The 70,679-nt window shown below is 46.5% G+C and overlaps 3 protein-coding genes across 10 annotated transcripts; 1 reads left to right on the top strand and 2 right to left on the bottom strand.

Annotated features, from left to right (window-relative positions):
• The first annotated feature begins 12,376 nt into the window (after nt 1-12,376).
• LOC119937567 (basic proline-rich protein-like) lies at nt 12,377-14,672 on the top strand. Its single transcript, XM_038757123.1, has 3 exons — nt 12,377-12,430; nt 12,545-13,076; nt 13,516-14,672. The coding sequence occupies exons 1-3, from the start codon at nt 12,377-12,379 to the stop codon at nt 14,670-14,672; spliced, it is 1,743 nt and encodes a 580-aa protein (XP_038613051.1).
• An 8,324-nt stretch (nt 14,673-22,996) lies between these two features.
• Nucleotides 22,997-58,034, bottom strand: ASB11 (ankyrin repeat and SOCS box containing 11). 6 transcript variants are annotated; one of them, XM_038757416.1, is made up of 14 exons: nt 57,447-58,034; nt 56,520-56,645; nt 49,384-49,463; nt 47,007-47,114; nt 46,367-46,517; nt 45,378-45,512; nt 41,766-41,957; nt 33,042-33,143; nt 29,694-29,773; nt 28,499-28,606; nt 27,628-27,778; nt 26,177-26,311; nt 24,827-25,018; nt 22,997-23,168 (listed from the first exon to the last, which is right to left on the bottom strand). In XM_038757416.1, exons 1-14 carry the CDS (start codon nt 57,619-57,621, stop codon nt 23,041-23,043), a joined length of 1,863 nt encoding a protein of 620 aa, XP_038613344.1. In that variant the 5' UTR covers nt 57,622-58,034; the 3' UTR covers nt 22,997-23,040. The 6 variants fall into 6 exon arrangements, with proteins under 6 accessions (XP_038613344.1, XP_038613339.1, XP_038613340.1 ...); XM_038757411.1 differs by lacking the exon at nt 33,042-33,143; XM_038757412.1 differs by lacking the exons at nt 33,042-33,143; nt 56,520-56,645 and having other exon boundaries at nt 57,447-58,033.
• A 349-nt stretch (nt 58,035-58,383) lies between these two features.
• On the bottom strand, nt 58,384-70,409 carry PIGA (phosphatidylinositol glycan anchor biosynthesis class A). Of its 3 annotated transcripts, XM_038757417.1 has the most exons (7): nt 68,803-70,409; nt 65,788-65,920; nt 64,111-64,243; nt 63,017-63,223; nt 61,697-61,959; nt 61,282-61,330; nt 58,384-58,595 (listed from the first exon to the last, which is right to left on the bottom strand). In XM_038757417.1, exons 1-7 carry the CDS (start codon nt 69,539-69,541, stop codon nt 58,530-58,532), a joined length of 1,590 nt encoding a protein of 529 aa, XP_038613345.1. In that variant the 5' UTR covers nt 69,542-70,409; the 3' UTR covers nt 58,384-58,529. The 3 variants fall into 3 exon arrangements, with proteins under 3 accessions (XP_038613345.1, XP_038613346.1, XP_038613347.1); XM_038757418.1 differs by lacking the exon at nt 61,282-61,330; XM_038757419.1 differs by having other exon boundaries at nt 58,384-61,959.
• Nucleotides 70,410-70,679: the final 270 nt, after the last annotated feature.

Raw genomic sequence — 70,679 nt, 5'->3', positions numbered from 1 at the left:
GTGGTGTTTTTCTCACTCAAGCACTTAGTACAGTGTTCTTCACTCAGCAAGTGTTCAGTAAATACCATTAATTCATCAGTTTGCATAGATGTATAAGTTCATAACTGTCATATGCAATTTTTGTCAATACATGCTAGTCTTACGTCTCCCACTGGCTTGGAAGATCCTCGAGTGGAGTGACTAAATGTTCTTTCACCCTTATGCATTTATAAGCACTTAGTACAGTGCTCTGCACATAGTAAGTGCTTAAAAATATGATTGAATGAATGAATCAATACTAATTATTAATAATAACTGCTGTGTGTTAAGCGCTTACTACTCTCCAAGCACTGTACTAAACTTTGGAGTACAGCTGAGACTGTGAGCCTGTTGTTGGGTAGGGACGATCTCTATATGTTGACGACTTGTATTTCCCAAGTGCATAGTACAGAGCTCTGCACACAGTAAGCGCTCAATAAATACAATTGAATGAATGAATGCCAGATACATCTAGTCAGACCCAATCCCATCCCTTCTGGGGCTTATAGTTTTAAGAGGAGGAAGAATATGTATTTAATTCCCATTTTTTTAGATGAAGAATTTGATGCAACAGAGAAGTGACTTACCCAAGGTCACACAGAAGTCAAGAAGCAGAGCCAGGTCCTCACCATTTCCACTAAGTCATGCTGCTTGCCTGAGCACTTAAGTGCAAAGCACTGTACTAAGAGCTTGGGGAAGTGCAATGGAGCTGTTAGACGCCAGCCTTCAAGGGGGTTAAAAATCTAACTTGCCCACTGTCGTCGAGTGGAGTGCTCTTTTAATTGTGTGCAGGTAGAAACTGGTGTTGAATCGTGAGCATCAAAGATATGGATTATGTCCTTCAGTCAAACACGGCAGTTTGAAACAGCTGTTCTAAAACACATTACTAATCACCAAAGAGGGGAGTGGAGAGGGAGGCATATTGGGCCCTAAGCCCAGGATACAAGCTGTTCTGCTGGTTATTAAAACACTCTTCCTATTTTCATTGCTAGCTCGCCACGATAACAGAGAAAGGTTTGGACTGAAAAAGCCAAGGATTTGTCTCTTTCATTTCCCCCACGACTAATCTGCCTATCAGCATTCTAGGAGCTACACTGCTCTCAGAAAGCCTTGTGACTCAGCCATTCCAAATCTAAATGATTTGCTGCTTGGTAGCTTCACCTATTTCCCTTGGCAGCTATGTCCTCATTTATATCCTGATAATTTCCTGAACACAAGCAGCTTCTAATATCCCCAGCCTCCTCTTCTTTCGGCTGTAGTTTACGGCCAACAGTTTTATCTGGCCACACTACAAGGAAGAACAAATTGTATGTCACCCCATATGGATCCAACTCCTCAGTAATCCAAGTCTTTTCTGAAACATTCTTTTCCTCTCCAGAAGAGAAATAGGAGATGTAAATTTGACTTTGTTCATTTTAATACCCTTACCACTACCAGCAGTCCTCCAACTCCTCCATATCGGCTTGGAGATAAACACAGGCATACAAATGGGCTCTGTCTCACTATCGACACCCCAATATCTCTCTCTTGCCCCCACTTTCCTGCCCATGGCAGTCAGGAATTATCTGACATAAGGTGAACATCTGTTCTTGGACCAACATTCGAATTTCCTCTGCCATCTCTCACTGCCTCGCCATGATCCTCCAAACAGCTCAGCCAGTCCGGAAGACTGGAAATGCCCTCTCTTTGGGTTGGAGTCCAACTTTAGTCTGAAATGGTTATAAATGTTACCATAAAAAAAGATTATAGATTTCAAACCACCTCAATTGATCTTAATGGTCTTGAAAAAAGATAAAACGTTTTTGGTCATAATAAAGGTTTCATAAACCTCAAAAAAAAAAAGAAATCAACCATGGGAGAGCAATTAGGAATGAAGAGTCAAACTCAAAAAATGATGTTGCCATAACAACAATATACAATTCTTTGAAATGTAAAAATAAAACATACAAAATGAGGACTGAGAAAAATGTATGCAAGGAGGCCAATAGATAGTGGCTTAGTCTCAGGTCAGATGCTGTTCTCTTGAAAGAATGGGATAGGGTTTCCTGTCTGGAGCAAGACAAGGCTCAGAAAAGGAGGATCCAAACAAAACCGCTGGTGAAAGGACTGATTGCGGTGCTAGTGGTCTGTGGATTGTCACTCATGCCATCTCGTACTTGTCAGTCATGTTTCCACTGGGGCTCAGACTGCAAAGAGCAAGTAGGTGGGCATATGACAATGCAAACTGCACATACAGTCTTTTCACCCCATCAGTACACTGCCACTTTCAATATATAAACATGCCCCTTCCTTCCCCAATACTTAAATACAACAAGCATATGTGAGTTGTAGGTTTGCACACAAAAAAATTATTTTCTGGGGAGGGATCTAATACTGGCTGTAGGTGAAGCTGGCATAAGGTCTGTGGATACACCCAGCCCCACCAGGACACTAATTTTGGCTTTAGCAGGAAGCTTCTTTTTATTTAATAATAATAATAATGATAGTGGCATTTATTAAGCACTTACTATGTGCAAAGCACTGTTCTAAGCACTGGGGAGGTTACAAGGTGATCAGCCCCATGCGGGGCTCACAGCCCTAACCCCCATTTTACAGATGAGGGAACTGAGGCACAGAGAAGTGAAGCAACTTGGCCAAAGTCACACAGCTGACAAGTGGTGGAGCCGGAATTTGAACCCGTAATCTCTGACTCCAAAGCCGGTGCTCTTTCCACTAAGCCACGCTGTATTTAGATTCAGTTGGTGAATCAGATGTTCTATGCCAACCCTCTACAAGAGGCTGGGTGATTCCAGATAGAACTCAAGTGCTCAGCCCCAAACTGATGATCCCTACTGCCTGTACAGTATTTGTTAAATGCTTACTATATGCCAGGCATAGTAAGCTCTGGGGTAGATACAACATAATCAGGTTGGACACAATCCCTGTTCCACACAAACCTTAATCCCCCTTTAACATATGAGGTAACAGGTACAGACAAGTTAAGCCCCTTGCCCAAGGTCACAAAGCAGACAGTTGGTAGAGCCAGGGTTAGAACCCAGGTACTCTGACTACCAGGCTCCTGTTCTTTTCAATAGGCCATACTGCTTTTCTACTTCCCTTTTCTTTGAGGAGTCTAGTTACAGAATGCAGGCCTGCAGTCTGAGGTCTGTGGGTGGGTCCAACACCACTTGTCTCCTTCCATTTCTTAACAATCCTCCTTCCAGTGCCCAGGGTGCCCCCATTCCCTGGCACTGAAACGCACCTTGTCAGTCACTAGAATGACCCCTGTGATTCTCACCTTCACTCTCATCCCTTCAGACGAGAAAGCCCCATGGTGGATTCTGCAGCCTGCTCATCTATCTGCTCATGGAGAAGCAGCATGGCTCAGTGGAAAGAGCCCGGGCTTTGGAGTCAGAGGTCATGGGTTCAAATCCCAGCTCTGCCAAATGTCAGCTGTGTGACTTTGGGCAAGTCACTTCACTTCTCTGGGCCTCAGTTCCCTCATCTGTAAAATGGGGATGAAGCCTGTGAGCCACCCGTGGGACAACCTGATTACCTTGTACCCACCCCCAGCGCTTAGAACAGTGCTTTGCAAATAGAAAGTGCTTAATAAATGCCATTATTATCATTATTATTATCTGTGGTCTCCTTTGTCCACTGCCAACAGATACCTAGAGAGCAGGACAGCGTGAATCAGACCCACCAGGGAGTGCCTAAAGCCCTATCTGATTCAAAGCAGGAGAGGATCTCCCCGGGGCCGGTGGGGAGATCTTGATCTTCCTGTTTTCAACGGAAGTGTTTTCATAGTCTCCGGTGTTTATGCAGGGGGATGGCTGGTCACATTAGAGTCGATGTCCAGGGGCGGTGAGAAAGCTGTGGCTGGGGTGAGGACATTTTAAAATAAGTTCAATATGGAACAAAGTGTGATTTGGGGAAGGAAAAGAGATAAAAAAAATATAGGCCTTTTTGAGCTCGGGAATACCTAGACAGCTTTATTTAGCCAAACCAAGTTCTAGATGTGGAAGCGCAAGTAGGGGAAAGGAGGTAGAAGTTGAGGCAACAAAAGCACAACCTCTTACTCACTGGTATCAAATCTCCTGTAGCTCTGAAGTCTCCACTTTGCCTGGTCACCTCAGCTGTTTTCCTTGCCCTAATTCAGTTCTTCAGGTGGAATCCAATCTTTCACTTTAGGTTCAAAATCAGAGTAAGTAGTAGCTGGACCAGACTAGGGCTAGGCAGGTCCCTTCCACACTACCTACAGCAGCAAATCCCAAGGGCTGAAAGCATTTTGAGAAGCCGCCTGTTTCTTCCCCTGTCTCTAGCCAGCCATTCTTTAATTCCCAAACAGCCAGGAAGAATCATTCAGTGAGGTCAGAAACCCTGTAGAAGGAACTGTACCAAGGCTGGTTAGAATTTCTGCAGTCCTTTTCCTCAGGCTCAGGAAGCAGAGCTGCTTGACATTCAGTAAACTGAAACTCCCGGTGGACCTGATGGCCTCTACATAGCAGGGCCAGTCCCTGCTGCACTGACTACCCCTGAAGACTCAAGCTCAGAGATGGGATTCTGCAGGTCATCTTGATCAAAATGCCTTGACTTGAACCTCACCACAAAGCCAAGGGCTCACAACATAGTCAAGATGGAGGACAGGCAAAAGGTAATTAGGAACCAATCAATCGTATTTATTGGAGGCGGTCTCAGGGAAAGAACATGGGCCCAGGCATCCGAGGATCTGTGTTTTAATCTCAGTTCTGCCACTTACCTGCTGTGTAACCTGGAGCGAGTCACTCAATTTCTCTGTACTTCTGTTTATTCTTCTGTAAAATGAAGATTAAATTCCCATTCTCCTTCCTTTGACTTTGAACCCCTTGTGGGACAGGGACTGAGTCTGAAATAATTATCCTGTGTCTACCGTAGCACTTATTTCAGTTAGTGTTTGGCACATAGTAAATGCTGAACAAATACCACAAGTAACTGAGCCTCTACTGAGGACAAAGCACTGCACTCTGTGCTCGGCAAAGTACAACAGAAGCAAAATACTAGACCACTAAACCAATGAGAACCACGAAGGATGGCTGTGGGGTTACTATCAGTAGTCTTCTCAACCTGCTAAAGACAGCTGCCACATTATAAAGTGAATGTAATCCTGTTGCTGATGAAACAAAGTGCTTGGTGATTGTTCTATAAATGGGATAGCTTGGGACAGAGAATTAGCCAAATGTATTCTCCCACTAGAGCTGGGGAATCTTATGAGAAGATAAGAGCATTGAAATAAGTTGTGTCTGATTACTGTTACTTTCAATTTTGATTCTTTTCAAACTCTAACCTTCACACCACAAAAAAAATAGTTATCACAAAGACCAAGGGTGATCTATTCTAGAGTTAACTTGATGTCCCAGCTTTTCCACAGCTGGTTTTTAAAAAATTGCAAGATGTCTTAAAATTATACTTCCATTTAAATTAAAATTCATTTGAGAATGTAAAAACAATCAACTTGTAACTTCTCCCTATTTCCAGATGGTCCCCATAATCAAGACTGTATCCTATTACCTGGCAACATAGTCGGTACTACTGCAGATAGATCATTAATCATAGTATTATCAAAAATTGGTAGATTTCCTGGAGGTATATCTTGACTGAGATTAAAAATAATTAGATATATATATCCAGTAAAACTTGGAATAGTCTACCAAATAATTTTTTAAAAAATCCAATTAAACGTATTTCCCCAGGCACCCAGCTAAAATAGTTCAATAAAATACCAACCTGCTTATCCATCACACCGTTCTTTCTCTAATTTCAGAAATGAAGGTATCCTTTATTAGAGCTCTTTTATATCTGTGGGAAAAAATAAATCACTCAGTAGATACTCAATTGCTCACTTTTGGGGGTTATAAGGAGGGTGAGTTTCATTAGTTTTCCTAAGACTTTTAAAACAAAGACACGTTTACCTGAAAGGAACAAAGTGTACCATTTGGCTACACCTTTCAGAATTCTCATTTTCATCAGAGAGTCTGGATGGGAATCAGTAATTTTTAAATATTTCCTTTGCCCAAAATGATTGTGTAACTTTTTATTCATTTTTTTTTTGGCTGCTGACTTGAGCACAGCAAATTCTAATAATTCTGTCTGCTCCTGTCCCTCATTATGCAGTTCTTCTGCTCCTCCTGGCTAGATACGGGCAAGTGCTCTCCTGAAGCCGACTATTAATCTGTTCAAAAGACAAATTAAATGTCCCCACTTTGCCAGCTGAGATTTCACTTTTCAGCCTGATTGCACTGTTTGGGGGAATTCCTGAATGCAGACTACAGTTAAACTTTTGCCCCTGAAGACTCTGAGACATAAAGGAAAGGGGAAACCCACGCTCTGTTTGAGAATCAAACTATTCCAATCATTCTCTAAGCTGTAAGTTTGTTCTGGGCAAGAAATATGTCTACCAACTCTGCTATACTGTACTCTTCCAAGTGCTTAATACAGTGCTCTGCACACAATAGTGCTCAATAATATGTTTGATTAATTCACCTTGTCCTTCCCTACACTTTTTGCACATTACTTATGTTTCTCAACACATCCCATCACTACAGGCTCTCAGTTACCTGAAGACTGAAAGCCAACAGCAATGTAAATGCCACAACAGCATGACTGATGGAATCAAATAGGGAACAAGAGACTTGGAAGCAAACAGCCAATAATATTAAATGAGACAAGCTCATTAGTTCATTCATCTTTGTGTAAAGACAACCATTCATAATCCTTGTGCTTCACACAAGAGACAGAACATTTAGAGAAATGGCAGTAGGATTTCCCTGTTGATTTTGATTTTTCCCTGGGTGCTTTGAAAGAATATCTGCATAAAGCTGCTTTTCTCCCATTGACCTCTAATGATGTCCTCCTCAGGAAATTACTAAGCATTTGGGTGAGTATGTGCTCAATTTGGGCAAAGGCTCAGGTGGTCCTTGTGCTCAAATTGGGCAGAGCCTCAGGTGGCTGTTCACTTTCCTTAAATTGTAAATTAGATTTTTTCCCCATTATCCAATAGGTCACTGTGATGAATAACAGTCTTCAAAAGAATCTGTCCATTCATATAAATATTTTTAAAAGGTAAGTCCTTTGTCTACTGGATTGCATTGTACCCACCCCATCATTTTACACAGTGCTTGGCACACAGTAAGCATGCAAATTCGTGGTGTTCCATATTTTTATATCTATAATTCTATTTATTTGTATTAATGCCTGTTTACCTGTTCTGATGTCTGTCTCCCCCCTTCCAGACTGTACATCCGGTGCAGGCAGGGATTGTCTCTCTTTACTGCTGAATTATACTTTGCAAGAGCATAGTGCAATGCTCTGCACACAGTAAGCACTGAAAAAATACGATTAAATGAGTGAATACCACAACCACTATTGGACCAGAGAACATACGTATGTTGGGGGTGAGAGGGAGGGAGAGGTTAAGAGACCTGGGACGTTTATGGTTTTTTGTTTACTTTGTGCACTAACATTTCAGGTCCTCAACTTGCCTATAAATGTGAAAGGGTGATTTCCCTTTTATTTGCCAAACCGGCCATTCTAATTCAAGAATGATCAAATTCTGCTTGTGACAAAGCCCTTCCCACCCTGTTTCCCAAAGAGCTTTATTAAACTTTCTTTGGCCTCAACAGAGCTATTTAAGTTGACTGCACTAGGAATTAGAATTTTCCAAAGGAACTTTCCACTTGAAAACCAATTCCATGACATCGGACCTCAAACTCCTGTCCAGGTTATCAACATGTAAACCTGCCCCCGAGTCTACCTCAGGAACCCTAGGGTCAATTATTTGCCCTGATTGATAGTGAGTGTTTTTGGTTCTTAAGTCCTGCCCCAGATTGGTAGCCTTTAGATGGGAGGCAGGCAGAAGCAAACTCACATGTCAGTGGTTCATTCCTTCATTCATTCAATCATATTTATTGAGTGCTTGCTGTGTGCAGAGCACTGTACTAAGTGCTTGAGAAGTACAAGTCAGCAACATATAGAGACGGTCCCTACCCAACAATGGGCTCACAGTCTAGAAAGGGGAGACAGACAACAAAACAAAACATATAGACAGGTGTCAAAATCGTCAGAACAAATAGAATTAAAGCTATTAATTAAAGCTATTGCCCATCCACCTCTGCATTTAAACAGAAATTCCTCACTATTGGCTTTTTAGGCACTCAGTAAGCTTTCTGCTTCCTACCGAACCATGCTGATTTGTTACTACAACCCATCACATTGCCAAGACGCGCCCTTTCCTCTCCATCCAAACCGCTACCCTGCTCGTTCAAGCTCTCATCCTATCCCGTCTGGACTACTGTATCAGCCTTCTCTCTGATCTCCCATCCTCATGTCTCTCCCCACTTTAATCCATACTTCATGCTGCTGCCCGGATTGTCTTTGTCCAAAAATGCTCTGGGCATGTTACTCCCCTCCTCAAAAATCTCCAGTGGCTACCAATCAATCTGCGCATCAGGCAGAAACTCCTCATCCTTGGCTTCAAGGCTGTCCATCACCTCGACCCCTCCTACCTCACCTCCCTTCTCTCCTTCTACTGCCCAGCCTGCACCCTCCGCTCCTCCACCGCTAATCTCCTCATTGTACCTCGTTCTCGCCTGTCCCGCCATCGACCCCCGGCCCACGTCATCCCCCGGGCCTGGAATGCCCTCCCTCTGCCCATCTGCCAAGCTAGCTCTCTTCCTCCCTTCAAGGCCCTGCTGAGAGCTCACCTCCTCCAGGAGGCCTTCCCAGACTGAGCCCCTTCCTTCCTCTCCCCCTCGTCCCCCTCTCCATCCCCCCATCTTACCTCCTTCCCTTCCCCACTGCACCTGTATATATGTATATATGTTTGTACATATTTATTACTCTATTTATTTATTTATTTTACTTGTAAATATCTATTCTATTTATTTCATTTTGTTAGTATGTTTGGTTTTGTTCTCTGTCTCCCCTTTTAGACTGTGAGCCCACTGTTGGGTAGGGACTGTCTCTATATGCTGTCAACTTGTACTTCCCAAGCGCTTAGTACAGTGCTCTGCACACAGTAAGCACTCAATAAATACGATTGATTGATTGATTGATCACGCATACTCCGTTTCTCTAACACCGACCTAATCTCTGTAGTTTGAGGTCATCTCTCCTGCCACTGACCCCTTGCCCACATTCTCCCTCTGGTTTGGAACTTCCTTTCCCTTCACAGGCTATACTCCCAACTAGGCAGGTTGGCTTAATGGATAGAGTATGAGCCTTGGAATCAGAAGGACCTGGGTTCTAATATATATTTTTGTACAGATTTATTACTCTTTTATTTGTACATATTTACAATTCTATTTATTTTGTTAATATGTTTTGTTTTGTTGTCTGTCTCCACCTTCTAGACTGTGAGCCCATTGTTGGATATGGACTGTCTCTATATGTTGCCAACTTGTACTTCCCAAGTGCTTAGTACGGTGCTCTGCACACAGTAAGTGCTCAATAAATACTATTGAATGAATGAATGAATGGAATGCCTACTGTGGGACATTGGATAAGTCTTTGTCCAGAAACGCTCTGGGCATGTTACTCCCCTCCTCAAAAATCTCCAGTGGCTACCAATCAATCTGCGCATAAGGCAGAAACTCCTCACCCTGGGCTTCAAGGCTCTCCATCCCCTCGCCCCCTCCTACCTCCCCTCCCTTCTGTCCTTCTCCAGCCCAGCCCGCACTCTCCGCTCCTCTGCCGCTAATCTCCTCACTGTGCCTCGTTCTCCCCTGTCCCGCCGTCAACCCCCGGCCCACGTCCTCCCCCGGGCCTGGAATGCCCTCCCTCTGCCCATCTGCCAAGCTAGCTCTCTTCTTCCCTTCAAGGCCCTACTGAGAGCTCACCTCCTCCAGGAGGCTTTCCCAGACTGAGCCCCCTCCTTCCTCTCCCCCTCGTCCCCCTCTCCATTCCCCCGTCTTACCTCCTTCCCTTCCCCACAGCACCTGTATATATGTATATGTGATTGTACATATTTATTACCTTATTTATTTTACTTGTACATATCTATTCTATTTATTTTATTTTGTTAATATGTTTGGATTTGTTCTCTGTCTCCCCCTTCTAGACTGTGAGCCCACTGTTGGGTAGGGACCGTCTCTAGATGTTGCCAACTTGTATTCCCAAGCGCTTAGTACAGTGCTCTGCACACAGTAAGCACTCAGTAAATATGATTGATTGATTTGGCTTCCCTGTGCCTCAGTTGCCTCTTCCATAAGATGGGGATTAAGACTGTGGGACAGGGACTCTGTCCAACCTGATTAGCTTGTTTCTACCCCAGTGCTTAGAACAGTGCTGGACACATAGTAAGCGCTTAACAAATAGGTCATTCCCCTGCGCAGTCAGGAGGGGGCGACTCGGCCCCCCCCCCCCCCCCCCCCCCCCCGCCCCAGCTCACTGGGCATTCCCCTGAACAGACACGAGGAGGCACCCAGGACCCCCCTTCTTCCAGGCATACCCCTGCGCAGCCAACAGGGGGCGCCATGGCCCCCCGCTCCCTGGCCATTCCCCGGCACAGACATGAGGGGGCGCCCCGACCCCCACTCCCTGGCCTTTCCCCTGAGCAGCCACGAAGGGGAACACCTGTCAAATGCTCACTGGCCATTCCCCTGCGCAGCCACCAACGGGGTGCCCCGGGCCCCAGCTCCATGTGCATTCTCCTGCGCAGCCACGAGAGGGCGCCCCGACCCCCCCCCCTCGCTTCCTGGCCATTCAGCTGCGTAGCCACGTGGGGGCGCCCCGGCCCCCAGCTACCTGGGCATTCCCCTGCGCAGCCACGAGAGGGCGCCCAAGCCCCAAGCTCCCTGAGCATTCCCCTGCGCAGCCACCAAAGGACGCCCCGGTCCCACGCTCCTTGGCCATTCTCTTGAGCAGCCACGAGGGGGCGACCCTGCCTCTGGCTCCCTGGGCATTCCCCTGTGCAGCCACCAAGGGGCGCCCCGGCCCCCCACTCCCTGGGCATTCCCCTGTGCAGCCACCAAGGGGCGCCCCTGGCCCTCGCTCCCTGGGCATTCCCCTGCGCAGCCACGAGGGGGCTCCCCGGCCCCCAGCTCCCTGGGCGTACTCCTGCACAGCCACCAAAGGAGGCCCCTGCCCCTCCCTCGCTGGCAATTCCCCTGCGCAGCCACCAGGGAGCTCCCCGGCTCCCTGGCCATTCCCCTGCGCAGCCACGAGAGGGCGCCCCGGCCCTCCGCTCCCTGGCCATTCCCCTGTGCAGCCAGGAGGGGGCGCCCCGGCCCCCCGCTCCCTTGCCATTCCCCTGCGCAGCCAGGAGGGGGCGCCCAGGCCCCCAACTCCCTGGACAGTCCCCTGAGCTGCCACGAAGGGAAGCCCCATCCCCCCAATCCCTGGCCATTCCCCTGCGCAGTCACGAGAGGGCGCCCCGACCCCCCCTTCCTGGCCATTCAGCTGCGTAGCCACGAGGTGGCGCCCGGCCCCACGCTCCCTGATCATTCCCCCTACGCAGCCACCTGAGGGCGCCGTGGCCTCCCGCTTCCTGGGCATTCCCCTGTGCAGCCACTAGGGGGCGACCGGCCCCCCGCTCCCTGCCATTCCCCTGCGCAGCCACGAGGGGGCGCCCGGCCCCCCCGCTCCCTGGCCATTCCCCTGAGGAGCCACGAGGGGGCGCCCCGGACCCCCGCTCCCTGGCCATTCCCCTGCGCAGCCTTGAGAGGGCGCCCCGACTCCCCGCTTCCTGGCCATTCAGTTGCGTAATCAGGAGGGGGCGCCCCGACCCCCCTCTCCCTGGCCATTCCCCTGGGCAGCCACGAGGAGGCGCTCCAGCCCCCATCTCCCTGGGCATTCCCCTGCACGGCCACCTGGGGGCGCGGTGGCTCCCCCCCCCCCCCGCTTCCTGAGCATTCCCCTGTGCAGCCACCAGGGGGCGACCGGCCCCCTGCTCCCTGGCAATTCCACTGCGCAGCCACGAGGGGGCGCCCCGGCCTCCCCGTTCCCTGGCCAATCCCCTGTGCAGCCACGAGGGGGCGCCCATACCCCCGCTCCCTGGCCATTCCCCTGCGCAGCCACGAGGGGGCAGCCCGGCCCCCTGCTCCCTGACCATTCTCCTGCGCAGCCACCAGGGGGCGCCCCGGCCCCCCACTCCCTGGGCATTCCTCTGCGCAGCCTCGAGGGGGCGCCCACACTCGCGCTCCCTGAGCATTACCCTGCGCAGCCACCAGGGGGCGCCTCGGACCTCAGGTCCCTGGGCATTCCCCTGCGCAGCCAGGAGGGGGCGCCCCGGCCCCCCGCTCCCTGGGCATTCCTCTGCGCAGCCTCGAGGAGGCGCACCCCCCACCCCCCGCTCCCTGAGCATTCCCCTGCGCAGCCACCAGGGGGCACCTCGGCCCCCTGCTCCATGAGCATTCCCCTGCGCAACCACCAGGGGGAGCCCCGGACCTCAGGTCCCTGGGCATTCCCCTGCGCAGCCAGGAGGGGGCGCCCCCCCCCCGCTCCCTGAGCACTTCCCTGCACAGCCAGGAGGGGGCGCCGTGGCCCCCTGCTTCCTGGGCATTGCCCTTCGCAGCCACGAGGGGGCGCCCCGGCCCCCTGCTCCCTGGCCGTTCCCCTGCGCATCCACCAGGGGGCGCCCCGGCCCCCCAGTTCGTGGGCATTCCCCTGCGCAGCCACGAGGGGGCGCCCCGGCCCCGACGTCCCTGGGCATTCCCCTGAGCAGCCACCAGGCGGCGCCACGGCACCCCCGTTCCCTGGGTATCCTCTGCGCAGCCACCACGGGGCGCCCCGGCCCCCCGCTCCCTGGGCGTTCCCCTGCACATCGACGAGGGGGCGCAAAGGACCTCAGGTTCCTGGGCATTCCCCTGTGCAGCCACGAGGTGGCGCCCCGGCCTCCCGCTCCCTGGCCATTCCCCTGCGCAGCCACGAGAGGGCGCCCCGGCCCCCCGCTCCCTGGCCATTCCCCTGCGCAGCCACAAGGGGGCGACCGGCCCCCCGCTCCCTGGCCATTCCCCTGCGCAGCAACGAGGGGGCGCCCGAGTCCCCCCACTCCCTGGCCATTCCCATGCGCAGCCACGAGAGGGCGTCCCGACCCCCGCTCCCTGGTCATTCAGCTGCGTAGCCAGGAGGGGACGCCCCGACCTCGGCTCCCTGGCCATTCGCCTGCGCAGCCACGAGAGGGCGTCCCGCCCGCCCCCCCCCCCCCCGCTCCCTGGTCATTCAGCTGCGTAGCCAGGAGGGGAAACCCCGACTCCGGCTTCCTGGCCATTCCCCTGCGCAGCCACGAGGGGGTGCCCCGGCCTCCCGCTCCCTGGCCGTTGCCCTGCACAGCCACGAAGGGGCGCCCCGGACCCCCCGCTCCCTGGGCAACAGTGCTCAGCGCTTAGAACAGTGATCAGCGCTTAGAACAGTGCTTTGCACATAGTAAGCGCTTAATAAATGCCATTATTATTATTATTATTATTATTATTATTATTATTATTCCCCAGCGCCGCCACGAGGGGGCGTCCCGGTCCCCCGCTCCCTGGGCATTCCCCTGTGCAGCCACCAGGGGGCGCCGGGGCCCAGGCTTCCTGGCCATTCCCCTGTACAGCCACGAGGGGGCGCCCCGGCCCCCCACTCCCCGGGCATTACCCTGCGTAGCGACTAGGGGGCGCCTCGGCCCCTCGCTCCCTGGGCATTCCCCTGCGCATCACCAGGGGGCGCCCCGGCCCCCCGCTCCCTGGACATTCCCCTGCGCAGCCACTAGGGGGCGCCCCGGACCCCCTCCCTGGGTATTCCCCTGCACAGCCACGCGGCGGCGCCCCGGACCCCCGCTCCCTGGACATTCCCCTGCGCAGCCACCGGGGGGCGCCGTGGCACCCCCCCGCTTCCTGGGCATTCCCCTGCGCAGCCACAAGGGGGCGACCGGCCCCCCGCTCCCTGGCCATTCCCCTGCGCAGCCACGAGGGGGCGCCCGAGTCCCCCCACTCCCTGGCCATTCCCATGCGCAGCCACGAGAGGGCGTCCCGACCCCCCGCTCCCTGGTCATTCAGCTGCGTAGCCAGGAGGGGACGCCCCGACCTCGGCTCCCTGGCCATTCGCCTGCGCAGCCACGAGAGGGCGTCCCGCCCCCCCCCCCCGCTCCCTGGTCATTCAGCTGCGTAGCCAGGAGGGGAAACCCCGACTCCGGCTTCCTGGCCATTCCCCTGCGCAGCCACGAGGGGGCGCTCCGGCCCCTCGCTCCGCGGGCATTCCTCTGCGCAGCCACGAGGGGGCGCCCCGGCCCCTCGCTCCGTGGGCATTCCCCTGCGCAGCCACGAGGGGGCGCTCCGGCCCCTGGCTCCGTGGGCATTCCCCTAGGCAGCCAGCAGGGTGTCGCTCCGGCCTCCCTGTCCCTGGGCACTCCCCTGCGCAGCCACGAGGGGGCGGCCGTCCTCCGGGTCCGTGGCCCTTATTCCCCCGGTCGGGCCCCGGGGGTTGGTCCGTGTCCCGCCGCTCCCCGGGCATTCCCCTGGGCAGCCGTGAGGGGGCGCCCCGTCCCGGCCCGGCCCGTCCCGGCCCGTCCCCCGGCCCCGGGCCGCCCTCCGGCGTGCTTTCCGCGGCCGTTGGGGTTGGGGTCGGGGCTGGAGCGGGAGAGACGGGGATCGCAGAGTTCCGAGGGCTCCGTGATGCAACGTTGCTGCCGCCCTGGACTCCTCCGCTCTGTCGTTGGGCCCTGACATCCGAGCCGTGACCAAAACCTGGCGGTGTCCCCTCCGCAACGTGGCCCAGGTTCGCCCTGTCCTCCATCCAAACCGCCACCTCGCGGGTTCAGTCTCTCCCCCCGTCCCGACTGGATGACTGCATCCGCCTCCTCCCTGATGTCCCGTCCTCTTGTCTCTCCCCGCTTCAGTCTATACTTCACGCTGCTGCCCGGATCATTTTTGTGCAGAAACACGCTCTGGGCATGTTACTCCCCTCCTCAAAAATCTCCAGTGGCTACCAATCAATCTGCGCATCAGGCAGAAACTCCTCACCCTGGGCTTCCAGGCTGTCCATCCCCTCGCCCCCTCCTCCCTCAGCTCCCTTCTGTCCTTCTCCAGCCCAGCCCACACCCTCCGCTCCTCGGCCGCTAATCTCCTCACCGTTAGGCCTCGCTCTCGCCTGTCCCGCCATCGACCCCCGGCTCACGTCATCCCCCGGGCCTGGAATGCCCCCAATCCCTCTGCCCATCCGCCAAGCTAGCTCTCTTCCTCCCTTCAAGGCCCTACTGAGAGCTCACCTCCTCCAGGAGGCCTTCCCACACTGAGCCCCCTCCTTCCTCTCCCCCTCTTCCCCATCCCCATTCCCCCACCTTACCTCCTTCCACTCCCCACTGCACCTGTATATATGTCTGTACAGATTTATTGCTTTATTTTACTTGTACATATTTACTATTCTATTTATTTTGGTAATGATGTGCATCTAGCTTTATTTCTGTTTATTCTGGTGACGACACCTGTCCACATGTTTTTTTGTTGTTGTTGCCTGTTGTTGTGCAGGGACCGTCTCTATATGTTGCCAACTTGTACTTCCCAAGCGCCTAGTACAGTGCTTTGTACCCAGTAAGTGCTCAATAAATACGATTGAATGAATGAATGAATGGCACTTTCGGTTTGGGTTCTCTTTTTGAATAATTGTGGTTGGTGGTACTAATAATGATGGTGCTTGTTAAGTGTTTAATATGTGCCAAGCACTGTTCTGGGTGTTGGGGTAGATGCAAGGTAATCAGGTTGTCCCATGTGGAGCTCAGAGTCCTAATCCCCATTTTACAGAAGAGGGAACTGAGGCACAGAGAAGTTGAGTGACTTGCCCAAAGTCATACAGCTGACGAGTGGCAGAGCCAGAATTTCCTCTGCTCCTCCTCCCCTCCCCATCATCCCGACTCCTTCTGCTCTATCCCCTTCCCCACCCCAAAGCACTTGTGTATATTTGTACATATTTATTATTCTATTCATTTTATTAATGATGTACATAGATCTATAATTCTCTTTATTTTGATGCTATTGACGCCTGTCTACTTCTTTTGTGTCTGTCTCCTCCTTCTAGACTGTGAGCCTGTTGTTGGGTAGGGATTGTCTCTCTCTGTTGCCGAATTGTACTTTCCAAGTGCTCTGCACACAGTAAGTGCTCAATAAATGCAATTGAATGAATGAATGAAATTAATCACCTATGTCCCATCCCAAGTACCATGTAACCAACCCATCCAACTCCTCTACTAGAGGTGTAACTCTCCTTCCCATCTACTGTTCACAGACCCAGGAATCACCATCTTGGATCAATTGCACACATTGCACACTTATTCTGTGCAGAACACAGTACTAAATGTATAATTAGACACAATCCCTACACTCAAGAGTTTAGCAGGGGAGACAAAGATTTAAACAAAGGTTGCTGCATGTTACTCCTGGTCTAAGTAGTCACCATTACCCACAGCGCTTAGAACAGTGCTTTGCGCATAGTGAGCACTTAACAAATACCATCATTACTATTATTATTATAAGTGAGTCCGAGGGTTTAAATCAGAGGCTTTTGGTACTAACGAATTCTGGACTGCTTGATGTCTTCTCCTGCTGCTATACTTACATTGCATAAGAGTGTTGCTCATGAAAAGGTTCTTTGAGGGAGTTTATGGAGCCCCCCAATGTGTTGCTGGTGGAAACCCTGGCCCCCTGCATCACTCCAGAAGTAATAGTAATTATTAAACATTTACTGTGGGCACAGCACTCTACTGAGGGATGGGGAAAAGTAAAAAGGTGGGAAGTGGACATGGACCCTGCCCTTGGAGGGACTCACATGTATCCCTGCTTTCCCCCCTCCCAGGCCCCCGTGAAGCAGGGCACTGCTTCCAAGCTGCGGGACTTGGTGGCAGGAGCTGTGGCAAAGTGAGCCTGGATATTTGATCCTGGAGGGATCCAGAATCAATCAACTGTATTTATTGAGCGCTTACTGTGTGCAGAGCACTGTACTAAGCGCTTGGGAAGTACAAGTTGGCAACATACAGAGACAGTCCCTACCCAACAGTGGGCTCACAGTCTAGAAGGGGGAGACAGAGAACAAAATCAAACATATTAACAAAATAAAATAGAATAGATATGTACAAGTAAAATAAATAGAGTAATAAATATGTACAAACATATATACATATATACAGGTGCTGTGGGGAAGGGAAGGAGGTAAGACGGGGGGATGGAGAGGGGGACGGGGGGGAGAGGAAGGAGGGGGCTCAGTCTGGGAAGGCCTCCTGGAGGAGGTGAGCTCTCAGTAGGGCCTTGAAGGGAGAAAGAGAGCTAACTTGGCGGATGGGCAGAGGGAGGGCATTCCAGGCCAGGGGGATGACGTGGGCCGGGGGTCAACGGCGGGACAGGCGAGAACGAGGGACGGTGAAGAGATTAGCGGCAGAGGAGCGGAGGGTGCAGGCTGGAGAAGGAGAGAAGGGAGGTGAGGTAGGAGGGGGCGAGGTGATGGACAGCCTTGAAGCCCAGGGTGAGGAGTTTCTGCCTGATGCGCAGATTGATTGGTAGCCACTGGAGATTTTTGAGGAGGGGAGTAACGTGCCCAGAGCGTTTCTGGACAAAGACAATCCGGGCAGCAGCATGAAGTATGGATTGAAGTGGGGAGAGACACGAGGATGGGAGATCAGAGAGAAGGCCGATGCAGTAGTCCAGACGGGATAGGTTGAGAGCTTGAACGAGCAGGGTAGCGGTTTGGATGGAGAGGAAAGGGTGGAGCTTGGCAAAGTTGCGGAGCTGAGACCGGCAGGTTTTGGTGACGGCTTGGATGTGAGGGGTGAATGACAGAGCGGAGTCGAGGATGACACCAAGGTTGCGGGCTTGTGAGACGGGAAGAATGGTAGTGCTGTCAACAGTGATGGGAAAGTCAGGGAGAGGGCAGAAGCCCTTCCAGGGTAGACCAGCCAGCCTGGTGTACAACCAGAACAAAGGCTATCAGAATTAGGTTCTTTTTCCAAGCTGGGGAGAAGGAATCCCTCACGGGGGAGTCCTCTTTATGCATCTGCAATAGGACCCATTTTTACTTCATAGTGGTAGCTCTGGCACCGAGGTAGGCCACACATTCTTCATCCTATTTTATACTGGACCATGCAGTTTCCAGCTAGTTGGTCCCTTCTGGCACGGACACCGCATCGATGCCTTTATGTCCGTTGTTGTTTTTATTTTCAGAGCTCAGTCTCAGCTCCCACTGCCCAGATCTGCAGCTCAGAAGTGATGCCCTATTTCCCAGGGACACGGGATGGTTTAGCACAACAGCTCTGGAGCGAATGGGTGGCTCAGCAAGGCCCCCAGAGAAAAACTCTAAGTTCAGGGGGACTCGATGCACTTCAGCAAAATAACGCTTACGGTTTCAGCCTGTGACCTTACGCGCTCGGCTCAGACAGGTGATGTCCACCTGCCGCCTTACACGGGATCCACGCATGGATCAGTGGCCGCCCAGCATGTTGGAGCATGTCTGGAAATCCCCTCAGCTCGTGTCAGTCCTACTGGCAGCATGCAAGACAGTGGAAAGATTCTGCCTGACTTACATGAACACCTTCGGGGGAAATGCAACTCCAATTGTTTTCTAGTCAAATATTATTCATTGCTCGAGTCCATGAATTTCCGAAAGCTGCCGAAGCCAAATAAGGTAGGAGAGCCATCTAGTGTTGCTTGCCTCCTGTTCCAAGTGATTCTGGGGAAACCCAATCTAAGGGATACAAACTCGGAATCAGGTAAGGGTCATTCAGATACGGGAATTGTGGTGAGATTTTACAATATCAGGATGGACATAGCCCCTGCCCCACTTGGGGCTCGCAGTCTTCATCTCCATTTTACAGATGACGTGAGGCACAGAGCCGTTATGTGACTTGCCCGAGGTCACACAGCAGACAAGTGGCAGAGCTGGGATTAGGACCCAAATCCCTCCCTCTGACTCCTAGCTCTGTGTTCTATCCACTAATCCATTCTGCTTCTGCTCGTCCTCCTGCTTCCACTATTTGTAAGTCATTCTTACAGCTCCCTCATTAGATTGGGCTCAATAAATACCACTGATTGATGTCTTCGGACCTAAATGGGGCTAAACTGACCAAGGTGCTGGCCCAGAATAAGGGAGGATAAACTGGGGTCTTACCCAATGAGGTGGGACAGTTGTGGCCACGAGTGATAGGAACATTCTTCCTGGACAATCCAGCCAGAAAGGCCCATCCAATACTATGGCTGCCTCCAGGGCTGCAGAGATGGCTACTGGGGCCACGGTCAGGATCCAGTTTTCAGGTAGACTTGGGGCAGTGGGAGTCTAGAAACCACTCACCTCTATCCCCTGCCGGGCAAATTTCACCCCCCTCATCCTCGCCCCTGAAGTGCACGCACCTCTCTCACAGAGGGCACCACTCCCACCACTGCCGGGACAGAGCTGTACGACTCCAGCAGAACCTTTAAAATCCCAAGGCCTGGTAAGATTTATCATCCCATAATCCCGAGGAAGGAGGCAGCTGCATTATTTTTCCATTTGCAGGGAGTAGCAAGACATTGATATTTCCCATTATATCGCTTACACTTTGCCAAGTGTTTATGTTAGGTGCTATTGTAAAAGAAAGGGGTGGGCCTTCCTCATTTGGGGTGAGTAGAACATCTTGCTGGAAAAATTCAATGAAAGACATTCACTTGCCTTGCCGGACACTTAAAATGAGAATCTCTTGAGCCCGCTGTTGGGTAGGGACCATCTCTATATGTTGCCAACTTGTACTTCCCAAGTGCTTAGTACAGTGCTCTGCACACAGTAAGTGCTCAGTAAATACGATTGAATGAATGAATACAATGAAACCAGTGCCTGAAATCATTATGCTCAATAAGTATGATTGATATTTGTTAATCGCTTACTATGTGTCAAGCACTATCCTAAACGCTGGGGTAGATACAAGATAATCAGATCCCACACGGGGCTCACAGTTTAAGTAGGAGGGAGAACAGGTACTGAATCTCCATTCTGCAGATGAGGGAACTGAGGCATGGAGAAGTTAAGAGACTTGCTCCGTCACACAAGCAGTCATATGGCCAAGTCGGAATTAGAACTCATGTCTTCTGCCTCCCAGGCCCTTGATCTTTCCCCTAAGTCAAGCTGCTTCTCTACAGGTAGACTGCAGAAGATCGTGGAAGCAAGTAGCTCCATTCTTCAGCCAATTAGACATGGAAGGGAGAAGAAGTCATATTTTGGAGTACTTGACTAGCTCCAGAATTCTCACTCAGGGATGTACGTTTAGGCCGGCCAGGTTACTGCCAAACTGGTCACCTCTCATCACTATCTCAGAGCTTGTTCCCTCTTTTTTACCCAATTGTTTCTATTTTACCTTGGGGTATGTTGGTGGCACCATCTGGTGAGCAACATGGTGGGGATACAGAGGGCCAGGTGGGTGGGTGGGAGACATATACTAGTTCAGGGTATGGGACAGGAATCCCACCGTCCTTTTTTCACTGTGTGGTCAGCCTATTACCTGCAGCACATTACACTCAGGTCTCCGGTCTCCTATCACGCAGAGGCTACCTTTGCTGATGAACCTTGTATGACAGGAAACCTTCACCATACTACCCGGTGACCCATGTGGGCAAGTGTTCCTACGGACATCACATCGCCTTTTAACCAGATAAATGTAAGGTTATCGGAAGGTCGTTCCTTAAGTCCCCAGGAGCCAAGAACGGTGATGACTGCATTCCCCACGTAACTCCCTCACGGGTTGACTGCCAGCATGTCTGTTGCCTGGTGGACTTTGAGGATAACTGGAGGAAACATCTGAGAAAGACAAAAATTGATTCTGGCTAAGGGATTACTTCTGGTATCATATTGCTTTGGCTGTCATTAACAGGACGCTGGGGCTAGAATGTTAATATTGCACTTGCAATCTCTCCCCGTTGAATCTCTCACTGGATTGGTTCTCACAACCTCGCTTGCCTCCCCTCCCTTAAAATATCATCCTTGGTAAAGCAAAGCTGTGAAATAAATGATTTAGCTGAGGCGTCTGGCAGAGTTAGCCCTAGGGATAAATACATTTCCCAATCATTTATCCTTCCTCTATTTCACCCCCAGACAAGATAAAAAAGCAAATATTTTCCACAATACGGACATTGTTAAGTCAAATTCACCGTGGTAATCAGTTGTTCCATGTATCTTGGCAGCTCTGGTGCCCTTCCACTCATTTGGGCAAGGTCACCCCCAGAGGCTGCTGACATGCCCAGGCAGAAGGGAAAGAGAGAAAGTAAGCCACTGTTGGCTAGGAGTACCACAGCTCCCAGGTGTGGCCCAGCCAAGCAAGGGAGTGGAGCGGAGCGGGGCTGCGCTTTGAGAGGGGTGGGTAGAAAGCACTGCAGGGTGAGGGCATGAGCCTTGGACAGGAAACCAAGGCAGAGACTTGGGACTGGGAGATGGGGCAAGGAGGCAGCCCGGAGGAAGAAGGCAATGAGCCACAGAGGGAGGAATTTCCAAGTCTTGCAGTTTCTGGGGATGGGGGAAAGGGAACTGGGGCAAGTCAAAACCCACACCCCCAGCTCAGACCAAATCGTCAAAAAGAGGATGGGCGAAGAGCTGGCTGCCAGCTGCAAGACAGACAGACACACACACACACACACACACACACACACACAGAGTCATACAAAGGGAAATAAACATGGTAAAATACATGGACACACAAAAGACACAACAGAGCAGAAACGTACACTCACTCATTCACCAAAAAACACTACACAAATAACAGAGAAACATACACAGAGGCACAAACACACAGCAAAACACCCAAACACAAGTGGCTACCAACCCACTACAACCATTTGGACGGCCCTATATTCTGCAGCTGTTCTGCCAATGACAGTTCTTTCCTCCAAAATAAGACTACTAAAACTCCATTTCTGGGACTTACTCCAGGTCCATCAGTCCAGTACACTCCCTCTAACAATGAAATGGGATATTTAGAACAAGAGGGTGGTAGTTTCCCTCTGACACCGATTCTTCTGTCTAGGGCTGCACCATCCAATATTCCTCTCTGCCTACTCTGTAAACCCACAATGCACCCTTCCTTGATTTCCTGCAAACCTTTCTTAAGTTTAGGGGTGTTTTCTGCTTCCATGTCCTGTGGCAACAAATCTCCTGTGCTTGTTACCCACTGCGTGAAAATAAACATTTCTTTTCAACTGTGTTAAATTCCTAGTTTTGGTATTTATGGGGTTGGCTGAAAATTGTTTTACCCAATCCATTCCCAGCCTGAAGAGAAGGAGAATCACGGAAAGGGCAGGGAAGGAGGGGTCTTATGGTGACTTTTCGTATGCCAAAAGAAGGAGAGAATCAGTCCAGTAGGGTCTCCTGGGTTAGACCTTAGACTTTTGGTCCTTGAAATCGTTGCTCATTTCAGTGCTGCCAGTTTCGCACCTGCTTGAATTCATCCTGGTCTCATCACAATCGGAAAGGAGCAGGTGCTTTCATTAGTTACTCCCAGCAGAGATGGAGACCCAGAGAGATTCCCAATTGGCTCACTGTTGGCAAGTGACAGAGCTGCCAGGGTCTGGGGGCTGCTGGGTACCTGGGCACATCACCCAGCTCACCGGGCCAAGCTGCCAACCCTAGTGGGGGCAGGGAACCAAGCAGCCATTTCATGAGAAGAAGCGTGGCTCAGTGGAAAGAGCCCGGGCTTTGGAGTCAGAGGTCACGGGTTCAAAGCCCGGCTCCACCAATTGTCAGCTGTGTGACTTTGGGCAAGTCACTTCACTTCTCTGAGCCTCAGTTACCTCATCCATAAACTGGGGATGAAGACTGAGCCCCCTGAGGGACAACCTCATCACCTTGTAACCTCCCCAGCGCTTAGAACAGTGCTTTGCGCATAGTGAGCACTTAATAAATGCCATCATTATCATTACTATTTTTCATCCCCACCATGGGGCCTTGTCGAGAATCCTCTTCTCAAAGACATCAGCCTGCAAAGAAACAATTTACCCAAGTCCGCTTTCATTCTGCATAGTCCAACGGCTGAAAGAACCAGCCCCAAAGCTTGTTTGAAAAATTGCCTTTTTAATGTTCCCGCGGTGTACCTTCAGGCTAAGAAATGTGCAAGAGAAATCGTTTCAGCTCCTCTGGTAGCAGGAGTTCAGTTATCCTGTGATGCTGTTTGATCCCAAAGCACTTCCTAATGCACAGGCGGCATAACTGGAGCAAGGACAGGGGCCCTATAGGAAGATGCCACAAGACAAGTCAATCCATGGACTTGACTGACCTGAGGTCAATTCATCAAGGGATGGTACCCACACTGGCATTGCTAGGCCCATATTGGCGGGGGCAGGGAGGGGGACGGGGGGACGACGAGAGGAGGGGAACTCCAGATCTACTGAACGGTCAGAGGCAGAGTTTTCAAACTAATTCCTCTCTTGCCCGTCTCAACCCTCACGACCCCGTGACCTCAGATTGATGGAGCACCAAGAAAGAGTTCTAAAGTTTAGCCTTTGACAGGCTCATTACTGAAATGCTTCAGACCCAGGTAGTGTCCCAACAGCCTCTTTGTGGCCAGAGTGACTAGTGGTCGGAGTACGGACTGAGGGGACATTGGAAGTGGGGGCCTGCTGGCGCTCTCCCTCATACCTACCAAGCAGTCAGGGCTGTGTCTGGCTATGGATGCTGCACAACTACCCTGCCTCTAAAGTTGGGGTAAGGAGCATCTCCTATCACAAAGTAGACTGGACAGTAAAGCCACCCTTTTCCTCCTCTTCCTTCCCCACCCACAACAATGAGAAGCAAGGAGAAAGGATCTCATTAAGCAATTTTACATTCTGGAACTTAAAGGTCCTATACAATACTCCTCCTAGAGCAAGAGGCCCACAAGTAGCCCCCTCTGACGCCCTTGCTGCATTCCCTAGAAGAAAACCCCTAACTAAAAACAATTCACTACTTAGCCTTCAATATTAAATGAATTTTTGACTGTTAAAACACTCAAATTCTATTGACTGGTTAGACTGTGAGCCCTGCGTGGGACAGGGACTGTGTAAGACCCGATCATATTGTATCTACCTCAGTGCTGGGCACACAGTAAGTACATAAATACCACAATTATTATAATTATAGATTAAATGACAACTGGCAGAGTTAACAAAGCCTGTCTATACCATCAGGGACTATAAATGCCACTATAATGTAGTTGATAACATTTGGAAATCAGCTCTAATTACAGCTCTTATCACAACACAGAAAATGGAGCCCATAGAACTCACAGGTCTTCTCAGCCCTTTTCTGTCGAGGCTGAGAGGGTCCATTTTGAGGGCCTGTGGATTATGGGCTAGAGGGAATGGGTGAAATATCATTTTTAGGTGGCAACTTATAGGGCGCAAACTCCACTCAGGCTCAAAGGTTCTGTGAAGCTGATTTAGATAATATGCAATAAAGAATGTTAGCAATGAAACCATCACTTCCACCCTTTACAGGGGGAGGAAGTTACCAAGTGGGCCAATATGGTGAGCGCACTTAAATCTAGAGCCCAGTATTTAAATAACCAAGGTAATGTCTTGGTTTGGTTCCCCTGCTTCAGGAGATAAGATAAAGGACATGGGCTTTGAGAGAAAAAGTGGATTTAGGGCTCTGGAGCTATATTCCTCTCTCTAGCAGGTCACTGAGAAGCAGTGTGGCCTAGTGGAAAGAGCACAGGCCCAGCTCTGCCACCTGCCACTGTCACTTAACATCGGGCAAGTCACTTAACTTCTCAGTGCCTCAATTACTTCATCTGTAGTGTCCAAACTGACTAGATACTCAATACAGTATCTGGAACAAAGTAAGTGCTTAACAAATACCATTAAAACAAAAAAAAGGTAAGGTTTAGATTGGGATAACTATTGAGCACCTCCTAACTGGGAAAAGAGGTGGGTCAGAGAGCTCCTTGGGGGAACCAACTCCAATGGCCGTTTGCCTTCTACGTTCTTGGACTGCGTGTCTGCTCCGAAGTCCATCAGCAAGTGAACCAGATCTGTGTTGGAATTCCTGACAGCCAAGTGAAGAGGAGAATCCAGACCTCTGCCTCCATTAGCACTCGCTCCTATGCAATAATGGCCAAGAACATAACTGCATTAGCTAAAACATTTATCTCTGACTCACAGATCAAAAGACAACAATTTTTGTCTCCTCAGAAGAAACTGAAACCACAAAGAAAGTCACAATGATACCCTAGAAAAACTTCCCCCTAAAGTGAAGAGCAGGAAGGATCTCAATAGATTAGTGGGGCTTTGGTATATAGTTCCCATGACTGGCTAATGAGCTCAAAAGTACATCCTCCTTTCAGGATAAAACCAAGATGGATTCTGGGACCCGGGGTGATAAAATATATATTAAGACATTTGAATAACTGATGTTCGAGAAACAGCAAATCTACTTGAAGGGCTAAGAAGCCTACTGACCCATTTGGATAACCAATCATGGAAATAACATGTTGTCCATTTGACATGGGCACTGGCTTAGTGTGAGGTGTGGGATCTCCTGCAGAGCCGGGGCGGCAGCCCTAGCACCGGGGACAGTCTGGGTACCCTACTGCAAATGACCTCTAAGATAAAATAAGCCTATATCCTCATCCTCCTCGGCTCCTGGGTTGACCCTTGTTCACTCCACTGGCAATAAAATTATGCCTCCAGACTGAGTGTTGGAAGAAGAATGAACCTGCCACCATTGCTGGTACTTGTTGGAGTAAGAGTGGCTGAGAATCTTCCAATTAGTGTTCTTTCCTGCCACCCTCGGACCCCCTTCTCTGAGTGTAGAGAAGGGGAGAGTAAGTGTGGTCCTATGTTGGGTGTATATGTGTCTACTACAAACAGGTGCTTGGGTTTCTATGTGGCCCTTTTAGTAAGGAAATAACTTGCTCAAGACTTCAACTACAGGAATGTGTCTGTTTCTCGTAATATTGTACTCTCCCAAGCACTTAGTAAAGAGCTTTGCATACAGTAAGCACTCAAATACGATTGAATGAATGAACAAATGAATTCCTGTTATGTAGATATGCCTCAACGGAGTGTAAGTTCATTGTGGGCAGGGGATGTGTTTAGTGGTTCTGCTATGCTTTTCCAAATGCTTAATTCAATGCATCACAACTAGTGGGAACTCAAATATCATTACTTCTTGGTTCAGAGTCCAAAAACAGAGGGCGAGGGAGGGGGGTTCAAAAGGTAATAACCCTATAATTTCTCTCTCACTTTTTTTTTTTTACCTGATTCAAGTAGCTTCTTGGCACAGGCTATCTGCTGATTCTCACAAGCCACATAAAGTGGAGTCCCTAGGTGTTTGATATCGTGATCTATATTCACTCCATAAGATGTTAGGGACTCCACACATGCCACATGTCCTGAAATCCAAAAAACACAGTGATGCCATGATGCATCATTACTACGAGCTAAGAACACTTACCACTCCTTCAGAGAGGAATTGGCAGTTCCCATCTATGAGGCTGAGAATGCCAAGTGATTTATTTAACGCAGTGAGTGAGTTTATACACTACCACTTGTAAACCTGACCATTCTGAAAGGTTTGCAATTAATTAGTGATAATCCATTTGGGACATTAGGAATGAGTGGTACCAAACTGCCTGTAAACTATTAAGGATTGTGACATTTGTTAAGCACTTACTATGTACTGAGCACTGTACTAAGTGCTGGACTAGATACAAAATTATCAGATTGGACACAGTCACTGTCCCGTAGGGGCACACAGTTTAAGTAGGAAGTATTAAGCTCTCCTGCCTTCAACCCCTTGCGCACCCCTCTCCCTTCCTGGGTCTCCATCTCCCTTCTAATCTACCAGTCAGCAGCCCTCATCTTCAACGCCCTTTGGAAATCACAGCTCTTCCAGGAGCCATCCCTGATTAGTGTATCTTCTCCCTAGGTTTAAGCCCCAGAGTTGGCAGGAGCCATGTGGAGATGAAATCAAATAACCAGGGCTCTAGGATGACAACCAGCCTGACCCGGCGAGGCCTGACCGGTCAGACCATCATCACCTCACAGTCCTGGGTGGCTGCGTCCTCTCCCTGACAGTTTCGCAGTTCTGACGGGAGTCCAGAGTTCTCACTGACTTCTGGACGTGCTTCTCTGCTCGAAATAGACTTGAGAGACTCTGATGAAGGCAAGTAAACCTGTTCACTCTGCTGCTTTGTAGCAGTGGGAGCTCCTCTCCCACTCTGTTCTCCTTAAGGGTTCTGCTTTAGGTTCTCCCAATGATTTCTGTTCTAAAGCTCTGGCAGAGAAGTCCATAAAAATGGGGGTTGCAGTTTCCAACTCATCACCATGGTAATCCAGAATGGTGACTGTGATTTAGAGTGACTAATTAACTGCATTGGTTCCCTCGATAAGAATGCAGTGACTATATTAGGCATCTTAAAAGGGTAGTTCATGCCACCATACATTACAGTTTGGGTCAGTCCAGATTTGGATGAAGAAACCCAAAGACGACACTCTGTTTTTGGATGAATACAGATATTGTGCCAAACTCATGGGAATTGGCCACCAAACCCTATTTGTCCTGAAAGAACATTCTTTTCAACCACAGACTAGGAAGGCATGATTCTGGACACACAAACCCCAATATTAAGCCCTTCTTTGTTTACTAAAACTGCAAAATGTATTTTGATGGTGTCCAGGGAAAACAACGAGCCTTGCGTGGATTCACCTCTTTTAGCAGCTTCGTGGATAGGTGAGGCCAGATCACATACTGCTTGAGGGCTGGCTCCATGCTGCAATAAGAGATTCAGGCAGTCCACACTGCCACTGACACAGGCATTGAACAAAGGAGTGTGCCAGTCGATAGTCACGCCATTCACCTGCAGGGAAAAAGACCAGATTAGCTTAGCATTTTCAGTGTGAACTGTACAGTTGGGGATAGAAGGCAATCTGTGGGTCTCTCTGCCTCTTTAAATATCCGGAGTCACAGCTCTGCTGACTAAAGTGCATCTCACTGCTGCTGCAAGAGGCAGATAGTATGGTCTTGGGCTTCCTTTGAACTTCATCCAGGAGTGAATTTCATACAGTTAGTTTGATTTTTTCACTTTTGGTTCAACTACGAAGTCCTGTTTCTCCTCCCTCACCTTCAACAATGACAGTGGAAAGCAAAACTGAGGCAACTGGTGCTGGTGGAGTCTGAAAAGACACAGCACAGGTCAGGCGATAGAGTATTACAGATCCTGATCTACTGTGCTTGTGCTTGGTTCCATCATCCTCTCTCTCTGGGGGCTACGATTAACCAATCGTGCAGGCTGACACCTGAAGTACAAGGTGCTTTTTGGACTAGATTCATTGCCAACAAAGAGATACAGAGCTAGGGATTTATTCTAAAAACTATTACTGAATGGAAGAGGCAGCTGCAAGTGAAATCTGGCTGTAACCAGACACTGCTTAAAGCGACACCAGACATCCTGCCAGTGTCTGACTGTAGGCATATCTCTGGATACAACACTGGAACATTCAGAATCAAAATGGAAAGGGTTCTGAAATCCCACAGATCACTGTTTTGAATGTCTAATCAACGCAACGCAACCACTTACCTGGGCCCCATGTTTTAGTAAGACATCAGCACAAGCAGGATGGCCACCGAGACAGGCTTCATGAAGGGGAGACACGCGGTCAGCTGTAATGAGGTTTACCCCACTGCCCTTATGAAACAAGAAAGTCAGGATGAGAAGTCTGGCACTACTGCCTTTTTTTTAAGCATTCAGCCAGAATCTCGGCGATATTAGCGTGAATTTGAACATTCAAATCTAATGATCAATTACTGGATCTGATAGCTAGAGGTGGGAGGCAGGATCCCTCCCTTTGGGCCCCAGGGGGATCAAGGGGATGTTCAGGGGATGGCAGAATGGAGAAGGGTTCATGGGAGGGGTCCATGGGAGGGGTCCATGAAGGCTGGGGAGTGGCTAAAGCTACCTGATTCTGACTGTACCAGCCACCCCATGTCAGGATCCAACACTCCGGAGAGCATGAAGCGTGACACAGAGGGGTTTTAGCTTCTTATATATTTGGCGATTGTGAATCTCAGCAATCTAAGCCATTGTACGTTGTGCTCAAATGAATATTCCCATGAGTAGGACTGTTCAGCATCTCTTCTGTTCTCTAAGAAACAGTGAAATGTCTTTTTCCCTCTGGGGCTAATGACAAGGATGAAGGAGAAAGCTTTCAAGTAAGCCTTTGCTGACTAGCTTCCTGATGTTCTATTCTGGTTACCCCTTCTGCTTCCACTCACATTAATTGAAAAAGATGCTTGGGACAGAACATATTATACCCATTGGAGAAACAAGGAAACTGAAATCCCATGAGGCAGTGCCTCATGAGATCACACTCTGATATGCCAAAAGAACCAGAAGCCTTCTTATATGGTGAGCCTCATTACTACATGGATCTTATTACCTTATATCTACCCGAGTGCTTAACTCAGTGCCTAGTCCCTAATAAGCACTTCAAAATATTCCATAAACTAAGCAGAATTGGCTTTAGATTCCTTGACAGCTACTAAGTTGGAGGTGTATCAGTCAGGGGGCAGATACACTCTCGTCTTTCTGTTAACTGGAGAAGTGGAACCAGTAACTTGGGGTTTTTCCCTTTGAAGGGTTGTCTACAGCAAAGTTACAGAACGGGGAGGGCTTTTAAAGAGTGGCTATATTCTTTACAGCGGTACTTGGGCTCAATAATAAGAATAAGAAATAGAACAGATGGCCTATAACCATACTACTGATGTAAAATTACCTGGCTGATGAGTTTCTTCAAAGAAAGTAGTCGACCGTGAATGGAAGCCTCGTGCATGGGAGACCAGTCACATACAAAATCTGTTTTCAAGAAAATGAGAAAGGGCCAATGAGATTATGATTTACTGAACTCACGAGATGGCAAGCACATCACCTGCTATTAATACTGTCCTACTGACCATTAAGAGTAAACAGAACCACCGAGCCTGACCATTTTCCTGAACTGGGCCTCACTAGCCCTGGAGTCCTGGACTCTGGGGACTACAATTTTAGCTCTGCCCCCGAACCGTCCCAGCCCCTCATGAGGTGTTCCTAAGAGATCTAACCACCTCTCTTTTCCACCGCCCCCAGTTGAGTCACTGCAGAGTCCAGAAAATGTTTCAACCACCGTCCAGTTTGGCCCCTCTCATGCTGCAGAGGCAAGAGGAGTGAACTGACATTCGGCTGGAGGTAAAAGAGGGTGATTCAAGGGCAGAATCATATGCCTAGCTAAGAGCCACCCAACTTGAGCAGCTCAGCGAGAGATTTAATTTCAAGGACTGGGTCCCCCAAGTCCACTAGATTGTAAGCTCCTTGAGGGGAGGAATCCTGTCTAGTTACTCTATTGTACTCTCCCAAGTGCTTAGTACAGCACCCTGCACAGTGTGAGCCTTCAAATATCACTGACGGATTGATAGAAAGGGGAAGAGGGATGCTGATGGCTTCAGTAAACGTCATCCATCTCAGTTGTATCTTTTTCATGACAACACAAAGGGACAGCTTGGGGCAATCGGTGACAATCTTACAACCTGAACTCCGAGCTGTCTGAAATATAGAAAAAAATTAAGATGGAAAGGGGGTTCCACACCCCATCTGAACCCAGTCAATACCATCTTCTTTCCGACCTACTCTGGGTCCTTGTGACCGGGTTGGATGGTTTGTGTCAAGAACAAGTTAAATTTCTCTCTCCCTCTCATTTCAATTGATCATGAGGAGATTTCCTCCACAAGCAGGAGGCCATCAATTAAACTGGGCAATGACTGTCATGTCTGTGTTTGCTTTAGCGCTTCCCTTTATACCTAAGTCTTGCAGGAGCAAGGGATGCACCAAACATCTGCCCTTACCGAAGTCAAAGCAGAAATACGCGGCACGTGAGGTGATGTTTCCTTAAAGCTCACGGGCCTGAGAGTAATCTAGGACCATTAATCATTTTCCAGATGAAAGGCTACTGAAGACATGAGAGCAGGTTCACTTTGTACTTGACATTTCTTTGCTGAGGTTATTTTTTTTTTAACATGAAAAGTCTACCGACCTCCCTGAGCCATTATTAGCATGTACAGGCTGTCACAGACATCAGTTTAATGTGTTGCAGGTACCTGGAAAACCAGATTCATTAAGCTGTTTACAATGTTGAGTGGTTCCACTGAATGAGTCCTCCAGCAGGGATTATCTAATGTCTTCTCTGGAGGCACAGATATGTTTGATGCTTTAAAAAAAAAAATCAACCAACTTCCTCCCCCTTGCCCCTCAAAAAGAAAAAAACCTTCTAAGGAACCTGGCCCTTGCAGACTTGGAGAAAAATCGAAGGTATTTACTGAGCACTTACTGCGCCCAGGGCACGGAACTACATGCTTGGAAGAGTACAGTTAGTTAATTTAAGAATACAGGAAATGAAAGCTGACAAGCAGGGGGTGGCCAGGATTCCTGAGGTGGGGCTAGTAGTGGCCCACCAGCCTCCAATCCTAAACCTAACTAACCTACTGTTCTACTAACCTCCAGCTTCCAATCCTTGCCATGGAGGCTTAATCTTTCAAGTAGGCTTGATTCATACAGATCTAGTTTAAGGAGCAAAATCCCGCGGAAAATTTCTTCCCCCCAAAATGCCTGTCCTTTTCCAGGTGGAACGAGGGGCTGAGCCATCCGCAGATTCATTCACTGCTCCACCTACCAGATGATGCTGTAAATCTTTAAATCTGGGTCAAAACACTCACCTTTCATTTTCCTGTCTTTACAATGATTCATTATGCTTTTATAATCTACCTCAATTTCTGAAATAAGCTGAGGGGTTGCAGGACTTTGGAAAACAGTACAACTATCCAGAGGGCATACCTAAAAGGAGACTTAAAACACTCCTTGTTCACTTCTTGATATAATTTTTTCACTCATTCTAAATACTTGAGTGCCTACCATTTTACTTTCGTCTTCCAAGGAGTCAGATGAGAAAATAGAGCCCTTGTCCGCTCTTCATGGGACCCAGGACTCCCCCTTTGAAAACAGAATGGTCTGCTCCCTGGACATCAACAAAATTTGGAAGTTCCAAAGGAATTCATGCAGATAGCCAAACCAGGTTTGTTTTGGGGGCAGGAGCCATCAGAGGAGATTGTGAGGAGGAGGAGGAGGAGTGGATCATGGGAGAAATCTGTTTAAAGGAACCCCTTTCATGAAGGAGGTGCCTTCAGGTACTGATGACAACCCGAGGCCAGCAGAGGCAGCTGGCCCTCCGCCCCACCCCCGAGCATACTCTCTCCTTCTCTTTGGACCAACCTAGGCTTGCCTTTGCTATTAGGAAGAAAATCGGCAGCATGAGGGCAAAAAATTCCACTTTGGCCCACTGTTTCAACTTTGTTTCTGTCAACAGTGTCTTCTTTGTGAGGGAAGATGTCCTGGACTGACCAAAAACAAGGAGCTTCCCACTGTCTCTACCCACTTGACATTTACCTCAGCTTCACTCGAATTTCCTAATTAGCTTATGGTCCAAACGCCAGTATTTCAGTACACAGTGCATACTGTGTACTTTTACACCATCCCTTCAACTCGTTTCCCTTCTCAGTGGCCACCAACTAAAGCTTAAGCTTGTCAGCACTGAAATGTGGACTGAACTGTGCTGAATCAGGTAATTCCCCTTTTGGGTGTCCCACTCTCAAACAATTGAAGAGGGAGAGGGTTCGTGCTAACAATGATGGCCATTAATTCTTTTTTCCCCCCCCTAAAAAGAGCAGAGCAAATCATTTCCACAGCAGAGGTCCCCTTTTCACACCTGCTTTTTCTCTTCACTTTCATTCAATTTCATTTCAAAATCACATATCTCTCCAACAGATACCAGAACTCTGCCCAGAGGCTATTGTGTTTCTGCCATGGGCCCACAGAAACTAAATCTTATTCTCTTGTGAAAATATCCCAACCACATAACGAAGCTTGAGACATATAATGAATACATACCTACTTGTCTGCCTCGCAGCTGTAAGCCTTCCTTTTCAAGGGGAGGTACTGGAATCTCTCCCACTTAAAGCCCCTTAATCCCCAATGTCGGGGTGAGGGAAGGGACGGGGCTTTCCCTGGGATGTAGCTAGAGACCACCAGGGTTACTTACCACTCATCAATGGGCTTGGGAGAAGTTGGGTCTCAGTCTGTTCCCCCTGCCCCTGGAACTTGCCGGCATTTTCAGTTGCTCCTTGCCCATCCATTGTACATTCTACTGGGGCAGTCGAACCACGGTGTTCCACTTCAGTTGATCAGGAGAGTTCAAATTCCACCCTCCCTGCTGAAAATCCCTGCTGAATGACTCATCTGTTCAGCAAACTGTGCATTCTGAACAGAACAGCGCTGCAGCAGGCTATGGCTCGGTCCCGGAGGCAAGACTGAGTACCTGGGTTCAGACTCGACCGGACACGGCTCGCCCGTTAGCCTGCCGGAGCCCAGGGAGAACACACTGTATGAAATGAGCAGTGGGGCTGATGTCATGTCCTTTCCCAAACTGGAACCAATCGGCAATGGGGCTGGGAGTTTTATCAGGAAGGAAATTCTGGTTTTGTAACTTTGGGGCATGGAGGAAAGAAGATGGGGGAGGGGGAAGAACCAGCTTAATTATCTGGGCAAAACGAGGCTAGAGGCGGCCCAGTTGGTGTGCAAAACTTCCACCACATGAGGATCTATTTGTTATTTTTGGGGAACACCCTGTTACGGTCCACCACGACAGCCTGAAAAGTTTGCTTTTGCGTGAAGCCTTGCTGGGTTCCTTGCACTGCAACATTTACAGCCTTAGTCATCTGCACATGTGGTTTCAATTGTGCTGCGTGTTTTCTATGAAAAAACTTGAACATATGCCACAAACGGGCTGAATCTGATTTTTCGTTGTTGTTGTTGCCGCCGTCAAAGAACCAGTTCTAGTTGTGCCAGGCTAGGCCTTTTATGCTAAAGACAAATTGGGCACAGACCAGAGGCCACAGGCAAGTCTTCTTGGGATTGGAAGTGGGGCGGGGGGGAGGGGGGTTACCAGGAAACACCTCTGCCACGGGGTGTTCACGGATGTTGATTCCACACTAAAGCCTATGGCTTAGACATCCTCCACGTGTCGGGGACGGGCACATATACTCCAGGGAAGGTGGGAATTTTGGACTGCAGTTCTCTGGATTTCACTGCCCACGACCCACCCTTAAAATGGCCCTGATGCCTGAGTAAACCTCTGACTGAGGTCGTCTATCTATCTTTTTGTTAAAGACTTGCTTATTCCTTTAGTTTATGTAAATTTGCTAGTTAAGTTCTTTATATGCCTTTCACCCTTGGCTTCAGTACTGTAGCAGGGCTTCACCTTTTGCACTGACTGACCTTTGTCTCTGACAGGTTATGTATTTTGCTGGACAAAGGCCAGGCCATGTGATTCACGTTAACAACGATTAGTGGATTAATCAATTGTGGGCACTGGGTTTTTTCTGTGTGCAGAGTACTGTACTCCACAACTGGGCATTTGGTCTTGGAAGATGAAATTCTGCCTTTTGCATCATCAACTTGATGTTTCCAGAGCCCATGTTGAAAAATCCAGTTGGACACCTACCCAGCGGCACCCCTGGCTTCACATGTTAACACTTCTACTGAGCTGTTTAGTCACACATCCAACAATTCAAAAATTGTATATGACAGTAGAAAATGTTGCCCTCCCCAGATAGTAGAAATAGATAGAATAGAGAAGCAGTGTGGCTCAGTGGAAAGAGCATGGGCTTTGGAGTCAGAGGTCATGGGTTCGAATCCCAGCTCTGCCAATTGTCAGCTGTGTGACTTTGGGCAAATCACTTCACTTCTCTGTGCCTCAGTTACCTCATCTGTAAAATGGGGATTAAGACTGTGAGCCCCACGAGGGACAACCTGATCACCCTGTAACCTCCCCAGTGCTTGGAACAGTGCTTTGCACATAGTAAGTGCTTAATAAATGCCATTATTATTATTATTATCAAACAGAGGTTCTCGGTTTTACTTGCAAGGATTTCCCGATGAGAGACATTACACACTAGAATGCGTAAACGAGAGAGAATGGAAACTTTCTCTGCAGATCTTAATATTGGAGATCAATGTCAGGTCCCTGGGATGGGCTAACCCTATTGCCACGTGGAGGTAGAAGAATGGACTACAAAATCCCTTTAGGTTCCTTCTGGCCCTTTGATTCTACGATTCCCACTGCTCCAAGTAGTCCAGAGGAGGGTCTATCTCCCAGGGAGAAGGTACAGGACTTGATGTTTGGAAACTGGTACTTGAGTTTCATTCATCTTTTGGTCAGCCTTCTGGTGGAAATTCCAGAAAGCTCTGAAATGGACAGTGTGGCCTGGTGGATAGAGAACAGGCTTGGGAGTCAGAAGGACCTGTGCTCTAATCGTGGCTCTGCCACTTGTCTGCTGCATGACCTTGGGCAAGTCATTTCACTTTTCTGTGCCTCAGTTATCTCATCTGTAAAACAATGTTGTGATCCTTATTTATTTATTTTACTTGTACATATCTTTTCTATTTATTTTATTTTGTTAGTATGTTTGGTTTTGTTCTCTGTCTCCCCCTTTTAGACTGTGAGCCCACTGTTGGGTAGGGACTGTCTCTATATGTTGCCAACTTGTACTTCCCAAGCGCTTAGTACAGTGCTCTGCACACAGTAAGCGCTCAATAAATACGATTGATGATGATGATCCTGAAAAGACTGGTTTTTGTGGATCTGTGTCTCTATCCCTGACAGTTAATAACCATAATAATTAATAAGAAGCAGCAGCACTGTACTAAGACCTGGGGTAGATAGAAGATAATTAGGTTGGGCACGGTCCATGTCCCCCATGAGGCTCTCTACCTTAGTTCCAATTTTACAGATGAGGAAACTGAGGTGCAGAGAAGTTAAGTGACTAGGCCAATGTCACACAGCATGTAAATGGCAGAGCTGGGATTAGAATGCAGGTTCTCTGACTCTCAGGTCTGTTTCTTGTCCACGTGTAATACTGCACAAATGCTTTATGCAAAGACGCATGCCTTAACACGGATGCCTGTTCTTCCAATAAGGCAAGGGAAAAAATCTTATTATTACAGAACCTTGATGGCTGTTCAATACCTCACACTGAGGATGTTTTGAGATGGGAAACCAAGAAGTATTAAAGGCCAGAAATAGTAAACACCAGCTTGAGCTGCACGGAATGCTGGCTGAGGTGATAATGCCTCAGCAGTTCTGCCGATGGAGCACACGGATAGTCATATACTTCAAAATTAAATATAATTAAAAAAATAAAAAGGAACCCATTTGTTAGGGATGTTGTCTTGTTTGGGAGAAAGAAGCTGACAATGTTATACAACAGACTGGTGTGTATGAGGAGCACCTGCGGGAAGAATTTCCTCGTATGTGTGCCTATATTTTAAACGAATGAACAAATCATACCCATATCTGGATGCTGTTATTCCAGCAGACCCTTTTAATCATGGCCCAGGGGTCTGAGAATTACATTTCTATTATTTAAAATATAAGCAGCACTACGGACTAGTGGAAAGGGCATATGACTAAATCCGGGGTCCCAGCTCCACCATTTGCCTGCTGTGCGACCTGGGCAAGTCACAACTTCTCTGTACCTGTTTCCTCATCTGTAAAATGGGGACAAAATACATGTTCTTCCTTCCCCTCAATCACTGAGCTCTCCTGAGGGATAAGGTCTCTGTCGAAATTGATCACCTCCAAATCTAATCCAATGTTTAGAACAGTGCTTGGCACAAAGTGAGCACTTAAATAAAATTACTGTTATTATAACCAGAATTCTAGTTGCACAACTGTAGGCAATATGTTTGAAAAACAAAATCTAGGTCTAGCTCTGTTTGAAATCTCCAACATCATGCTATCTCCAGTCCATATTGACTTTCAATAAGGTCACAGAAAATTCTAATCATAATTTAGGGGAAACGGTAAAAATCACTTTGAGATTCAAAAGAATACTTTATTTGCCAAACACCGCAATCCTACTACTGTAAAAATCAACATAAGCTACAAGAAAAATCAGTCGAGCCAATTAAAAAGTAAGCTAATTATATGGGTCTGTCTACTACATTCATTTCTAGTCTTGGGTCCAAACCTTTTCTTACATTCCTAGTGTCTTTCCCATCATGAATCCACATCAGATCTATTATTTAACTTAGTGCAGCTATCATTTTATAGTCTCATGTGACTGAAAATCCAAGGTTACTAGAGGTCTGAAATGAGAATGGTCAGAAAAACTTAAACCAACTAACTACCTTACCCAAGAGTCAAACTCACTTTCCTCACCACTGTCCCATCTCCAGCAGCTTGGTTGGCAGAAATCTTTGGTTACAATGTGATCTATCTCAACACGTAGAGCAAGTTCTCAGTCCTAAAATATCAGGACTGAGGCTCTCCTTTGTGCTCAAAGTCAGTATCATCATCATCTTCCTCAACCCAGTGATAGTATTGCAGGAGATGCATAGGTCCCATTCTCTAGCCCTGAGGTGGGCTCCCTTTTCCTGCTGCCCAATCTGGGACAGCAGGGAATGAGAGAATACCTGGGGCAGAGGAGGCTCTTAGACCCCCTTTTTTTTTTCCAATTGGGAAGTGGGGGGCGGGGAGGTTGGCTGGAGGAAGCTTCTAGACTGTGAGCCCACTGCTGGGTAGGAACCGTCTCTATATGTTGCCAACTTGTACTTCCCAAGCGCTTAGTACAGTGCTCTGCACATAGTAAGCGCTCAATAAATACGATTGATTGATTGAAGCATAGATATATAGATCTGCTCATAGTATATAATCAAATTAGCCTCTCCTTCACAGTCAAATCACTCATTTACTTCAAAAATAAAAACCTTCAGGTAAGCTATTATTTTTTGCCAATGCTAGAACCTGGTTAAAACTGGGCTGGAAGAATTTCTTCTGCCCTTTTTCTCTCTCTGCCTTGTCCCTGCCAAAGGACTAATGATGATAGCAGGGAAGAGCCAAAACACATAACCGGGGAAGACAAACAAGAGTGGGGGATGACCCATGGTTCTGAGGGGCCTCGGGTGTTTTACAGGGTACAGAGGTCCACAAAATCATTTTCCCATTTACTATTAATTTGAGCCCAGTGTTTAAGCAGCTGAAATGACCCCACCCAGACAACTGAGCTAGAAGGCCACTCATGGTACGCCATGGATCATGAAGTGGCTGGAAGAGTACTATTAGTACCGTCCAGTCCTAGGATGAAGGTCCAACTGAATTGACACCTGTCTGGTGGGTGAACAGTCTTTGGCTAAGAAGATTATGGTCAATAGAAAAGCCATGAAAAATTCATTTTCAGCTCAATTAGTGGTTGATGAAGTTTGAGGTGGTGACAATGGTGACAGCTGGAGGACAGGACTGGCCATTCTGAACTGCAGAGGAGCTGTTTCCAGGGCCATGTCCTTGCTGAACGGGTGACCTGGGAACCAGATCAGGGCTGAGACCCCACAAGTTGCTCTGAGTTCCAACATTTCTCCCACAGTACCTATCAATTCTGGTCTGCCCAGTCCCTTGGAAGAGGCCTTAATATATCTGTACTGACTAATTCTAATGAGAACATCAACATTTGGGGGAATTCTTTTCACCTACAACAACAGAAAGCAACTCCCTTCTAGTGTCTAGTCTAACCTGACAGTTAGTCGACTTGGTACCTGTGGATGCTAATACATTACCCTGAAACGTTATCTATGTCGGGGCAAACGGACATTTATTCATGATTAATAAAGACATTTAAGGAGGATGTCAACTATCGATATAAGAGGAATTTTTCAAGCAGCTCTGGAAGACACAGTTTATAGATGAAACGATGGCATGATCGACCCAAGCACTTTCTGATGCAGAGTCGGCAGAGCTGAGCAAGCGAGGGGGGGCCTGCAGGAAAAAGGGAAAGAAAAAAAGTATGAAAAGAACCCGGTCAAGGGCAGGGGCTGCAGGGAAAAAACCCTCCAGGTAAGATGATCTGCTCAAAATGGTGATTCCAAGCAAGCTCATCTTAACATTTGTTAAGCTGCAAATGTGTTGTTAGTCTACAAACATGAAGAAGCATCTTTCCTTTTTAAGATTACTTAAAAACGTGTTCCTTAAACAGCCTTAATTTGCTAAAGAAAGGCTGATGGAATTGGTGAGGAGAGTGAACTATAACACAGTTTGATCCTAGTTTATTTTTTTGGCGGGGGGAAATCGCCTCTTAAAGCAGAGCAGTATGGTAGCAATGTGGTTTTTCCACAGGTAAGTTGAAAATATGAAAGATTGGAGTAAATAGTAGATGAGAGCAGTTAACTGTAGTGCAAAATTAGGGGTTTTTTTTCATAGTCAGTTGGAATCAGTAATGCCATTCTCCTAGGATAGATTTTCATCTCCCCTGAGCAAAGATTACAAATTAGGGCATGCACAGGTAAGCCCATCAAGTAGTATTTATTAAGCACAGGTTTGCGGCAGGCGGAATCGCAGCAGCCAAGGCCCCAAGTTCACAGGTGCTGAAATCTATATGCAGATATGATAATAATTATAACAGTAGAATTTGGTAAAACCTTCCCTGTGTGTACTGTATTGTATACTAAACCCTGGTATAGTTACAGGACAATTTGGTTGGAGACAGCCTCTGTCCTGACATAGGGTTCAGTGTCTAAGGGTGAGGGAGAGCATATATTTAAACCCCATTTAACAAATGGGGACACTGAGACATGAAGAAGTTAAGGGACTTGCCCAAGGTCACACAGCAGGCAAGTGGCAGAGCTGGCATTAGAACCCAGGTCCTCTGATTCCCAGGCCCACGCTCTTTCCACTAGACTGGGCTACTTCTCAGAGTTGGAGTCAGGCAGGGAGAAGGGCAGCTAGCTTCTACAACCTGATGAGTGACCCAGATCCAGCCTTGGGCTATATTTTCCCACTCCTGATCTCCCTCCTCTTTCTGCTCCCCATCCAGCCTACCCCTGTGAGGCACCTTGACTTCTCTTGGTTGGACCTCAAAGTCCTCAAGGAAAACATGCTGCTAAGATTCCAAAATCTGACTGAACTGTTCAACATTGCCTGAAAGAGAGCTATGCATTGGACGTTCTTTATAGCATTTTGGGCCCCAATCTATACCCATGATAAACCTACAATCCCTTGCCCGTGAAGTTTATGGGGCAATGCACCCCATGGGAAATCACAGGAAGCAGGATAAAAATGGATTGGATGCAGAGAGTTGTTATCACCACTGATGTCTGTGATTGCCTGTGATGCCTGAGTGTAAAAGGAATCTTACCTAAAAAAATGTAGGATGAAGTAAGATTTAATTCCCATTTTACAGATAAGGAAACAAGCTCAGATAAATGAAGTGATTTGCCCAAGGTCACACACCAGACAAGTGGTGGAATGGGGATTAGAACCCAGGTCCTCTGACACCCAGGCCAGTGCTCTTTCCACCAGAGCATGCTGCCTCTCAAAGCAGATACACTTTCTCACTTGGCCAGGGCATTTCAAGCACATGAGTACACTTGGAGATAGCTAACCTTCTTTACACAGTAGAATGTCAAATCTTGAAGAAGGAATAGCGGAATCTGTTCAAAAGACACGCAAGTCATGGATCCGGAAGCACATTTGATGGAAAGAAAGAAATGTGTCACCTCTTGGGAGCCATACAATCAGCTAATTATTTGGGAGACACTGAAGAGAGATGGCTCATCCTCAAATTCAAGACTGAGATCAGAGTGAGAAGGTTCAGACAAGGGTTAATGAATCCAGCTGGGAAAGAATAACCTGCCTGGAGCCTACCCTCTGGGCTTAAGTGTTCTCTCTCTGCTTGAGTGACTTTATCAGTATTTTGGTCTATTTCAGAGGACTGCTAAGTGCCACCACTTTGGGACTTCATTTGAAAGATTCAGAAGCTGAGCTCCTTTTCACAATAAAATAAAATACAATAAAATAAGTGGTACAGCAAATTGCGGTACCCTGGGTGAACATGTTTTCATTTTACATTTTTTTGTGATGAAAACTTTAGAAGACTGAGCTATGTAGTCAGGATTTGCCTCTTAGATAATGGCCAACAAAGTGAAAAGACTAACCACGTGCCAGTAGACAAAAACTGGACAGCAATTCAACTCAGGGTTTTCAGTAGAGGATCTATTCTCAACAGTGCCCCAAATTTGTTCATTTCTAACAACCCTCCGGACATCCTTGAAGCATAAAAGCACGTTAGTTCGAGATGAGATGTTTCTGCATGTTTTCAGAACAGTTTTTTTTTTTTTTTTAAGGTATCTTGTTAAGCTAAGGCATCTTACGGTATTCTGATTTTTTTTAAGGTATCTGTTAAGCGATTAGTATGTCCCAGGCACTATACTAAGCACTGGGGTAGATACAAGCTTAGCAGGTTGGACACAGTCCCTGCCCTACATGGGGATCACAGTCTTATTCCCCCTTTTACATCTGAGGTAACTAAGGCACAGAGAAGTGAAATGACTTGCCCAAGGTCATACAGCAGACCAGTGGTGGAGCCAGGATTACAACACAGGTCCTTTTGACTCCCATGCCTATGCTCTACCCATTACACCACACTTCTATTCCTCACTTTCTAGTCCCCATGTTCCTCTCTACGGCAAACGGGAAAACTGAATCAGTGACGGTAAAATCCCTTGTGTACAAGTGTGTCAACATTCTCTTTGAAATACCAGTACCAAATGAATGCGACAGTTTGCTGATGAAGGGGCTTTCTTTACTCTCTCCACAAAGCAAAAAAAAAATATCAGAAAGAGAAGCTGAATGTAGCAGAGGCAAAAAGAAAAAAGTCAGAAACCAAATCATCAAAAAGGAACCCAAAGAGAAAATGCAAGCGGGGGAGCTTCTAACCTTCCCGAAGCAGGAGGGCCTGTTCCACGCTGCTTTGAGGAGTTGCCAGGTCGACAGCACGTTTTCCTTGAGAGTTTCTATATTTCAAACTGGCCCCGTAATCTGTCAGCAGGTGGATGACTTCGGCACTGGACTGTCTGGCCGCAGCATGGAGGGGAGTATCCAACCATTTGCCTAAGTCCACGTTGGCTCCTTAAAAAGGAATATTGCATTATTACTATGAATTCCACCTCAGTCCACAACCGTAATCATTAAGAGTGAAAAATGATTAACAGGGCCATCTCAAATGACACTAACGGGGATCCTGTTCTGTACTTTTTACAAAGAGAACTGGCCCGGTCTGCTGCAAGATGTATCATAGAAATAATGAGCCTACCTGCAGACTGTTAAAAGCAGAAGTAGTTTATAAAACTTTATGAGTCCCTTATTATACTCACTACATAAAATACTAGACTTAAAATACCATAATTTTGTTCTTATGAGAGGGTTGCAGAAGGCATGAGAAATTTGAGGTCCTGTCGGTTCCCATCAAAGGTTCCTCTATTACAGCTAAGTGAATTTTTAAAGCTGAACCCTCGGTGGTTCAATTCCAGGGCTTCTCTCCAATGAACCAGAACCCCTTCTGACCTCCCAGAGGCAGCCTAGTCCTGAGAGGAACACCAAGCCCACTCCAGTTTGGGCACACATAATATCTGGTCAGCCCCTATCAAGATGACTTCTAGGGATGCAGAAAACATATTATTATTAATTCCATCTTTTGTTCCACCGTGCTCATCTTGGGAAGAGTGACTTCCTCAAAAATCTTCAGTGGCTACCAATCAATCTGCGCATCAGGCAGAAACTCCTCACCCTGGGCTTCAAGGCTGTCCATCACCTCGCCCCCTCCTACCTCACCTCCCTTCTCTCCTTCTACTGCCCAGCCCGCACCCTCCGCTCCTCCACCGCTAATCTCCTCATTGTACCTCGTTCTCGCCTGTCCCGCCATCGACCCCCGGCCCACGTCATCCCCCGGGCCTGGAATGCCCTCCCTCTGCCCATCTGCCAAGCTAGCTCTCTTCCTCCCTTCAAGGCCCTGCTGAGAGCTCACCTCCTCCAGGAGGCCTTCCCAGACTGAGCCCCTTCCTTCCTCTCCCCCTCGTCCCCCTCTCCATCCCCCCATTTTACCTCCTTCCATTCCCCACAGCACCTGTATATATGTATATATGGTTGTACATGTTTATTACTCTATTTATTTATTTATTTATTTATTTTACTTGTACATTTCTATCCTATTTATTTTATTTTGTTGGTATGTTTGGTTCTGTTCTCTGTCTCCCCCTTTTAGACTGTGAGCCCACTGTTGGGTAGGGACTGTCTCTATGTGTTGCCAATTTGTACTTCCCAAGCGCTTAGTACAGTGCTCTGCACATAGTAAGCGCTCAATAAATACGATTGATTGATTGATTTTGAATACTATTACTAAGTGAAGACTCTTGGTTAACTTCCCTTCTCTAACTGATTGGTTAGTTACCTGACTGCAGTCATTCAGGTTACTAGCGGATGGCTCAGCTGAATTGTGGAAAATCAAGAGGCCAACCAGATAGGAGCAGCGTGGCCTTGTGGATGGAGCAGGGGCCTGGGACTCAGGAAGATCTGGGTGCAAATCCCGGCTCCGCCACTCGTCTGCTGTAGGACCTTGGGCAAGTCACTTCACATCTCTCCCAAGCACTAAGTAAACACTAAATACCAGTGATTGGTTGATTCTCTGTGCCTCAGTTACCTCATCTGTAAAGTGAGGATTGTAAGACTGTAAGTCCCCCGTGGTAAATGGATTATGTCCAACCTGACTAGCTTGTGCCTCAGCTCTTAGTACAGTGCCTGGCACAAAGTACGCACTTACAAATGCCATAAACAAAATGCTAAGGCATGAGGGGTAGGAGTTCAGTGGGGTGGGAACAGGTTCTATCATCCCAAACGTGTCTGGTTTTGCTCCCTCCTACTTCACCTCCCTTCTCTCCTTCTACGGCCCAGCCCGCACCCTCCGCTCCTCTGCCGCTAACCTCCTCACTGTACCTCGTTCTCGCCTGTCCCGTCGTCGACCCCTGGCCCAAGTTCTCCACCTGGCCTGGAATGCCCTCCCTCCACACATCCGCCAACCCAGCTCTCTTCCTCCCTTCAGAGCCCTACTGAGAGCTCACCTCCTCCAAGAGGCCTTCCCAGACTGAGCCCCCTTTTTCCTCTCTTCCCCCCATCCCCCCGCCCGACCTCCTTACCCTCCCCACAGCACCTATATTCATTCATTCATTCAGTCATATTTATTAAGCGCTTACTGTGTGCTGAGCACTGTACTAAGCGCTTGGGAAGTACAAGTTGGCAACATATAGAAACGGTCCCTACCCAACAGCGGGTTCACAGTCTAGAAGGGGGAGACAGACAACAAAACATATTAACAAAATAAAATAAATAGAATAGTAAAAATTCATATTATTTGAGATGGATTTTTACAGCCCTGCTCAACCTCAGCTCATTGATCCCAGACTGAGCCCCCTTTTTCCTCTCCTCCTCCCCATCCCGCTCACCCTACCTCCTTCCCCTCCCCACAGCACCTCTATACATGTTTGTACAGATTTATCACTCTATTTTACTTGTACATATTTACTATTCTATTTATTTTGTTAATGATGTGCGTTTAGCTTTAATTCTATTTGTTCTGACGACTTGACATCTGTCTACATTGTTTTGTACATTGTTTGTTCATTGTACATTGTTGTACATTTTGTACATTGTTTTCTACATTGTTTTGATTGCCCAGTCAATACAATTGATTGATTTTGTTGTCTGTCTCCCCCTTCTAGACCGTGAGCCCGCTGTTGGGTAGCGACCGTCTCTATATGTTGCCAACTTGTACTTCCCAAGCGCTTAGTACAGTGCTCTGCACACAGTAAACACTCAATAAATATGATTGAATGAATGAATGAATGGTACTATACCCAGTATCTGTAAAGTAAGTAGACTCTTAAGCCCCAAATGGCTTAATCAGGGTGGTGATACTGGAGGGCTAAAACAAAACACCCACCTCCACCACTGTTGCTGTGGGTTTCACCGCCTCAGTGTGGCCACTGCATAGGTAGAGAAGCATGGCCTCTCATGAGCTTGGGGCTTGGAGCCAATGGCCTGGTTGGGCAAGCACTGACTTTGGCTAAGGAGACGATGGGTACGACTGACCTGCACCCAGCATTTTACTGTTTGTCTCCTTCTCTAGAATGTAACTTTCTTATGGGCAGGGAATGTTAGTCGGTCGATCATATTTACTGAGCACTTACTGTATGCAGAGCACTGTACAAAGCACTTAGGAGAGTATAAGAATAATCAGACTTTCCCTGCCTACTACAAGCTTACAGTATAGAGGCAGAGACAGATATTAAGATAAATGTCTACCAACATTAAGATAAGAGTCTACCAACTCTTTTGTATGTACTCACCCAAGAGCTTAGTACAGCCTCTGCAAAACTGTAAGCAGCTCAGTAAATACCACTGATGGTTTATTTCATTCAGTCACTCATTCATTCGGGCTGACCTCTGCCTAGTTTTGAAAATTAATTTCCCTGTTAAAAACATGTTTCGACCAGTTACCTAGCTCCAGTAGCTTCCGGACACAGTCTGTCCTCTGGTAAGTGCAGGCCACATAGAGCGGAGTGCCATGGAGAGGGGCTTCCTGGTCAATATTGACATCATTGTCCAGCAGAATCTCCATGCAATCTCTGTGACCTGGTGAATACAAGAGACCCTCATGCCAACATGACAGGTGCCACAGGAACAGATCTTCCCTGCTCCCTCACTAACCTATACGTCTAGTGGAAAGAGTATGGGCCCGGGAGTCAGGAGAATCCCAGCTTGGCCACTAGCCTGCTGGGTGGTCTCGGACAACTCACTTAACCTTCCTGGGCCTCCATTTCCGCATCTGTAAGATGGGGAATAAGATACTTGTTCTCCTTACCTCCTAAATTGTGAAACCCGTGACAGACAGGGACTGTGTCTGATTTCAATATCTTGTGTCTACCACGGTGCTTGGCACATAGTAAGACTTAATAACTACCATAATGATTACTATTTTGTGGGGAAGTAGTATAAGAGCAAAACCGTGATGAGTAGGCCCGTGACTGGGGAGGACCAATCAGCTAGGCATCTCTGAGCCGAAAGTTGACCCGTCTCAACCAAATGTATTTATTGCACCCCAATGTGATCCCTGCTCAACGAGCTGACAATCTCACCACTACTTTTTATTATTAGTCCTTCTTCTTCCTGCATCCCAGGACAACAGAGTGCAAACTGTAGGTTCTGCTACTCTGTCCGGGACAAGAGGTCTCCAGGGTCTCACTCCAGAGTCAGAACTTCAACTCAGGCATGCTCTCCTTCCTACCGTCCCAGACAACAGGTGCAAGGCAGGCTAAGCATAACTCTCTTTTCCCTCAAAGTTGGGGCTGCGACTAAATGACCGGGTGCATTTTCAGCCAATAATATTTCCATTGTTGGGTAATTTGGGAACCCACTGTGAGAGCAGGAAAAGGTGAAACCAGACGTCAAGGATTTTTGTATTTTCCTAAACCCGAATTCCAACTTACCTCTCTTCACTGCCTCATGGAGGGGTGAAGCCAGGTGATCAGCTAGCTGTGGCTTGGCTCCATATTCGAGCAGCAAGTGGACACAAGCTGCACTTCCACTAGAGCATGCATTAAAGAGAGGTGTGACTCCATGCACAGTGACTCCATTGACCTACAATGAGACAGGTGTATTTTTACTAAAAGTACCAATTTTTCTAAAATCCAAACTGGAATTGAGGGGTGCAAGACTCGGAGACAATGCCAACGGCCATGCAGATTTCTAACCACTCAGTCGTATTGTACTCTTCAAAGCACTTAGTACAGTGCTCTGCACACAGTAAGTGCTCAATAAATACTACTGATTATAAGTTTCTCAAGGGCAGGGATGAGGTTTAGAAGTTGCACTCTCTCAAGTGCTTAATACAGTTTCTGCACACAGGAAAATCAATATGAAACGATTGCTGTGACAATAGGCTATTCCAATACCTCATCCTCTGATCTGGCACAGCTAACAGAGTTTTGAGACAGCTAAAACTTGGGCTCACGCCTGCCCATCAGGCCTTAAAATAGAGGAGCACTACCAAAAGAGAGAGTAAAAACCACACAATACAGTGTCCTCCCAAGCAGCCCGCCGGTATCTATGATTTACCAGTGTACTCACATAAGCACCATGGTCCAGTAGGACTTTCGTACAGGCCACATGGCCACCAAGGCAGGCCTCATGGAGAGAGGAGACCCGATTTATGGTCACAAGATTCACGTTGACTCCCTGCAATTTGGAGAGAAGGTGACTGAATATAAAAACAACAGAAACATACCAGCTCCATAGTCCATACCCCTACCTCCCTTTCTAGTTCTTTAGTGGATTTCATACACAAAGGGCATTACGCAAACTCCTTAGCAGTGCTAACAAACAGCATGTACTCTGAGCTGGAAAGAGAGTTTAAAATATCTAGAAGTTAGCTTGGTAACCACACAAACATTTGACTATTTTCTCTCACTGGTACTTCTAGCATTAGAAAATGTTAAATAGCTAGAGTTACCACATGCTAGGGGCTTACCTTTTAAAGTTTTAGATGCTGGAATTCTCAATAACTCAAATATCCCATATACAGCCAGTGACCATAAAAACCTCACTGACCAAAGCCCTATGACTATGTTAAGATGTAAAAATGCTTCTATTTAAATATGCAACTAAGTGCTTTTCAAAAAGTTAGCATAGTAACTGACATATTTATCTTGACACGAATGTTGTGCTTTGGTTTTATCATTACCAGAAAGAGGCACAAATCACAGACTAATCCTTCCCCTACAGGCAACATGAGAAAGCATTAAGCCACCCTCTAAACACCGACAGTGACCAATATACATAAAGTAATTTCCTAATCTGAAGGTTATTGCTGTCAAAAGGTGAATATTGCCTGCCAGTTATAGATGCAATACAAAAGAGCTCTCTGAGGAAAAATTGTAATACCATGCTTGCAAATGGGTATTTTGGTACCATTTTTTAGTTAAATACTATGAGTCCATTATATTGTTTTGTTGTACTGTCCCAAGGGCTTGGAATAGTGCCCTGCACACAGTAAGTACTCAAAATATGTGACTGAAGAATTTTTTTCTTTTCCCTGTGTTAGGTTGACTTCTTAGAATCCCAAGTAACTTAAAAACCAGCCAAGTCACAAGATGGCAGCAGTATGCTGTAGATGGTTCTAAGGGAAGAACTAGATTTTGTGAACCAGAGAAATGATGGTAACCACAGAAATTACAGTTAATACAATCTCTTCCTGGTTTAATATGTTTTGAGGAAGAAATAGAAAGCAGTGGAGTGTCTGAAATTGACTTGGCTGCCAACACATTCCCATTCTGTAAAAATTGACAGAGCTTATAGCAGCAAACATTAGGACTAGTCATTAAGATTAAATAAGGAGGCAAGTGTGACAGTATTGAAAATTAAACTCTAATGCAATTTCTTCTCACCTTCCTTAAACTCTATCAGGGCCAATGAATCTTCAGTAAAGGCTGAAATTAAGGCATCATCTACAAGCATTTATAACCCACCTAGGCTTTCAGGGATAAAATGCGGCAAACTAAGGTAGTGGTATCTGGCCTATTGAAGAGGTATGCAGGGGCTTGCTTCCTCCGTTGATACTGCTTTCTGCTGGGAGTCATTATTAGTGCTTTTGCAAGTTTTTTAAGAAGTGGAATTTGCCAAAAAGGTTAATTTCCAGTACTCCCTAGGATGATGTAATGGGCTTGAAACAAGAGCCTGTTGTCTTCAGTTGCCTCTAAGACCCCATGTCTGATGAAAGAACAGTGTGGACAGAAATCAGTTGCTGGTTTGCTGCTAGCCCAAGTGCAGTGGGGAATAAGTTGTGTTTTTTAGAAAAATGGTGCTTAAAAAAAGTGGGTTGATTACATCACTACTGAGCTTCTTTTGCATGGAGTGCCCACCAGTACAAGTAGCAATACTAAATTATCTAATATGATAGGTTCACTGTGCACAAAGTATTCACATTCAATCAAGGCAATTATGAACTCATAGACCTTATGATTCAGTGTATTTTGGTCTTTGATTGATGGAGGTTTTTTTTGGAGAGGGGTGGGGAGCAGTGGGGGAATATGTACAATTTGGGAGCATACCTTCAAACCACTTTAAAGATATTTTTTATGTTCTGAGAATTAGAGAAGTCCCATGGTAACTATCAGGGTGAAGGAAATCTCCAAGGGATGTGATGGTCTACCGGTTCTTCTATAATCTGGTTTGCAGTGAATTTGAGAAAGCACTGAATAAAGGCAGGAGAATAGAATGCAAATCACAGGTGTACAAATGTACAAGAGAAAGAAATGGGAGGGAAAGTATGGAGACAGCAAGAAGAGATACCACAGGAGGGGGAAACAGTTAGGAGAGATGAGAGAAAACAGAGGAGTAGGAGCAGAGTGAATGAATACTTCAGAAGACATACAACTGAGCTATGGCCCGACTAGGATAAGATGCAAGGAATAATCCATGAGAGGTATCACAACAATTATCAAGTTACCTGTGCAAGTAAATTTTTGAGGGACAGCAGGCGTCCTTGAGATGCAGCTTCATGAAGCGGTGATCGATCAGCCCAGCAATCTGAAACACACAAATAATAACAATAAAAAAAATCAACAAATCCAACAAGAACCTAGCAATTTCATCACCTTATCCAGAAACTATAATGGTAATGTGTAATCTCTGGCAGTGCAGATGAGATACAAATTTACACCCTTTATTGAATCTTCAAAGTGGACAATCTCCAATTATGCACTCTGTATGGAGCAATCTCTCATTCAGGGCAGAGGTAGTCATCTAGTAAATTATATCTCCAATACTTTAAATAGCCTTAATGAGTTGAACAAAGTTCACGCATCTACAAAGTGCCCAACTCAAGGGAATGCTACATAATGTAAACAGTAATTCGGGGCCTGGGGAAGGGGGAACGGGATAAAAACTACAGGCCTTGGTAATAACCCTAATAATTCAACCAATTCTTTTCATGACTGCATAGTCAACTGTGCTTCACTTTGGTTATACAGATCTGGTGGCCAAATGTGAATTAGTCAGGAGATTTAGAACCACTGTTACAATTTATCCGTGCCTGGCTAGGAAGAGAATGTGAGCGGAACACACAAACCAATAGCCCTATCTTCAATTCCTCTCTATCGGAGGCCTGACTCCACTGCTTGTCTGCTAAGTGACCTTGGTCAAATCACTTAACTTCTCTTTACCTCAGTTACCTCATCTGTAAAACAGGGATTAAGGTTGTGAGGCTTATGTCAAACACGGACTGTGTCCAACCTGATTATCTCCCATCTAATACAGGATTTAGTACAATGGCTGCACATAGTAAGTTCTTAACAACTAATACCCTACTGAGAGCTCACCTCCTCCAGGAGGCCTTCCCAGACTGAGCCCCCTCCTTCCTCTCCCCCCCTCCCCGCCACCTTACCTCCTTCCCTTCCCCACAGCACCTGTATATATGTATATATGTTTGTACGTATTTATTACTCTATTTTACTTGTACATATTTATTCTACTTATTTTATTTTGTTAATATGTTTTGTTTTGTTCTCTGTCTCCCCCTTCTAGACTGTGAGCCACTGTTGGGTAGGGACCATCTCTATATGTTGTCAACTTGTACTTCCCAAGCGCTTAGTACAGTGCTCAATAAATACAATTACTGTCACTCGCCCTGCTGACCTCACCATGAACTTTCAGTTCCCTTGCTCCCAACTGCCATTCCCATTCCTCACCTTCCCCTTCCCCTCTCCCACCCAGCTGTTTCCCTCCCTCTCACCCACCAAGACCGCTCCCCCTCAACCCCTACCAAGGATTCCTCTGTACCAACGCAGGTCCTCTGCTTCTCCCTCCCGACCCCCCTCCTCCCCTTCTCCCCGCCCCCACCCCATCCCAGTTCTCCTTTCCCATCGCCACCCCCCTTCCCACTCTCCCCGCCCTGGCCCCCGCCAACTCATCCCAATCCAAACCCTCCCCACCCCTCGCACCCTTCCCCCTCCCTCCCCACCCTCGACAGCTGATGCCAAGTGTGGCCTCTGGAACCCCCCGCTCCGTTTTAAGTAAGATTCCTTTCATCCTGGACCTTTTCCTTTCCAGTTCTCTACTCCTCCTCGCCCTAACTGAAACATGGCTGTCGTCGGACGACACGGTCTCTTCTGCTGCTCTCTGCAGTGCAGGCCTCTTCTTCTCCCACTCCCCCAGACTCACTGGAAAAGGAGGAGGTGTCGGTTTCCTTCTCGCCCCCCAATGTCGCTTTCGCACTATCCCTCCTCCCCCTTCCCTTTCCTTCCCCTCCTTTGAAGCCCACATTATTCGCCTCTACCACCCCCTCCAGATTCTTGTAGCCGTCATCTACCGCCCTCCGGGCCCCACTTCCAACTTCTTTAACGACTTTGACCCCTTCCTCACATTCCTTCTCTCCTTCTCCATGCCCACTCTGATCCTTGGAGACTTCAATATCCACATGGATATCCCTAACGACTCCTCTGCCGCCCGCCTTCTATCTCTCCTTGACGCTGCCAACCTCTTCCTCCACCCCACCTCACCCACTCACCAACTTGGTCATACCCTCGACCTCATCATCTCCTACCGCTGCACTGTGTCCACCCTCACCAACTCTGTGATCCCTCTCTCTGATCATAATCTTCTCACCTGCCTCCTCACTCACACTCCTTTCCCCTGTAAATCCGTATTACTCCCTCACAGAGATCTCCGCTCTCTGGACCCCACCCATCTTTCGGAGCGCCTCACACCCCACCTCGCCGCCCTCGCCTCTCTACCCAGTCTTGATGATCAGATTACTGCTCTCAACTCTACCCTTTCTACTCAGCTAGACTCGCTCGCTCCCCTTTCCCTTCGCCGCTCTCGCACCACTAACCCACAGCCCTGGATCACTGCCACTGTCCGCCTCCTTCGCTCTTATGCTCGAGCTGGCGAAAGTCTAAACACCATGCCAACCTCGTTCACTTCAAGTTTATCCTTTCCTGCCTTAACTCAGCCCTCTCTTCTGCCAGACAAAACTATTTCTCCTCCCTTATTGACACCCATGCCCATCACCCCCGCCAGCTCTTCCGCACATTCAACTCCCTTCTCAGGCCCCCGGTTCCTCCCCCTCCTCCTTCCCTCACCCCCAACGATCTGGCCTCCTACTTCATTAACAAAATTAAATCCATCAGGTCCGACCTCCCCAAAGTCTCTTCCCCCCTTTCTCCAACCCCCCGGCTCTCAACATTCTCTGCTACTCTCCCATCCTTCCCAGTGGTATCCTCAGAGGAACTCTCCTCCCTCCTCTCAAGTGCTACTCCGGCCACCTGTGCTTCTGACCCCATTCCCTCTCATCTTATGAAATCTCTCGCTCCATCCCTTCTCCCCTCCTTAACTTCCATCTTCAACCGCTCACTCTCCACTGGTTCCTTCCCCTCTGCCTTCAAACATGCCCATGTCTCTCCCATCCTAAAAAAACCCTCTCTTGACCCCACCTCACCTTCTAGTTATCGTCCCATATCCCTCCTACCATTCCTTTCCAAACTCCTTGAACGAGTTGTCTACACGCGCTGCCTAGAATTCCTCAACAACAACTCTCTCCTCGACCCCCTCCAGTCTGGCTTCCGTCCCCTTCATTCCACGGAAACTGCGCTCTCAAAGGTCACCAATGACCTCCTGCTTGCCAAATCCAACGGCTCATACTCTGTCCTAATCCTCCTCGACCTCTCAGCTGCCTTTGACACTGTGGACCACCCCCTTCTCCTCAACACGTTATCTGACCTTGGCTTCACAGACTCCGTCCTCTCCTGGTTCTCCTCTTATCTCTCCGGTCGTTCTTTCTCAGTCTCTTTTGCAGGCTCCTCCTCCCCCTCCCATCCTCTTACTGTGGGAGTTCCCCAAGGTTCAGTGCTTGGTCCCCTTCTGTTCTCAATCTACACTCACTCCCTTGGTGACCTCATTCGCTCCCACGGCTTCAACTATCACCTCTACGCTGATGACACCCAGATCTACATCTCTGCCCCTGCTCTCTCCCCCTCCCTCCAGGCTCGCATCTCCTCCTGCCTTCAGGACATCTCCATCTGGATGTCCGCCCGCCACCTAAAGCTCAACATGTCGAAGACTGAGCTCCTTGTCTTCCCTCCCAAACCTTGTCCTCTCCCTGACTTTCCCATCTCTGTTGACGGCACTACCATCCTTCCCGTCTCACAAGCCCGCAACCTTGGTGTCATCCTCGACTCCGCTCTCTCATTCACCCCTCACATCCAAGCCGTCACCAAAACCTGCCGGTCTCAGCTCCGCAACATTGCCAAGATCCGCCCTTTCCTCTCCATCCAAACCGCTACCCTGCTAATTCAAGCTCTCATCCTATCCCGTCTGGACTACTGCACTAGCCTTCTCTCTGATCTCCCATCCTCGTGTCTCTCTCCACTTCAATCCATACTTCATGCTGCTGCCCGGATTATCTTTGTCCAGAAACGCTCTGGACATATCACTCCCCTCCTCAAAAACCTCCAATGGCTACCGATCAATCTGCGCATCAGGCAGAAACTCCTCACCCTGGGCTTCAAGGCTCTCCATCACCTCGCCCCCTCCTACCTCACCTCCCTTCTCTCCTTCTACTGCCCAGCCCGCACCCTCCGCTCCTCCACCACTAATCTCCTCACTGTACCTCGCTCTCGCCTGTCCCGCCATCGACCCCCGGCCCACGTCATCCCCCGGGCCTGGAATGCCCTCCCTCTGCCCATCCGCCAAGCTAGCTCTCTTCCTCCCTTCAAGGCCCTGCTGAGAGCTCACCTCCTCCAGGAGGCCTTCCCAGATTGACCCCCTTCTTTCCTCTCCCCCTCGTCCCCCTCTCCATCCCCCCGCCTTACCGCCTTCCCCTCCCCACAGCACCTGTATATATGTATATATGGTTGTACATATTTATTACTCTGTTTATTTATTTATTTATTTATTTTACTTGTACATTTCTATCCTACTTATTTTTTGTTGGTATGTTTGGTTCTGTTCTCTGTCTCCCCCTTTTAGACTGTGAGCCCACTATCGGGTAGGGACTGTCTCTATGTGATGCCAATTTGTACTTCCCAAGCGCTTAGTACAGTGCTCTGCACATAGTAAGCGCTCAATAAATACGATTGATTGATTGATTGATTGAATGAATAATACCATAAAAAAAAAAAAAAGCTTGGTGGGTCAGCAGAGAAATTCTCCCTGCCAGAAAGGGGGCATATGAGCTTAGAAGGCTTTCCTAGGCCTCATGCCTAGAGAGAATTGAGCTCATTCATTTTTTTAAAAAATTAACTTCTCTTCCTGACATCTTTGCTCCCAATTCAATGAATAAAGATCACCAAATAGGCCCTAAACCGATTTGATTACTCAAGAGCTTTCCTGGGCCCCTTAAAGAAAAATAGCTGCACTTGGAATCTGCTGCTAAAATGAGGGTGTTTCCTAATTTCTGGTGCAGCAATCAAAAAAGAGGGTAAAATTTCTGGAAAGCACCTCTTGTAAAGTTAGAAACTCACTAACAAAACTGTTCGCATGGTTTAATTTTCAAAATGTCTACCCTTGATATTTCAGTTTAACCGTATTTCCTTCGAATTACATGCTGCAAGTGACTTTTTATCCTCCTTAATAATAAAATCCAATGAGTCTAAACAAGTTTCACTACCCATATGAGTGATTCATATAATCTCTCTTAAGGAACTAGTCATACTAGATATATTGCTTTCTTATATTTAATTAAATAACCTTTAAGCATATCATGTGACAGATTTATCCAAAAAACATATTCTATTACCCATGCCATCTGTTGAACATGTCGTCAGACTCCACCCTGTCACTGTTCCTTCCTTTTTGCAGTTTGAAATTTTAGTGTTTGTGGACAAATAAGGACTAAATATTATTTGGCACTCAGGTATTTGTTTCCATCCCTTTAAGGGAAAATCCAACTAAATTTTTCAATTTGTCAAATGAATTCTTTAAGCAGTTAGCAGAAATAATTTTCTTTAGAGAGAAGTCAATTTTTTTCAAGTATTTGGCAGATGCTCTGCATTCCTCAGCTACAAATACATTTTGATAAGAGTTTATTCAACAAACTTGTTTACTCACTCATGAAGAGGTGTATGGGAGATGAGTAAAAATGGTTTGTTTGATTCCTAATTTAAATTTTTCCAGTGCTGGGTCAGCACTATATCCTTTAACCCAAACTCTTCCCGACTCCCCATCCATGTAGAGGCGGAGCAGGCAGTCAAAATTCTGAAGTGGGGCAGATCCCGAGAACTCTAAGGGAGAAGAATGTGCTCACCTGCCCTAAACACATTGGGGACAAACCTGGAGAATGGCCACTGAGATGTCCTGCCAGGGATTAAGTTAAAACAGCAACCCCTGCATCTTCTGTACAGTACTCGCCCAAGTGTTTAGTAATAAAAAGTTACAAAGAAAGTTGAAGCCATAAAATTTTTGTTATGCTTTAGGTTAACATATATTCCCACTCCTCCGCTATTCTGCTGTGTGACCTTGGGCAAGTCACTTAACTTCCCTATGCCTCGGTTCCCTCATCTGTAAAATGGGGATTAAGACTGTGAGCCCTATGTGGGACAGGGACTGGGTTCAACTCGATTATCTTATATCTACCCCAGTGCCTAAAGAGTGCCTGGTACATAGTAAGCACTAAACAAATGCCACAATTATAATTATTATTATTATATTCTCATTCATCTAGTATTGGGTGACTATTTGTAAGTAATTTTATATTTATCTCCTGTTTTAGAGTGCAAGCTCCTTGTGGGCAGGGAAAATGTCATTTCTTGAGCTCAATGAACTCACTATACCATCTACCAACCTTCTATCTATATAATCTTCATGGAACAGTGGAAAGACTAAATTATCATTACAACGGAGTCTCATAACGTGGAGCTTAACAAATTCATTCAAGGCACTGAACACAGCTAGTGGCCTCTAAGAATCTGAAATTACGAATGAACGTACACAGTTACTCACATAAATAACTTTCCACTTAAGGCAATACATAAATTTAAAGTGCTGCCAATCTATACTACAGAACACAACTCCATGCAGGTTCATCTTGGAGGCTAATTTCCTTCCAGAGACCTGGATCCAGTCCTGGGATTGAGTAAAGGGCAAGGAAACGGAGGAAACAGGGATATGGGGGTACCTCTTCTTCTGGAGAGACACCTCCAGACTTAGCTTTTAGGGACTGCCATTGCATAGAAAGAACAACATACATAAACTTCTGAGCTCCTCAAATTTTAAATAGAAAAAAATCATGAATATTTAAAGACTGTATTAATTTTAAATGGCCTTTCCAGAAACCTGACACAGCTCTAATGATTTTTTTTTTAGAAAACTTTTACTTGGAGATAATATACTGGTAAAGATAAGACTGTTTTAAATAACTTGACTATTCCTGACTTTCTTGATCTTTAAGTGCTTATTTTAAAACATAAGAATATATTAATTATTACTGAACAGGTACTGAGCATCTACATGGTGCTAGGAAGATCGTTAGATTAGTCATTTCTCTCTTTTTGAGGGTCTTCTAACCTAGTCAACCACATTTTAACCTCACATGCATAATTTAGAACAAAAAAACAATTGTGAATTTGCAGATTGTTCAAGGCAACCTACCTCCCTGAATTGAATGACAAATGTAGTCCCCGAAAGAAATCTCTTTCCACACACTGGATATTGCTGCTTGAACTTCATACTTCTGCTTGGTTTCCCCAGTTAGATTAAGCATTTCTACTGTTTCATCTGGAGGTTACAGAGAATTGACACTTCTTTCCGCCAGTGTGAAATCTTGTCTAGGTCACTAGTGGCCACACACATCACATGCCCATTTCGAAAAAAGTATCCTGTTTAGAAATCTGAAAGTGGATACTTCCAAATAAAGCATGATGTAATCAATAACCTTTGCAAATACCAAAACAGAAAGGAGTATGAAAAACTTAAACCATAAATTATGTTCAAAGGGAACTTTATTTAATAAACATTTAACATTACTGTAAAGATATATGCTACTTTTAAAATTAAATCCTCTTCAGGAATGTGGGTAAGGAGGAGAAGAGGAAGGGAGTTTAAGGGCATTTCTATTTTTCTAGCTTCTTGGAAAGAATTCCAAACTACAAGCTGAAATAAATCCATCAGTAACAGTAGTTTATTGAGGAAATTTCACATGGTGACATCTGAAACCTAGAACTATTGTAAAATCTCAGCATTTTAGTTTGCTAACAACATGGCTTCCTAATGCACTTTTTAGGAATAACAGTTTTGCTGACCATCTTCTTCTTTTGAAAGGTCATACAGGCAATTGTCAGTGTTAACTGTTAATGTTTCACACTGTTATCATGCAGCATGGCTGAGAAAAATTCCACATATTAAATGTTCTCATGGTAATCCCATTTATTGGCTTTAAATGGTATGTATTTAATTTCTTGAGCCCATAACTAAAGAACAATATCAAATTTTTATAGGAATCACAATTATTAGCTAATTATTCTGACACTACAATTATATTTGCTTATATGTATACACACACACAAATATATATTTTACCTCCTCCATAGATTTCTTCTGCTATCCTGGCAGCCTCCTTTCTGTTCCCCTTGACAATATAGAAATGGGTTAAAAGAGCCAAAAAAACTTTAATTAAAAGCTTAAAGAAAAAAAAGGCAGCAAAAATCGTTACAAAAATGTTTTTAAAACCAAGGGACATAGGACAGTCCTCCATTTTGGTTTACTTTCTGTACAGCTCCTGAGAGCTGCAAAATTTCACCAGGTCATTATTGGTATCATATGACAGCTATTTTAAACTCTAGCACTTGGTGATCCTGTTATGAAGTACTCTCATGGCTAAGATTTATTTTGATGGTGATGTGAACTCTGAATGACAATACTTGAGATGACTAATTTGGATCCCGTACTAAACTAGAGAGCCATCTTTCTGATAGCAAACACTTCACTGAGACACAGCAACCCCAAATAAGGCTTTTAAAAAAGGGACACAGCGAGATGAATCTGAAGGTAAAATTTCAATTTTATGTCCAACAACCCAAACACTCTCAGATCTATTTTACAGACTCAAGGCTTCACTCAGGTACACCTCACAGGGTCTTCCACCCAGCAATTAACCATCTAAAAATAACCCTTTAATATAGGTACTTACTGTATGAACAACATTAATAGTGGAATACTGTCTAATGATTCCTTCTGAATACAAGAATTCAAGAAAAAGTAAGTGATTATCAAACCAAAGAATGACCCCAAACCACTCTGTTCTTTGAATAAACCTTTAATTTTCATAATTGCATACGGAAAATCTTAGCCACAAAGACAGTTTAATTTGAATCTATCCGTGTTCTCTTGCAATGCTGGGAAACATGAATACCGTGGAGGCTTGTTAAAATACTTCAAAAAAATAAGTCTGAATCTCTCTAAGTATTTCACAGTGAACATCTCATGTGCCGGCTATAATTATAAAGTTTATGTTGTGGAGGGGGAATGTGGACAAAATTCCCAAGTCGTAATGCCATAAAAGTTGTTACCTGGTGCTTCACCAACCTCACCCCAGCAGGAGAAGGCTTCGGGGATCAGAATGTATTTTGAGTCCTTCCTCCGGGAGGGAGGGCCTGAAAGAAGTCAGGTGCACGCAGTTTCGCCGGAACCTTTCCGTACGCTCTTCCTAGGCAGTCGGTCCTGGCAGGGCTGAGTTGGGAAGCGACCAGGTCACCAACAGGGAATATTTTACGAATCCGAGCAGCAGCAGGTTGTCATTCGAGTTAAGTTAGAGGGTTCGGTGATTACAGGAGTGTGATCTTACATGTGGCTAGGATTCAATTAACAAGCTTCTGAAGATACTCTATTCCTTATGTTTCAGCCCTTGCTAGCCCTCTGAAGACCTATGCAAACCAACCCTAATGCTAGTCTGGACTGTGGAAACTTCCACTGTCCTAGCAAATGGAAAAACTACGCTTTTACTGTACTTCTTATGTCATTAAGCGGCTGGATGAGGCAATGTATACAATTATTGAAGAGATTACTGATTATTAGCTGAAGGACAGTTTTTTAAAAAAAATACTGGGGTATTTTACTGGTGGTTTAAATGGTTTAATTTTAAGATCTTCCTCTTGGTATTCTTTTCCCCCAATAAGCCCATAAGAGGGCTTATTGGTGCATTATCAAAAGAAGAATGCTTCCTTTTATAAATTCTGCTTTTAAATGCAGATTAAGAGCACCACAAAATATTTATATATAAAAATTAATCAGTCCTTGGAGTTACATTCAGTTAAAAATCAATAATTTATTTTTTAAAATAAGCAACTTGTGAGTTACATCTGCAAGCAAGCTCTGAGTCTTTATTAATCTTCAAAAAAATTACTCAATGGAAAAATTTTGAAATTCCAAAATATTTTCAACAATGCCAGAGTCACTAGATCTTGAAGCTTTGTATTTAGGGCACACATTTCCAGAACGAAGAAACATGCCCAAGTGTAACAGAGTTAATCGTAAATTAAATTGTGCACTTTAATGGAAACAAAACTAATATTTTGGGGTTTTTTCCATCAATATTGGCCCTACTGTACCTGTTATGTCAACCACCACCATAGTTCAACAAGCTCAATTTTAGGATATTTTAGTTTCTTATTATCAAGATAAGTCCACTTCAAAGAAACGTAAATTCTAGATTTCATAAAACTGTATTCTGTTCACTAAACCATTTTCAGTTAAAATATATATATATGTGTGTGTGTATATATATATATACATATACATATATATATATACACAGTATGATACCTATGCACCACCATGAGTGCCAAGTTAAAAGACTTGAATAAAGCAAACTTTCATGAGTTCCCCAAAAAAGTTCTGCGTGTTACACAATTTGAATAACAACCAACTGGACTAAGTATAAGTGCAGCAACTCTTCATTTTAAATGATTCATTCAAAAAAACTATGGATACTTTTTGGTTTATGGTCCAATGTAAAGACAGTTGTTCCTTAAAAATTCAAAGCAGTATTCATTCAATGAGAGATCATGTAGGTTGTTTGGGGTTAGAAAACCCATGGCTCTGAAGCAAAAAAATATCATACTGAGTACACAGGTTTACTGGCCAGATCCATCAACGGTGACTATTACCTGAAAAACTGTTAAGTGGGGTGCTGGGAAGCAAAAATCCCGGGGAAAAGGCTAGCGAGCCATTTTTGACCCTAGATAGTCAAATGGAAGCTAGATCACATTTGACAGCAACTAAACATGTCTAAATGGTTAAGACATCACCATTTTCGGCATCCCTTGTTCATTCTGCTCAGGAAAAGCTACAACTCTGAGGCACTGACCAGCCAGAGAGAAGAACAAATGGAAGTTTGCAAAGTGTGCCCCTGCATACATTCGTCTCAAAACAGTGATATCGGTCGCTAGGGTTCTTCATTTTTTAAGTCAGTTAACATTTCGAGAAAGACATTCAAAAAAGGAATGAGTTTTTCAAATAAAATGGCCCAACTGCACAAACTTTCAAATATAATTTTAAATACAAGAGGGAATTGCAGGCAGAAGCATCTGATGAGCCGAGTGAGTTCAGCACCAATGTACTGTTCAGCCGGAATGTGATAGGAGTATTTCCAAGACTGAGTTGGACTCTTGGGAAAAAAAAAAAAAAGTCTTTCCACACCAGGGGTTCTATTTAGTAATTACTCCTAAACTATAGTAGTAACTTAGTGACCCAAAAGAGACATCCCACTTTCCCAACTGTCCAACTTAGTTCAAGGGCTGTGTTTCTCAAAGGCTGTTGGGGGAGTGGGTCTTTCTCCAGGGAACCCAGAAACTGGTGCTGCAGGCGGCTGGGTACTGAGGGCTTTAGCGGCAGCAGCACTTAGTTAAGAGAAAAACAACCTTCCTCCATAACTTTTCCAAACTAAGAGTTAGCTCAAGTCGGATCCCAGCCAACAAATCCAACCCACCACCACCGATTCTTTCTAGGACACTCCCTGACCTCAGCTACTAATTCTAACTACAAACAAAAGCTGTACTCTCCCCTTTACCTGCACCTTCAATCAACTGAATGGTATCTGAGCACTTACTGTGAGCAGATCACTGTACTAAGCACTTGGGAGAGAACAACAGTTAGTAGACTTTTTCCCCCCCTATAAGGAGTTTACAGTCTAGAGAGGGCTTATAGTCTCCTGCCTCTAATTTTTGGGGTAGAAGAAATCACAGAAGACCTCTGGCAGACTGTAGAATTAAAAAAAACAAAACAAGCAAAACAAAACTGCTTTAGGGAGCAGTTAACTCAAGGGCAAAACCTGGCTAATTATTTAACACTTCTTGAATGCAGACATCATGCAATTTGAAAATATTTGTCAAACAATATTCTCTATCAATATACTTACATGAAGTCTTAATTCTGTAAATTTTTTCTGAATATCTGGTGTTTTTTCCCTAAAGAATCAATATTAAAAATTGGCAAAGAAACTCCAGAGAATCAATTTGGCCCATAAATGCCACAAACCCATAAAATAACCTTTTCAAAACACCCATTTTGGAGCATATTTTACAGTCTGAAAAGTTTGTCACCTGAGTAGCTCGACTTCTCCCTTTTACATTTCAAATAAGTGCAAAAAAGTTTCTACTCAAGAAATTGCATAAGTTTAGGTATTCCCCCTCAATATTAAAAATAATCTGAACTCGAGGTAGCACAGTTTACTAAGTCATTCACCCCAAAATTGGACAGTCACTAAACACTTTCTTCAGTAGAACTAAATCTATCCCATATTGAAAATCTTCAAAGTCAGGGGATCTTTCTACCTTGCTTTTGTAATCTCATCATTCTTTCTCCCCTTTTTACTAAAAGAATACTGTCGAGTCCATGCTCCATTTGGTCCTGTGGCATCTACTGCAATGTCAATGGTGGAATCCGGAGTTATCCACCTCAGGAAAAGAAGGAAGAGGAAGCTGAACACCGCAAACAAGGCAAAAATGTAACCAGTTACTGGGCCACAGTGAGATATTAGCCTGTCCAGCCGCTTGTCCATGGAGAGTACAACCTCGCCTGCCACTCGGTCATAAACCTACGGAGGAGAGGAAGAGATTGTGAATTTCTGGACAGTAGTTATCCCTGAGAATTTAGTTACTGTTCGCTAAATATATTTTTCCTTGAGGTTACACACCCATACACACAAATCTTATCTTTTGTACAAAATACTCAAAGCTGTATGATCCAGATCACACAAGTAGGATGGGATAAGTCATTACTGCATTAGAATGAAGGGAATGCTTTTTTCCACCATGAGAATCTGCTAATGGGCCCCCAGGCTCCATGGCTCTTCCTAGAGACAATTTCAAAACCACAGAGTTCAGGACTTGGATGAACACTTAACTTTGCTCCACAATGCCAAGCAACATGGAGGAGTCAGTGGGAAAGCAGGTGGGGGGAATCAGGGAGCCTAATGAAGGTGATAGGGGTTGAGTGCAATGACAATTAGAGAAGCTGTAGGTAGTGGTTACCTTTCCGGGCAATCATTTTGAAGAAGAAATATAAGGAAAGAAAATAAAGCTCTTTCAAGATTACATGAAAAGAGCTAAAGTAATTTCAAGTTTAAGTTTTCTGAGCTGAAAAAGATTATTGTTCGCTTATAGTTCCTAGAGATCACATACCTGTGAGAGGAAAAAAAAAAATCCCCGTTTTGACCACCTCAGTCTGAAACCGGGGTAGCCAAACTGCAAGTCACGAGCCACATTTGGCTCACAGTGAAAGCCACGTAAAAGGTCCTTTATTGTTTCACTGACAGCGGCGACAACAGCAAGCTGCAATGTTCTGCTGCTTCGCTCCCTCCGGTGGCTAGAATAACCACATCCCTCACACACCGAGGTCTGGGTCAGGAAAGGGTAGCGCACTTGGGCCCACCCTACTTCCCTCTTCCCCCTCTCCCCATCCCCCCTGCCACCCAATCCCAGATGTCCCTTTGTTTGCTCCTGAAGCTCACCATACTCTCCACAGAAAGGGAACAATTTGGTTAAAAATGTCACCAGAATGTTTCAACAAATGACTTCATGCATCCTTTTTATGAAATATCCCCAACCTGATACAATCCTCAATGTTGGCAAATGCCCAGAATCTGTACATACTTTCTCAGTTCTCTCTGCAACATTCCTCCACGTATAGAAAGTCTTCACTCGATCATGGATTTTTTCTGGAGCTGGCAGTGTTCCTGACTTCAGTTTCGAAATTGCCTTTTCCAAGCCATCACACAAAGACTTTACAGAAGGTTCACATAAGATGATAAGATTTTCTGGGAGAACCTCAGGAATTCCACCAACTCTGGTACTGACAACCTTAAAAGGCAAGAACAGAACATAGGGGCTCCTAAAAGATCCTTTCATAGGCAGGACATATACAAGCCAATGTCTAATCAGAAGTCAGAAGCACACTGTGAAAGTTACTGGTGGTTTCAAAAAGGCTTGCCTTTTATTTAGGTGTTGACTCTGGATAGAGCTTAGAAGATCTGAAATCTACAGTCCAACTCAGGGGAGGAAACAGAGGAAATGCTGTTCTCTTATTCCCTGGGGGATGTGTTCTTGTAAAACCCAGGGTTTGGAAAACTCATGTTACAGTGCTCATCTATCTGATTCCACGTGCACAACTCTTTTGATACTATCACCAAAAAGGTGTGTATTGTAGAAAAGGAATGCTGTCCAATTCTGCCATCACATTCTAACCAAAATGACTAATGATAACACACTAAGGCAGAACTGAGTGTCCTTACTTTTAAATCAAAGCAGGGTAGTTAACTTAGATTTGCACGGACTACTTCATAGTCACATATTTCAAGTTCAGAGAGTGGTATCTGTCAAGTCCTTACAATTGTGCTTAAGTACAAAATATTACAGTACATTCAGACCAACATTTAGGATCTAAAAACTACAAAAGCTTTAAAAGAACATTTTGCTTAAACCAAAAATTGTGGATTATTTGACCTGCTACTTCAAAAACGGATCTGCGGTGACACCCAGAAAATGGCATATGCCTTTTCTCCCAAAGGTTTGTGGAGTTCACAAAAGCAACACAACCGAATCCAGCCAGTTAAAAATTACCTAGGTTAATGAGTTCTGAGTGAAGTTTTACGAGAAGAATGGGATTTTCCGTACCTATCTTAACCTTAAATTGATTAAACATAACCTCTTTTACGCCCCATTCCAAAAGAAATTCCCAAGCACTTTACCTGTAAACCGCAACTAGCAGCTTCAACAATTGCCATACAGAAAGCCTCCGTAAGAGAAGTGTTGAGGAAAATATGTCCCTGTACCAAGACATTTCTAACGTCCTGGTGTTCCAAGGCTCCCAGTAGTCGCACTCTGAATAGAAAACAGAAAGGGGAGATGGAGAAGGAAAGAACTTAAAATGCACCTAAGAGTTTCTCAAAATATGATATTTGAATTATAAATTCAAAGAGCTAAGATTTTTCACTCTTACGGCAACAAAATGAAAGCTCTGGAAAGGTCTGTGCTCTGCTTCGACAGTGCCTGGCTCACAAACACTCCAGTGGCACCCCCAAGCCTTAAAACTCCTGTCCACTGCTTGACTACTTGGGGGTGTTGCACTCCAGGCTCTGCTGCTGCCTCGTTAGGTCTCTCTGCTGGCCTTTTCTGCCTCCCAGAGGCACCATGGGACACCTAGGGTCCAGGAATCAAGATGCCGCAAAAACCCTCCGCGACAGGATTCTACTCCCCAACCACCCCACACACCCCTCTCAGTTAAGTTCAGCCATTCCCAATGTCTACTTTACCCTGGCCACCTGCGGAGAACTGAACTTCATTTTCTGGTTTTATTCATTCATTCAATCGTACTTATTGAGCGCTTACTGTGTGCAGGGCACTGTACTAAGCACTTGGGAAGTACAAGTTGGCAACATACAGAGACGGTCCCTACCCAACAGCGGGCTCACAGTCTAGAAGGGAGAGACAGACAACCAAACAAAACATATTAACAAGAGAAAATAAATAGAATAAATATGTACAAATAAGAGTAATAAATATGTACAAACGTATATACATATATACAGGTGCTGTGGGGAGGGGAAGGAGGTAAGGCAGGGGGATGGGGAGGAGGGGGAGAGGAAGGAGGGGGCTCAGTCTGGGAAGGCCTCCTGGAGGAGGTGAGCTCTCAGTAGGGCTTTGAAGGGAGGAAGAGCGCTAGCTTGGCAGATGTGCAGAGGGAGGGCATTCCGGGCCAGGGGGATGACGTGGGCCGGGGGTCAACGGCGGGACAGGCGGGAACGAGGCACAGTGAGGAGATTAGCGGCAGAGGAGCGGAGGGTGCGGGCCGGGCTGGAGAAGGAGAGAAGGGAAATGAGGTAGGAGGGGGCGAGGTGATGAAGAGCCTTGAAGCCGAGGGTGAGGAGTTTTTGCCTGATGCCTAGGTTGACTGGTAGCCACTATAAGACAATGGGGCAAAATCCAAAGTTCAACTTTTCAAGAGGCTTCCAATGAGACTGCAGCAATACTGGTCCTTTTCCTAACAAAAGTCTGAGCTTTTTTATTTTTTATTTTTACTTTGGCCGCCAAAGGAGTCTAGGAAATTATTAATGTGAATCTGGCACATGAAAACTTTTTCCCAATTAAGTATGATATTTCCTCAAAATATTCATCACCAGATACAGAAAATAATTACTGAAAAGGAAGGGCAAGGGGGATACAGATGGAGGGCCACAACTAGACATCCTGTTTTTTCCTGGATGTAGGTGACCTAGAATCCCTACAGATACGGTTTGAAATATTTACTAACTCCGTTGTTAGGCAAGGAAATGTATTAAACACGGCATCTATACCTGATATGAATACAATGATCTAGATATTTTTACTCACATCTATCAAATGAAACAAGAAACTATAAACAGTACCTGTCATGCAGTTGGTATCTTTCTCGAACTTCTTCCAAAACAATTCTCTTTGGCCCTTCTCCTCCAACAATGAAATGTAAATTTGGATATTTTTGACACAGTTCGGGAATTATGCCGCTAAGCAAATCAGTCCCTAAGAACACAAAATGGGGATGAATTTCCGAGAAATATTAAACTTCACACCTTATTCATGGACTAGAAATCTAAAAATGCCGAGCCACTACTCAAAGTAGATCCATTACCAGAATCTGAGTCTGGTGAGTGGGCAGAAAATGCTATCCATGTTCAAATGTTCTGGTTTACTGAAAAATTGCTTTCATACATTTAAATGACCTAAAATAAGAAGGGCAAAAACTACCTTAGAACTCCATACAGCAACCATCTAACCCGCATCAGTCCTAATTTAATACTCAGTCCTCCCACAAGGTGTGGTTTTTACTCTGCTTTGGATAGGACACTTAGGCAATGCTCTTCTGACAACATGCCTGGCGCTGTAGAATGCAAAGCAACGTTGGTAGAAACGGCTGTGTACACAGCAGTGATCAAAATGAAGGAACTACAACTTAGGCAGGGTTCATCAAGAACATAACCTCTTGTTATAGAACTAAGTGAATTCATATTTATAAACAACAAAAACTGATATTTTAAGTACAATGTAGGCTAACTTCGAGGTATGTCTAAATATGAAGCTTTAATATAGCCATTTGTTTGCTTTTCCCCCTAACACGCAAGAAGAAACCGCCAATGAAGTGGGCAAAAAACACAAGTTACAGTCATAGCTACCATTTGACTGAACATCTACTGTTGAAAGGTTCAATATTGGACTTTACCTTTGTGATATTACATTTTTGCCCCTGCAATACTTCCCACTTTTTAATCAAGTGGATTTACAGTGTGGTCTCGTAATCATGTTTAAACCATAAGAGTGGAACAAGGAAAATCCTCCAGATTAATTTTTTTTTCAACTGCCTCCTTCTAAATAATTTTCCCTCTAAAGGCAATTTACCCAGTAGAAGGAAATTATCCAAATTGGAATGTAGGCTAATTCAGAATATCAAATATTCGGGTAATTTTGCATTAGCATTTGCCTCCACTAGACTGCAATCCCGAGGCAGATACCATGTGTTCAACTTCTATTCTCCCGGGGATTTACATCAATGCTGTCCCCACCAAAGTAGGGGAATGCCTGTTGTGGCAATGCCATCAGTGGCGGAGGTTTCTACCCAAAAGAGCCACCTAAGGCATCTCAAATGGTGGACAAGCTCAGCAGGAATCCTGAAAATATAGGATTTTCCGGAGGCCTTCCCAGACTGAGCCCTCTCCTTCCTCATCCCCCTCCCCATCCCCCCACCATATATGTTTGTACATATTTATTACTCTATTTTACTTGTACATATTTATTCTATTTATTTTATTTTGTGAATATGTTTTGTTTTGTTGTCTGTCTCCCCCTTCTAGACTGTGAGCCCACTGTTGGGAAGGGACCGTCTCTATATGTTGCCAACTTGTACTTCCCAAGCGCTTAGTACAGTGCTCTGCACACAGTAAGCACTCAATAAATGCGATTGAATGAATGAATGAAAACATGGTCAGTGAAGCCTAACGTGGCTACTGGGACAAATGTGTGTTGTTATATGGCACAGTACTGGCACTATAAGGTCACTTTGGCTGCAAATGTGTTTTCTAAGTAAGATTTTTGCCAACACCTCATAATGTGCTGCACACCTACCCATCTACTCCCTTGCAGCACACAAACCACCTGCAGTAGAATCAATTCCTTTGCACAGGGTCTCAACCTGAAGCCTCAGGACCAGAGGTCACCCTTCACTGTCAACACAGGGATATCCCCCCACCCCTCATCCACTCAGTACTGAGGGTAGCAGTCATTCAAACAGTATTGACCAACTAAGGGGATAACCAGGATATGGAATAATTGGGACATGGACTGTGTCCAACCGAATTATCCTTTATCTACCCCAGCTCTTAGTAGGGCATCTGGAACATAGTAAGCGCTTAAATACCATTTTGAAAAAGTTAACTAAATGAATCACGTTTTTCAAGTGTTCATACCTTTGAAAGAGCAAACTTTCCTGAATGCCTAATGTCAATAGTAGAGAATGGCACATTGTGGTTCACACCAGCCACTTCCTTACCCCCTCACACTTCCTCTTGCGGTGGCCCTGGAGGTCGTAGAATGGAGGCTTGCTTCCCACTTCTCAAATAAGGAAGAGCCCCAAAGCTACCACTGTATCTTAGGCTGAATAATAATAATAGTAATAATGACAACATTTATTAAGCGCTTACTATGTGCAAAGCACTGTTCTAAAGGCTGGGGAGGTTACAAGGTGATCAGGTTGTCCCACGGGGGGCTCACAGTCTTCATCCCCATTTTACAGAGGAGGGAACTGAGGCCCAGCGAAGTTAAGTGACTTGCCCAACGTCACACAGCTGACAAATGGCGGGGTCGGAATTTGAACCCATAACCTCTGACTCCAAAGCCCATGCTCTTTCCGCTGAACCACGCTGCTTCTGAACGGGAAGGAAGTCCCAGCTGGGCCCTTAAAAGCTCTTATTCATTTAAACCACCCCATCAAAAATTTGCAACCCACAAACATTAAATTTAACCCCCCAAAATGTTTCTGCATTTGAATTTTGACCTACCCCTTCTTCCCATTGGGCAACTTCAGGAAAAGGCACAATTCGGTTCTCCTGAGCAGTGTTCTGTACAGAGTAGTAAGCACTCAATATATACAACTGATTATTCTTGATGAGTTTCTCCTTTACATCTACTCAACAGAACACCACTGGACTTTCTTCTAAACAGGCAGTTTTGTCTTCAAATGGATCTAACTTCTCTTTTTGGATTTAAAGAATCTCAGACCTTTCAGTTCTAACACCTTACAAGTACATTACTATAAACAATTAAGAGTAGAACAGTCCTCACAACCTGGTGGTACACAATTTTCTACAAAGAATTTTTACGCCAAGTGCAGTTTCAGTTTGGGACTTCATTACCTTTTCTGTAAACAAGCCTGCTGACAACAACAATAGTTATTACACTATCGTCCCTTCTAAACGGATCTGGAGTGAAGTCGGTGGGGTCTACGGCATTGGGGATGACCGACACTATCTCTGGATTCAGTGCTGCTCTTAGGACAGTGTTTTCTTTGCTAGTGTAAGAGACACAGATTATATGGTTCGTGTCACAGAGTGACACGGTTAGAAGTTTGTTAGTAAGCACGGAGCTGACATCAGCAAATCCAAAAAGAGAATGGTCCGTGAAGACTGTCTGTAGCCCCATGGTCTTGGCGTGGAAGAGTGCATCGTGGGCCATGGCAGAAAAAGAACTATGGGAATGGACTATTGTGACTCTCTCTCGAACAAATATGTACCTGAGAAGAGGCAGACTGTGAAAGAGGGTGGTTGCCGTCGATTGATTGTACATAACCTTCAAAGGCAGGTAATACACTTTGAGGCCATTGGTGAGGTAACGGATGCCTTTTCTGTTGCCATACGCGTGGGTGACGATGATGACTTTGTGGCCTCTTTCAATCAGGCACTGGGACAGCTGGTAGATGTGACTTTCCACTCCCCCCATATTTGGATAAAAAAAGTCGGAGACCATGCATATACTATGCATCGGGGGTCCACACGCTGGCCGAATTCCACAGTTCACACGGAAATGCTCGGAAGAGAGAACCCGCCCGTGTCCGCCTACTCCTCTGTGAGCCATACCGAGATGAGATTTAGTCATCAATCCTTCTCGCGGGAATCCAGCGCGTCAGCTGAGAGAAGGGATACAAAGATTCTCAGCGATAGACCAGAACGTGCTCAAAACGACCACTTCTAGCCCCAGGCGTCCCACGACAGGGTTGCGTGGATTAATACCCAAGCAGATGAATGCTTCTTCGTTGACCGAACTCATGTTTCTTCACTGCTGGGCGAAAAGGAAAAAAAAAATGGCTCCAGGAGATAACAGGACTCGGTTCCCAACTTCACACTAAAGCCAAATGGGGGTGGAAACGTCAGTCTTGACAGCATCTGGTTGGCCAACGTGGTGTATCTCTGCCTTGTTCACCACTCAGTTCAAGCCACGCTATCCACAGTATTTGTCCGGTCCGCTAAAAAAGGCCCACCATGACAGTCACGGCCTCCAAGCCCCGTCGCCTAGGCATACGTCCCAACGGTAGAATGGCCAAGACTGCTGTTCTTCCGACGGTCGGTGTCCACTCCGACCGTCTCCGGTTAATTTTCTTTGTCCGGTTGTTTTCCGAGGCCCGGAAGGGCCAGGCCACACGCCAGGCCGCTTTCAGTCCAACCCCGGGAACGGCCCATCCGCCCCTCACAGGGCTGGTTCTCCCTTGGCTCCCGGAATGACTTGCGGCGGGCTTCTCGGCGGCCGACGGGCCAGCTCCGGGGCTACCGGCTCAAGGCGGAGCAAGCCGGCCTGGGGGCCCTCCGTTCTCCCGCCCGCGGAGCTGAGGCGGGGCCAGGCGGCCGCCGGCACTTCCGGCCCGGGGACGGAGACGCGGCTCTTTGGGTGTGTGGCTCTGAAGGCACACGGGAGGGAGGGAGGAAGGAAGGGCGGGCAGTTAGCCCAGGAGACCGGGGGCCGCGGTGCCTCCGACCCCCCCGCGGAGGCGGCCATGACCCCGCCCCGTAATGAGGGGAAGGCCGCGGCCCCCGGCCCGACCAATCAAACGGCCGCGTTCGGGTCACGTGGGGCGGAGCCGCCCAGAGCCATCCCCGGCCGTTGGTGGGCGTGAAGGAGGTTGGGAGTCGTAGTCATGGAGGCCTCGGCTTTCCCTTCGAGCCCTTTCCATCGTCGGGGCGGGGGCGGGGGCGATGGCGACCTGGGCGCTCCGGGCCCGCCTTTCCCCGCCTTTTTCCCC

Source organism: Tachyglossus aculeatus, chromosome 15 (assembly GCF_015852505.1).
Source record: "Tachyglossus aculeatus isolate mTacAcu1 chromosome 15, mTacAcu1.pri, whole genome shotgun sequence".
NCBI classification, from domain to species: domain Eukaryota; kingdom Metazoa; phylum Chordata; class Mammalia; order Monotremata; family Tachyglossidae; genus Tachyglossus; species Tachyglossus aculeatus.
Note: the sequence above shows the minus strand (reverse complement) of the source record. Positions and strands in the feature narration are given on the sequence as shown.

Excerpts from the sequence above, each read along its gene's own strand:
- LOC119937567 (XM_038757123.1), top strand. The coding sequence starts at position 12,377 with ATGAGCATTCCCCTGCGCAACCACCAGGGGGAGCCCCGGACCTCAGGT. Across the intron at positions 12,431-12,544 it reads CCCGGACCTCAGGTCCCTGG|CCACGAGGGGGCGCCCCGGC; the intron begins GCATTCCCCTGC and ends TGCCCTTCGCAG. Across the intron at positions 13,077-13,515 it reads GTCCCGACCCCCGCTCCCTG|CCACCAGGGGGCGCCGGGGC; the intron begins GTCATTCAGCTG and ends TCCCCTGTGCAG.
- ASB11 (XM_038757416.1), bottom strand. The coding sequence starts at position 57,621 with ATGGAGGACTGTCCTATGTCCCTTGGTTTTAAAAACATTTTTGTAACG. Across the intron at positions 46,518-47,006 it reads TACTGGACCATGGTGCTTAT|GTCAATGGAGTCACTGTGCA; the intron begins GTGAGTACACTG and ends GTCTCATTGTAG. Across the intron at positions 26,312-27,627 it reads CCACGAAGCTGCTAAAAGAG|GACATGTGGCATGTGTGGAG; the intron begins GTGAATCCACGC and ends TTTGGATTTCAG.
- PIGA (XM_038757417.1), bottom strand. The coding sequence starts at position 69,541 with ATGACTAAATCTCATCTCGGTATGGCTCACAGAGGAGTAGGCGGACAC. Across the intron at positions 64,244-65,787 it reads AGATACCAACTGCATGACAG|AGTGCGACTACTGGGAGCCT; the intron begins GTACTGTTTATA and ends TTTTCTATTCAG. Across the intron at positions 61,331-61,696 it reads GATGAGATTACAAAAGCAAG|GGAAAAAACACCAGATATTC; the intron begins GTAGAAAGATCC and ends TTGATTCTTTAG.